The sequence below is a fragment of the Sarcophilus harrisii genome, chromosome 3, assembly GCF_902635505.1.
Source record: "Sarcophilus harrisii chromosome 3, mSarHar1.11, whole genome shotgun sequence".
Classification (NCBI taxonomy): Eukaryota; Metazoa; Chordata; class Mammalia; order Dasyuromorphia; family Dasyuridae; genus Sarcophilus; species Sarcophilus harrisii.
This window is the reverse complement of record NC_045428.1, coordinates 537086675-537158763: the sequence shown is the minus strand read 5'-3', so window position 1 is coordinate 537158763 and position 72089 is coordinate 537086675. Positions and strand designations below refer to the sequence as shown.

The 72089-nt window shown below is 36.4% G+C and overlaps 1 protein-coding gene and 2 pseudogenes across 1 annotated transcript; all 3 read right to left on the bottom strand.

The window, feature by feature from the left end:
* The window catches only part of LOC116422624, a 62584-nt pseudogene extending 47254 nt beyond the window's left edge, over positions 1 to 15330 (bottom strand).
* On the bottom strand, positions 15298 to 17021 carry LOC116422623 (interferon-induced very large GTPase 1-like). The gene has a single exon (XM_031961497.1). It carries the CDS (start codon positions 17019 to 17021, stop codon positions 15345 to 15347), a length of 1677 nt encoding a protein of 558 aa, XP_031817357.1. The 3' UTR covers positions 15298 to 15344.
* Positions 17022 to 51554: 34533 nt separating this feature from the next.
* Positions 51555 to 68597, bottom strand: LOC116422773 (annotated as a pseudogene).
* Positions 68598 to 72089: the final 3492 nt, after the last annotated feature.

The following is a 72089-nucleotide window of genomic DNA, read 5'->3' as shown; positions in this document are numbered from 1 at the left end:
TGGCTTTATGGACAGATTAGATGGGGATGGTGTGAAAGAGGTGTGAAGATAACAACCAGACTGAAAACCTGGGTGACGTCAACAGTCAAAGACCTAAATTCAAGCCTGGTCCCAGATACTAACCAGCAGTGTGAGCCTGGGGAAGTCACTTAATCTCTGTTTGTTTCAGCTCCCAAGTTGTAGTGAAGATCAAATGAGATTGCAGTAAAACAATCACTATAGCACTTGGCACAAAGTAAGCACTATGTAAGTATTAACTAGCATTATTATCATAATGGAAGCCAGAAGGAAAGATAAATTTTAGGGTTTATGGAGTATAGTGTGTCGAGGTTGGGACTTTTTTGGGTGGTCCAATTCAAAATGTCCAAGAGTCAATTGAAGTGAGAGATAATACTTCAGGAGAGATATTAGGGCTAAATAAATGAACCTAAGAACCATGTGCACAAAGATGCTTTCAATTCTCCAGGAACCATTTTAGCTCTCTTTCCCCTCTGATCCCTTCTGGAGGAAAGCAGTAGCATTTGAATCAGACCTTGAAAGAGACACAACCCTTGTGGCTTTTTCCAGCTGACAAGAGAGGTTCCTTGTGGTTCAAGATATAAACAAGATCAATACTTCAAAGGAAAAAATCCCCACCAGTGTACAAGATTTTGAAGTTGACAGCTTCATGATACATTCTCTGTGTCAAAAGCACAGACAAGAGCCAAATGGTAACAGCACAACTCCATTCTTTTGACTTAATAGCAAAGGCTAGTGGTTCAACCTTTATCCTCATCTGAAATGTTAAGGAAGAAAATGAAAAGAAAAAAGGAAATACCAGCCTAAGGTTATCTCGTACTCGAGGCAGAAGAATCTCCAGCACTAACTCAAACTCTCATAGACATGTAAACCTAAAAAAATCTGTAAAAGCCAACAGAGATCTAAGAGATTCATTAATCCACCCTCTTCATTAGACCTATCTTCACATTGTCTAAGCCACACAGGCTTTCTTGGTCAACACATGGTGTGCTGCATCACATGGAGTTTTCAATCCACTAACAAAAGCAGGCTTTTCAGATTGTTGTTCAACCACACCTCCTCCACCTTGTATTTCTGAAGCTGACAAGAGTGATCAGCCTGCTACTTGCTTCTCAGTAACATTTTCAAACCACTAATCTACTAGCTTATCATTCTCTTTCCAAAAATATGGCTTTTTTGCTTTTGTTATGTTTTGTTTTTTTCTTTAAGTGTGTGCTACCTTCTTCTTAATGGAACACCTTTTCTAAATCCTGATATTACTTAGCATCCCCCAGGTCTTTCTTTGGACTTGCTCAATGACTGGCACCCATTTCATATTTGGCTCTCCATTCTGTAATCCCCTATTATCCTACTGGCTTCAATAGCCATGTCTATGACTCACCTCCCTTCAAAATTCCCTAATTTCCATTACCTTCACAGCTCTCTCTAGCAGGATGGCAAACCCATATACATTCTCACCATAGAGCACTGATGTACTTCCAAAATTACACACTTGGGAATGTCGTTTCTAAGCACAACTTCATTACTTCCATTTCCTTTTATTTGCTTTGTACAACTGAGAGACTTCCTGAAGAATCACAGCCAGGATCATAGGTTTAGCTCTAAGAGAAATCACAGGGCATTTAGACTAATTGTCTTGCCTTCCTTGATAAAGAACTAAGGCCAGAGGTGAAAACAGTGGCCAGAGCTATACAACTAATAAGTATCATTGAGTGAAATTCGAATCCAGATCTTCTACTTCTAGTTCACCCAGATATAAGTGGCAAAGAATCATAATAGGATAAGTTGGACCTGAGGACCTCTACATAGGAAATAGCTTAGGAAATTTAAAGGCTTGGCCTATGGCTAGGGAGAAAAAAAAATGTTCAATAAGGAATAGGTACTAAAGCTCTCTGAGTCCAGAGGCCAGAGAAAGTCAGAAGACGCAGGCTAGAACAAGCAAAAGTTTAACAAGGCAAAAGTCAGAAATCCTGGGGACTGATTTCAAAAAGAACAAGTAGAGACCATGAAAAACTTTCTAGTGCCTGGTGCCTAGGGTCCAGCACCAGAGTCTTTAAAAAACCTATCAAATAATCTGATATATTTATAAAGCCTTTTTAAAAAGAGAATGTGGGGGCAGCTAGTTGGTGTAGTAGTGGATAGAGCACCAGCCCTGAAGTCAGGAAGACCTGAGTTCAAATGTGGTCTCAGTCATCTAACATTTCCTTGCTATGTGACCCTAGGCAAGTCATTTAACCCCAATTGCCTCAGGAGAAAAAATGTGGTAGAGTAAAAAAACTGTTGCCCCCGGTATTCTAGGACAGTGAATAAGAGTTCAGAGAATCTGGGTTCATATCACACTTTGAAAACGTACTTCCTTTGTGAACCTAAGTCACCTAAACCACTTGGGGCTCTACTTTTTTTCACCTTTGAAATAAGGGGGTTAGTCTAGATACCCTCCCAAGTTCCTTTCATCTTTAGATTCATGATCTTAGGATCAATGGCATTTGGATGTGCAACAGCAAGAGTGCACTTTATTTTCCCCAAAAACAGTCAGTTCCATAAGTATGGGCAGGAGAATGGACAATGATCTGAGCACAAGGAAGCCATAGAAAGGATAGAAGTTCAGTGATAGAAGTGCACTGATAATGACTTAACAGGAAATTATTGTGCAGCAGTTAACATCTCCACAGCATGACAAACTCCAAAAATATGACAGGAATAGATATAAATGATTGTTAATGCTATGTCCATCAGCAAGATGACAAGATTGTGTAAGTTCCTGAATTCAGAATTTTGGATGCTGAGGTTAAGTCATAAGAGGATGTACAAACATGGTCATGGTCAGAACCCACAGCACACCTTTGTGCCAGAGGCCATCCCTCAAAAATGAAGACTCATCAGTATATAAAATGTGGACAGAAAAGTCACTCTGGGGTCTTTTTGCCATGTCTACCACGGAGGTACAATCATGGAGAGGCTCCCCTGAGATGGGTATATCTGGGAGTAGGGCTTTTGTTTTAAGAATAGAGCAATGTTTGAAAGTGACATTGTTTTTACCTCTCAGAATAACCTCCTATCTGGATAATCTCTGTTCAGAAAAAAGTTTGAGTCCAATGGCATAACAAAAGACTTTTGACCTTATGGGTTCAGTGAATACTCATAGAGGCTCCTAAAACTGGATCAAATGCCTTCTTGATTAGCAGGGCAGTAGCAGGCACAATTCATAGGCAGAGAGTTGCCCCCAAAACAACTCTGTCAACTTTAGTAGAGTAGTATGCCACAGGGCAAAGAGAGGGTCAAAACATTTCAGTTAGCACATCAGAGGCCACCCTTTGTGTCCATGACCAAAAAGAGAAAAGGGTTTACTGTGATCCAGGCTTCCCAATGCTAGAAGTTATTACATGGCTTTCTTGAAGTCTAGTGGGGTAATTAGATGTTCATTAGGGCTTAAATGTAATGGTTTTGGAAAATAATCTGTGGTTTGAAAAATTAGAGGCTTAGTCATCTCATCAAAAGATGGAGTCTATGGTTGGCTATATCTGGCTACTCCCAGAATAGTATACAATCTTTTTTGGTATGTACAAACTGTTCCTGAAGAACCAACACATGCTTAGGAGCAACAGATCAAGTGTCTGCAAACAGAATAAAACGGAAATACACCTGGAAGGTGAAGGCACCACTGCACTTTACATTTGAAAAATGTGCAACTCTTTAGATAAAGCTAAAGGAGATGATGGCTTTCATCTCAGCAGAATCCAATACTTTATACCAGGAAGATTATAACTGTACTAAGCCAAAGAGGATCCTTGTAAAAGATGGAACCTGGGGATAATAAGATAGCAGGAAATACAGAATTAGTAATTTTAACCATAAATATGAATGGGATGAACCCTCCCATAAAGCAGAGGCAGATAGCAGACTGGATCAAAGACCAGAACTTACAATATGTTGTTTATAGGGAATGCATTTAAAGCAGGAAGACACATATGGAGTAAAGGTAAAAGGCTGGCGCAGAATCTATTACGCTTCAGGTGAGGTCAAAAAGCAGGGATAGCCATCCTGATCTCAAATCAAGCAAAAGCAAAAATTGATCTAATTAAAAGAGATAAGGAAAGAAACTATATCTTGCTAAAGGGTAGCATAAATAATGAAGCAATATCAATACTAAACATTTATGCACCAAGTGGTATAGCATCTAACATTCTAAAGAAGAAGTTAATAGAGTTGCAATAAGAAATAGCAAAACTATAATAGTGGGAAATCTCAACCTTGCACTTGAAGAATTAGATAAAATAAACCACAAAACAAATAAGAAAGAAGTTAAAGAGATAAACAGAATATTAGAAAAGTTAGATATGATAGATCTTTAGAGAAAACTGAATGGAGACAGAAAAGAGTACACTTTCTTCTCAGTAGTTCATGGAACCTATACAAAAATTGACCATATATTAGGACATAAAGATCTCAAAATTAAATGCAGAAAGGCAGAAATAGGAAATGCATTCTTTTCAGATCACAATGCAATAAAAACTACATTCAACAAAAAGCTAGGGGTAAATAGACCAAAAAGTATTGGAAACTAAATAATCTCATCTTAAAGAATGATTGGGTGAATAATTTTACCCAAGAGAATGACAACAATAAGACAACATAGCAAAATTTGTGGGATGCAGCCAAAGCAGTAATAAGGGGAAATTTTATATCTTTAGAGGCTTACTTGAATAAAATAGAGAAAGAGAAGATCAATGAATTGGGCTTGCAATTTAAAAAGCTAGAAAAAGACCAAATTAAAAACCCCCAATCAAATACTAAACTTGAAATTCTAAAATTAAAAGAGAAAATGAATAAATTGAAAGTAAAAAAAAACTATTGAATTAATAAATAAAACTAAGAATTGGTTTTATGAAAAAAACAGTAAAATAGATAAGCCTTTGGTAAATCTGATTAGAAAAAGGAAAGAGGAAAATCAAATTGTTATAAAAATAAAAAGGAAAATCTTTCCACTAATGAAGAGGATATTAGAGCAATAATTAGGAGTTACTTTGCTCAACTTTATGCCAAGAAATTTGATAACCTAAGTGAAATGGATGACTACCTTCAAAAATATAGGCTTCCCAGATTAACAGAGGAGGAAGTAAATTGCTTAAATAGTCCCATTTTAGAAAAACAAATAGAACAAGCTATTAATCAACTCCCTAAGAAAAAAATCCCCAGGACAAGATTGATTTACATATGAATTCTATCAAACATTTAAATAACAATTAACTCCAATGTTATATAAAAAAAAAATAGGGAATTGAAGGAGTCCCACCAAATTCCTTTTATGACACAGATATGGTACTGATACCTAAACCTGGTAGGTTGAAAACAGAGAAGGAAAATTATAGAACAATCTCCATGATGAATATTGATGCTAAAATCTTAAATAAAATATTAGCAAAAAGATTACAGAAAATCATCCCCCAGGATAATACACCATGACCAAATAGGATTTATACCAGGAATGCAGGGCTGGTTCAATATTAGGAAAGCTATTAGCATAATTAACTATATAATAACCAAATTAATAAAAACCATATGATCATCTCAATAGATGCAGAAAAAGCATTTGATAAAATCCAACATCCATTCCTACTAAAAATACTTGAGAGTATAGGAATAATGGACTTTTCCTTAAAATGTCAGTAGCATCTATTTAAAACTGTCAGTAAGCATCATATGTAATGGGGATAAACTGGCACCATTCCCAGTAAGATCAGGAGTGAAACAAGGTTGCCCACTATCACCATTATTATTCAATATTATATTAGAAATGCTAGCTTCAATGATAAGAGTTGAGAAAGAAATTAAAGGAATTAGAGAAGGTAATGAAGAAACTAAATTATCACTCTTTGCAGATGAGATGATGGTATACTTAGAGAACCCCAGAGATTCTACTAATTAGTAGATATTAGAAATATCCACAACTTTACTAAAGTTGCAGGATACAAAATGAACCCACATAAATTATCAGCATTCTTATATATCACTAACAAATCCAGCAGTTAGAGTTACAAAAAAAAAATTCCATTTAAAGTAACTAGATAGTATAAAATATTTAGGAATCTATTTGCCAAGGGAACTATATGAACAAAACTACAAAACGCTTTCCACACAAATAAAGTCAGATCTAGCCAATTGAAAAAAATATTAAGTGCTCTTGGATAGGGTAAGCAAATATAATAAAGATGAAAATACTACCTAAACTAATCTATTTATTTAGTGCTATACCAATCAGACTCCCAAAAAACTATTTTAATGACCTAGAAAAAGTAACAACAAAATTCATCTGGAAGAACAAAAGGTCAAGACTTTCAAGAGAACTAATGGGAAAAAAAAAATCAAAGGAAGATGGCCTAGCTGGACCAGATCTAAAACTGTATTATAAAGCAGCAGTTACCAAAATCATTTGGTATTGGCTAAGAAATAGACTAGTTGATCAGTGGAATAGGTTAGGTTTACAAGAGAAAATAGTCAATATTTATAGCAATCTAGTATTTGACAAACCCAAAGATTCCAACTTCTGGGATAAGAATTCACCACTTGACAAAAACTGCTGGGAAAACTGGAAATTAGTATGGCAGAAACTAGGCATTGACCCACACTTAACACCATACAGCAAGAAAAGATCAAAATGGGTCCGTGATTTAGGCATAAAGAACAAGATTATAAATAAATCAGAAGAACATAGGATAGTTTACCTCTCCGACTTGTGGAGAAGGAAAGAATTGTGACCAAAGAAAACTAGAGATCATTACTGATCCCAAAATAGAAAATTTTGATTATATCAAGTTAAAAAGCTTTTGCACAAACAAAACTAATGCAGATAAGATTAGAAGGGAAGCAATAAATTGGGAAAACATTTTTGCAGTTAAAGGTTCTGATAAAGGCCTCATATCCAAAATATATGGAGAATTAACTCTATTTTATAAGAAATCAAGCCATTCTCCAACTGATAAATGGTCAAAGGATATGAACAATTTTCAGATGATGAAATTGAAACTATTTCTACTCACATGAAAGGGTGTTCCAAATCAGTATTGAGCAGAGAAATTCAAAGACAACTTTGAGATACTACTACACATCTGTCAGATTGGCTAAGATGACAGGAAAAGATAATGATGAATGTTGGAGGGGATATGAGAAAACTGGGACACTGATGCATTGTTGGTGGAGTTGTCCACAGATCCAACCATTCTGGAGAACAATTTGGAACTATGCTCAAAAAGTTATCAAACTGTGCATACTCTTTGATCCAGCAGTGTTACTACTGAGCTTATATCCCAAAGAGATATTAAAGAAGGGAAAGGGACCTGTGTGGATTAAAATGTTTCTGGCAGCCCTTTTTGTAGTGGCTAGAAACTGGAAATTGAATGGATGCCCATCAATTGGAAAATGGTTGGGTAAATTGTAGTATATGAATGTTATAGAATATTACTGTTCTGTAAGAAATGACCAGCAGGAGGAATACAGAGAGGCTTGGAGAGACTTACGTGAACTGATGCTAAGTGAAATGAGCAGAATCAGGAATTCATTATATACTTCAACAATAATACTATATGAGGATCATTTCTAATGGAAGTGGGTATCTTCAGCAATGAGAAGATCCAATTCAGTTCCAATTGATCAGTGATGAACAGAACCAGCTCTATCCAGAGAAAGAACACTGGGAAATGAATGTGGACTGCTTGTATTTTTGTTTTTCTTCCCAAGTTATTTTTACCTTTCTAAATAAGATTTTTCTTGTGCAACAAGAGAACTGTATAAATATGTACACATATATAGTATTTAAGACATACTTTAACATGTTTAACATGTATGAGACTGCCTGTAATCTACGGGAGAGGTTGTAGGGAAGGAAGGGAAAAGTTGAAACAGAAGTGATTGCAAGGGACAATGTTGACAACCTACCCATGCATATGTTCTATCAACAAAAAGCTATGATAAAAAATAAATAAATAAATAAATAAAAAATTAAAAAAAAAAAAAAGTAGTAGCCAGGCTCACGGTGGAGGGAGGCCACTCATAAGAATAATACAAGAAGAGACTCAAGGTGAGGAACACACTTGTGGTTGGGATGTACTTCTCTGACATGAACACCGGCCGGTCTCCTGACTTATCCATAAAGTGACACTCCCTTGTCTGACAGTTCTCAAAGTCATGGATCTTGGAATCCTGCACTGACAGAGTCCTGAACTTCTGCTTTCTCAAAAATGCTGAGATCAGGAGGACTCTAATCAGGAGGTTTGGAAACCCACAAGGCCACTAGGGGGCAGGTACGTATAACAATGGATGAGCACTTGGCCTGGAGTCAGGAAGAAGAGTTCAAATATTGATCCACTATGTGAGATGGGCAGAATCACTTAACCTTGTTTACATCCAGTTCCTCATCTGTGAAACGAGCCAGAGAAGGAAATGGCAAAACACTTCTATATTAAATGAAAAGTTGGAATCCACTGAAAGGATTAAACATGTAACAAGGTTATTATAACCTACAGAAAAATCTGTGGAGGATTTACGGGAAACTGGTCTGGTCATAAAGCTATTATGGCCCAATAAATTCTGGAAATACATGGACCATCCCACATATGTTCTTTTGGTCTATTTTTGGTGAAAGTGTCATGAGGATGAAGGATGAAGGGAATAGCCCTCAAGTAAGCTGAGCAAATAAAGATGAAGGTACTTGCCCAGGTCTAACTGGATTGGTTATTGAGGGCAAATGTTGGTATACACTAGCTGTCCCACTAAAATATTATGCACCAAAGATTTTTGAAATTCTATATCCAATATGTACATATACATACATACATGTGTATGTATATTATTTACTATGTATACATAAAACCTACTGTGCAAGGCATATTACTAAATGTATGTCGGATACACAGAAAGATATTTAAGGGGTAAGTTGTTCATCCATTTATGGTATGTAGAAATTTTTTCATATAAAATCTGAATGGGAGTGAGGTCTGCTTCAAACACTTGAGGAAATTAAGACAACAGAGGAGTCAAAGTGCTTTGTCAGTGGTCCTAAGGTAGTTGTGAAAAGTTTTGAATACATTTGCAAACAGGGAAACAAAATTGTTGATCTCTGTCTCTTTTCTCTCTCTCTTTCTGTCTCTGCCTCTCTGTGTCTGTCCGTCTATCTTGTCTATTTCTCTCCCTCCTGTCTCTGTATGTGTCTGTATGTTTGTTTGTGTCTCTCTATATCTCTTTGTTCATGTATATATATAATATATATATATATATTGGTGTAGGTATTATTGTATAAAAACAATGGATAGGGTGAGGATATGCATTCATCATTCAAGAGAATAAACAATATTGTTATATATAGAAAATAAGAAGAAGACAACCTCATGACCTTTCAGGTTTCCTACCAAAGTGCAATGTCCATCACATGATTTTTAAAACTACTATCCTCCCTAAAGTCTCGCTGGAACAAGGTAGTTCTTGACCTGGCCTGAATTTAGACCTAAGTGCCCTGGCAACTATTTTGGCAACAGAATCAACGAGAAACATAATCCTAATCCTGTGTGAGGCATTAGATTCAATCTCCAAATTTAAAAATTATGAATGACACTGAAGTATCAGGATCGACCTACATAACTAAAAATGAAAGTGGTAAGTGTTGAACGGGATATGAGAAAATTGGGATACTGGTGCCGTTACTGGTAGAGTTGGTATCCACTCTGAAGAGCAATTTGGAATGATGCCCAATGGATAACCAAACTGTGAATACCCTTTGACTCAACCAAAAGATATATGTGGTGAGAAGTGATAGATAACATATATTTATAGCAGCCCTTTTTTCATGATGCAAAATATTGGAAACTGAGGGGATGTCGTACAGCAGTCTGTCGAATAAGCTGCAGTATATCCATGGTAATGGAATAATATTGTGCAATGAGAAATAATGGCAGCAAATTCAAAAGAAACTAGAAAGATATGTACCTATGATGCAAACTAAAATGAGCGAGATACAAGAAGAGCACGGTTCCAAATAAACATCAGCACAGTGTAATTTTCAACCATGAATAACTTCAGGCTCTTCTCAGCAACATAATAATCAAAACTATTACAATAGATTTAAACTGTTGGAAATGTTTATCTAAATCTAGAAAAAGAACTAATAAGGTTCCTGAAGATACGGGCTGAATTTTCCTTTCCTTTTTTGAGGTGAGGTTTTCTCTTGGATCTCTTTCTTCTTTTACCAACTGTTGCTAATGTAGAAACATATTTTACATGATGTATATGAAATGATATCCAATTGAGAATCATTTAGAAAGACAAGAGGGGGAAAGAAAATGAGGAAGAAAAATTTAGAATTCAAAATTTTATAAAATGGAGGATAAAGTATCTTTATGTATAATCGGGGAAAATGAAATACTATTTTTAGTTACACTAGTATATGTGTCAAAATAATAATGGTTTAAATAAAGTAAATAATAATTCTAACAGGTTTCTGTTTTCTCAGAAAGTCATTATCTTTACTACTCATGAGAGGGACCACGGAGATTTGAGACAAAACTAATCTGTGTCTGTGCACTGGTAAAAATACTGTGTGATCCTGGGGTACTCATTTGACCTTAACAAAAGAAACAATTCTGTATATATATGGCTGGACATGATGGGTTATGACCTGGGGGGTCATGTGACTCTTCTAAAATGGACACCAGGGTTACTGGACATCAAATCTTCTAAGAAGAAATGAATGGTCACCTATGTACCATAGATTCTAAAGAAGTTGCCCTTTCATAAGCCAGCATCACCCTAGCTGCCCCTGTTGTGAAGAGAAAAAAATTTAAATAAGCAGTAAATACATTGAGGTATCTAAAATTACATACCTATGGATCCACCCACATCTACTAAGGTTGGGTAGTATATGTATCTTTCTGTATTTGCAAACATTCATTTTGATTTGCTTTAGTTGTCTTTTTAATTTACACTGTCTATATATATGTATAAACTTCATGTTATATCAATTGACAAAACTTTTCATGCTTCCCTGGATTCAACTTGCATGATTATCATTTACCTATTATGATGTCATGATTCCAATTTCTTTAAATGGAGACTGATACCAAAATAAATTGAAACAAAACCCATTTACTAATTTGTAGCTAGCAGTTTGTCAAAAAGAAAAAAAATTGGTCCAAGTTGGCACAAAAGAAGCAAGTGAATTGACAAAGCACTTTATGAACGAACATGAGGAAACATCAAACTGTATTGATTAGGCTGGTATATTGGTATATTGGTGAAATACTGAATTTTAACATGTCAAACTCAAATAGAAAAGGGACAAATAAACACTGAATATAAATCTACATGAAAGCATAATGACTTAGAAAAACAACTATTAATTTTGTTTGTGCATATTCATTTTTAATTTGTTAATAAAGGAAACATGAATCCATATTGAGGTACATGATGTTGATTCTCAGTGAGGTTCAAAGATGGTTTGAGACTTCCTGTGAAAGGTTTTCTGGAGGCAACCTTGGTTCAGTTACAATCAATAATTACTCCAAAATGCATCCAGCTGGTAAAATGCAAACATTATTTCTCCTTCAAAATAGCCCGGTTAGTTGAGGGCTAACTCTCTGTGGCTCAAGAGATCTTGCAGCTTTGTCCCTTGGCTTTTCTGCTTCTTCAGCCTCCAGTCAGCACCAAAAAGTTGGAGATGCAATGAATCTCTTGACTCGAATAGAGCTTGTATGGTTCAAAAGAGCATCTCTGACTCAAGTAAAACTCTCTCAAAGCTCACAGGTTTCCGGTAACTCCCTCAAGTAACTAACTCAAGTAGTAACTCAGAGTCACTGCTCAAGTAACTCCCCAGCTCAAGGCTCCCTCTATGTGATCTCCCAAAGGGTTAACTCCGCCTTCTGGAGGAGAGGGATTCTGGGTTATCTCCCAGAGTGCTCTCTAGCCTTGAGGAGGTGTGGTGATTATCATTCTAAACTCTGACTCTCCCAAACAGGTGAACTCCATTGGTACTTAGATACTTATGAGCTCTCTAAGGTGTGAACACAAGCATTGTTTTCTATCAGTTCCACTTGGTACCTTGTTTTAAGTTCTGGCCCAAATATCTCTTTTCTAAGATCAAATCAATCACCTGGACCATGCCAAACCAGATAACTATTGATATCTATCAACTCAATGTCTTAACACTTTGTAAAGATTCAACTTTCTTTCCATAGTCAAGAAACCTATGTTAAAGCAATCATTAACGAAATGGGGAATTTTCATGTGAGCAGAATTTTGACCCCAGTGAGCAATCCTCAGGGGTGTTTTCCTTTATATTTGATCGTAGACCAGCTATGACTTAAATCTACAATAAGGGCTCACTTAATGAAATAAAACATAAAATGAAAAAGGAAGCACCAATAACCGGGGATGATTTTGGTTAACAGGAATATGTGGAATCAATGCTTATCAACGTATGGAAAATCTCATAAATGCTTCTTGTCTATGATTTATAACAACTAAATTATATGTTATCAGTGCACTGAGGCATACGAATAAAATAAATGGAATTGATCTATAAATACCAATATGTCACTATATTGAAACCACAATTTTTCAGTAATTGCCTATTGATGAACTTTACTTTGTTCCAGTTCCTTCCATAAAAGTGGTTTTGGAACTATTTTGTCTGAAACAAAATCTTTTTTTCTTTTGACAATCTCCAGGATTTATAATGCTGAACAAGAATCATTGAATGAAGTGATAATACCGTTCACCATAATTGTGTAATTTTAAATAATTTTCAGAATGGTACCAAAAAACACAGTTCCACCATTGATTAACTTTTAATTTTAATACGTCAGAATTCAAATAGAAAGGAGATGAATAAATCATGAATATCAATTTGTGTGGACTCATATTGATTTAAAGAACCTCATATTATCTGTGTTTTATTGTATTTTCATGTAGTTTGTTAAATATTTCCCACAATTACATTTCAATCTTGTACCTTTTACTCTATCTGCCTTTCTACAATACCACTGCCCACAAAATAGTTACTTTTACCTCTTGTCACATTGTTCCAATAGATTGGTATGAGGTAAAACCTCTGGAGTTGTTACAATTCTGGTTTCTATTAATAGTGGTTTTCAGGATTATTTTTCTTAATGGTTACTAAACTTTAAACATTTTCTTTTGAACTCTGTACGTTATTTCCTTCCAACATTTAATCTAATAGAAAATGGAGCTTTTATATTATGTGTTTGTTAATTGAAAATTTTTTGTATCTTGTCACAAATGATTGATGTAAAAATATTTTCCATTCTTAAATGCTTCCTATAAGATCTATGTTAATTTGAGGGGTAAGAAATATTTTCAATATTCTATAATGTATGCATAAGATTCTAACTTTTCTATTTCTTTGATAATTTTCTAAGGTTAGATTCTTTTTATGATGGAAGTTATACAACTATTTTTACTTACACTGATATTTGATGTAGCTTCTGATATTCTATTTTATGAAGCTCCTTTTTGAGATCTTTCAACAATTTTTTCCCAAAAAGGTTCATCCATAAATAATTTATATTTTGCTTATTGAAAATTCAAAATTAGAACAAGTGCTTTTGGGTTCTCAGTTGTCTACTCTGTCTGAAAAAATCATTTTAAACCAATGATATAGAGCTTTGACGATTGCATTATGTCCTGGTAATCCCTATGTTTCCAATATTCATCTTTGAAGAAAAAGTTGTAACCAAGAACTTCAGAAGTTCTCTGGTGCTCTGCCTTTAAGGCTCCCTTAATTAATCACCCAGAATCATTATTTATTCATGTCATTCAGAACATCTTCTTTAGTGATTCCTGAACAATTTCAGAATCTGACCTCTGTTCTCAATTTGATGTTGTACTTCTCTTCAATTCTGATCTGAAGCGACACACAAACCATTTCCAATATGGTTGGTGGGTATCTGGTGATGCTCCATGTGGCATATTCACCACCTGCCTGACGATAAGGTACTTCACTTATGGGATAAGCTATGCATCAGGAAGAATAAACACATCATCTTGCCATACAGAAGTGGTGCCGAAGTGGTGAGAAACTCATCCAGTCTCATGCCAGCGATGGCCACCGGGAACAGCATTAGAACGATGGAAGGGGACACTGTGGTCTTCACAGTTTGTGACCTTATTTGTGCAAGTGCTTTACAAAGGGGCATTGCTTCCAACAGCACTAAGCTGATCGAAACATGATCTGAGTGTCAGATTCAATTTTCGTTAGAAATATCCTTTCACAATTTCTCAATGTTTTGGTTCAATATCTAGATATTCATTCATAGCTTCTTTGAGGAATTCAATGTCAGTTATCACCTGGTGTTCCAATATTTCTTAGCTCTTCTCTTGGAGGGGTCAAATGACACCTAGATTTTTACACAATGTGTCTAGCCACCTGAATACAGAATTATTTTTGGTCCTTAGCCACCAGAGTTGATTCATGAATAGCAGAGAAAATGATTTTCTTAAAATGTTCCAGACTGTTATTTACAAAATTCTTCAGTGTCTCATTTCCCCTACTCACACAATATGTGCGGATCTCTTTTTTAATGTATTTCTCAAAAAATTTCTTTGGTGTATGAATATATTGCCAATAATCCTCAAAGTTTTCTTCCTTAGCCAGAGAGATGAGAATGTGTTTCTCCAAGTTGGATTTATTTCCATTAAAGGCAGGAGAGTTAGCCCTAATGTCCCCAGCAAGGTCAAGGGCTATCTTTTTCCAAATGGCTATATCTAAGGAAGCAATGAGCTTACTCCATAGGAAGTCGGCAAATGCTGTGATAGAGGTTGCACCTTGGCAAGAAATCTTAAAACACATAAAGAAATCCTCTCTCTTGTTTTCTAGGTATATGACAGGATCATGGGCTCTCTTGAACGCTGTGTGCATGTCCCTAAAAGAAGCTGCTGCTCTATAGCATAAGCATAAGGACAAATCTATTTTGTATTCATTTGTAAATGTGTACCGTGCCTCATCAGATGCAGAATCAGTGTGCTTGTCTATCCAACTGCAGTAGTTCGTAGGTAACTTTTATCATAATCCATTTGCATTTTCAATTTAGATTCAATTGTTACCATGACCAGGTCAGTAATCTTTTGGTAGTTTTCATCTATAATCCTCTTTATCCTCCCTGCTAGGGAGGGTGTGTGAAGACACCTTTCAAATCTTCTTCATTTTTCACATGTTTCTCATAATCAATGGAAAAATGTTTCCAACGGCAATGATCTCCAAAGTTTGCCCTTTACAGTGCACTCCTGTTTAAAATAGTCCAGAAAAGACATTCTCCAAATCTACATCAATTTGGGATGTTCCACAGGAGGAAATTTGAGGATACTTCATGGACCCATTTTGTCCAGAGTGGAATGAATATTTCTCTTAGCTCCTCCTCACTTAATTCTTTACCAAGATAGGAAAGAGCCACATCTCTGCTTCTTAATAAAAGCTCTTTTTCATATTCTGATTTCTTTTTATTCAGTTTATCTTGACCTTTCCTTGCACTAAGGAGATCAGTGGACTTTCTAATGCTTTCTGAAACAAGTGCCTCTTGAAGATTTCTCAGTTTGTTCTCAAAGTTTCCCTTCCACTGGATCAGGATTTCATTCTCTGGATCATCATCAAAATAAGTTTGAAGCTCTTGCCTGACAGCTTCATATTTTTCTGCAATATTCGTTTCAATCAAACTTCTTGGGAGATCCTGAATTTCCCCATTCTGAATCTGATTGGTCAGTTGGTTCTGTAACCCTAACACATGACTTCTTAAATTCCAGGTCCAGTTGTTATACATAGTCTCAAGTTTGATCATGACCATGACCTCCCGAGTATTCCTAAAGCTGAAGATAAAATTTTCATTCAACAAGGCTTTCCACAAATCCTGGATCCGGACTTTCACCTCAGAAACCTTCAGGATGCTGCCTCTAGATTCTTTTTTGGCAGCCAAAAGAATTCCTCTTTTTAGTTCCTGGATATTGTGGCTATAACTGGGGTTGGGAGGGGCCATTGGAGGATCCCCTTCCCACAGATGGGCAAAGTAATGGACATGCGTATTAACATCAAACCGAATGACATCACTGAAGTGGCTGATATCTGATAACTGTTCCTGTTCTGCAGCTGTGGCTGCCATTTCATCCAGTCTCTGCTGCAATCTCTTTCTTCCTTCCATGTTTTGATCTTTGGCAGTGATTTCACCCACATTCTGATGCACAAAGAGGCAACTTGGGAGAATGTTCACTTGCTTCATTCGCAGAAAAGCCTGGAGAGCAATTTGCAAGATATCTTGCATTTCTGAAGGATTCTCTCCAAATATATTGATCAAGGTCAGGTTTCCAAGTCCAATAACAAAAGTGGCCAGCTCATTATCCCGATTCTGTGATTTACAGGCGAGTTCTGGGGCCCGGAGTCCTTCTGTATCAATCACAAGGACAAAACCAAAGCCCAGTTCTTCCCAGAGTGTCTTCTCCACCTTTAGCAACTGCATGTAAGCTCCCCTTGTGCATCGCCCTGCACTGACATTAAACTGCAAACCAAACATAGCATTCAACAGAGTGGACTTCCCTGTGCTTTGGAGGCCAAGAACAGAAAGAACAAAGATCTTTACATCTCCAATTTTCTTAATTAATCTGTCAAAAACAGCTGCTACCCATGTCAGAGGTACATAGGAAGCATCCCCATCCATCAGCTCAAGGGGGTACCCAGAAATCATCAGGTCAGCAGCAATTTCAGGAAGGGAGGACAACTTCTGTGATGAAGTTTCTTCCAAAGCTTCATAGATCTGGCCAACCTCTCTCAGGAGATGTTCAATACCCAATGAGGAATCCCTGATGTCCTTGGAGACAGACTCTAGTTCCACTTGGTGATGTTTCAAGGACACATCCCCTGATTCCTTTTGGTTTTGTGCCAGCACCAAGGACCACAAGTGGTTGTACCTCTTCTGAAGTTTTTCCAACTCACCTCTGGTCAAGTTGTCCATAAACATACTGAGCCACTGAAAGAAGTACAGCTTGGTGCTATTGTCTTTCTCTGAGTAAGAGTAAAGGATTTCAAGCACTGATATCATCAAGTCATTGAGAGGACATATTTTCTGTAGCTGTGCTTGTCTTATTTCTTGCTTTTCTTTCACACATCTCTCCCCCCTCCCATCTCTTACCTGTACAGCTGCCAAAGTAATTATTCTGGAGCCCAAGATTGACCATTCCATGCCCATATTTGGTAAACTGGATGATATCCTTCCTACCTAAGGTTCAAATATAAACTCTGTCTTGTTTTCCTTTAAAGCTTCTATATTCAAATAAAAGCTCTTTGATTGAGTGACTGGTAAATGGGGCCTGAATGGCTGTGAAGCCACAAAAGAGCAGAGACTAAGACATTAAGCTCATTTTCCTCATTTTCCTTCTTAACTCCTAACAAATAGTCTCATGTACTCACACAGTTGTCAGATCTTTTTATGCTGGCTTGGAAATATTATGTGTTTTGTTTTGTTTTGTTTTGCTGAGGCAATTGGAGTTAAGTGACTTGCCCAGAGTCACACAGCCAGAAAGTGTTAAGTGTCTGAGGCCTAACGAACTCAGGTCTTCCTGATTTCAGGGCTGGTTCTCTATTCACTGCACCACCTAGCTGCCCCTTGGAAATATGTTGAAAAGTATTTGGCCCCTACACACAAAATAGCACTTGAACCATAAAAAAATTCAAACCAAGGAGAAAAAGTTTAAAGAAGAACATTACTTTCCTCCCAACCCCACATTCAAAATTAATAATGCAAGACAAGTTTGTGGGGGGAGGGAGAGGTGGGGTTAACAGAAAAATCTAAAGTTCTACTTTTTCCACCCAGAAATAATTTTGTTATCTTAATTCTTATAATTCATTTAAGTAAATTATTTAATTAACACTTTGAAATATATATATATACATATATATGTATCTTTATGGCATATATGTCTATAGCTATATGTATATTTATATATATAAAATATACATATACACACATATATGTATATATAAAATACACATACACACACACACATAAAACACAATTTGATTGACCATATTTACTCTGCTGAACTTTTCAAGGTGCACCCTCCCTAAATTCAAAGTAGTGTTCCTGCTGTAAGCACAGAAGGAAATAGATCCAGATGTAGTACCAGGGGGTCCAAATGTATTGGGGGTGGCAGAGAAGGGAGTCCTCAGGAACACTGACCTAACACAATCTCCAGTATGTTACCAGAGTCTTTCAGGCTCACAATAGGAAAGACAATTCCCAAGTGGGAATTGTAGAAGGAGAAAGAAAGTGTGAAAGAACCCAAGTTAGTACCTGCCTTGAGACTCCAGGAGATGGAGTGAAAAGATAGTGATGATAGCAGAAGATGAGCTCCATTCTAGGCTATTTCATCGATAATTATAGAACAATGATAGCAGCATCTAGGCTACTGAGGGAAAGGGAACAAATGATTTGTCCACCCTGTGCAAGGGTACAAGAGTACAAGAGTACAAGCGCCAGGTCCTGCCACAAAATCACAGTCCAGGAACTGGGGTTTTACATATTAGTAAAAAGAAGACAGCTGTGAACATAATGAAGAAATACTACCAGTTAGGAGAACCCTAAAGGTTGAACCCAGAAGAACAGAATAACACCACCAAAAGTCTAAGGCACCTAAGTGGTGAAGTAGGCAGAGCACTGGGCCTAGAAGCAGGAAAGCCTGAGTTATAATATGGTGCCAGACACTATCTGTGTTACCCTGGGCAAGTTATTTACCATCTAAATGCCTTTTTGTTTTCAGTCATTTCAGTCATTTCCAACTTGGCATGACCTCATATGGAGATTTCTTGGCAAAGATCTTGGAGTGGTTTTCCATTTCCTTCTCCAATTCATTTTACAGATGTGGGACGGACACAAACAGCATGAAATGACTTGTACAGTATCTGAGGCCAGATATTCACTCAGGGAGATAAGTCTTCTTGACTCCAGACCTTGCACTCTTTATTATGGCATCTATTTGCCTTAGTTTCCTCAAGTGTAAAAAGGGCATAACAAGAGAACCTACTTCCCACAATGAGATAAGACTTTTAAAATGCTTAGCATAATATTGGGCAAACTGTTGATAATTAATAAATCCATTCTGCCTTTTTTCCTTTCTTCTTTCCTTCCTTTCTTCCTTGCTATAGGCAAAATCTCAGAGTAAAAATAGCTTGGCCATTAGGACTACGAGAGTGACCCACAGAAAGAAAGCCAGAGCAAATGAAGCAAAATTAAATGAGATTTGCTGGGGAAGGGAATAACTCAGAAAGTAAATAGACAGAATAGGAAGACCATTGATCAAGCAGTGCATACCCTGAAACAATACCAAATACAGGACCTAGATAAATTTTCTATTTTTTTTTTTTTACTTTTAAGAAATAAAAGGAAACAGGTTGAAAATGGAGTAAAAAGGTGGAGATATTTGCTATTTCTCACAGTTGGAATGCTCAAGAACATAAGTATACCAAGATGAAAAATCAAAGGGATACATTGACATCTCTTGTATCTCATCCTTTTCTGACTTGATAAAGCAAGGGTCAAATTGTAATGTTCTAGTTTGGTTTTCTGGAGGTCTTTGGAGCAGCCTTCATTTCAGTTGAGTAATCACAACAAGAATAGCCAGGTGGCAGAGTCCAAAAGTCTTTATTATCTCCTTCGCCATGTGCTCAGCTAGCTTTCTCATGGCCTTCAGAGGGGACTTGGTTTCAGTGGAGAAAATGCAAGAGGACAGGCCAGCCACCACAAGGCTGATGAAGATGGAAATGAATCTCTCTCTCCATCCCCAGGCTTGTGCTTCAACCTCCAGTCACCACAAAGATGGACGATGGAATGAATGTGTCTCTCTCCTTGGCTCCAAGAGCTTGAGCTCCTGCCTCCAGTCCACTTGTCTGCTCTGGCTCTCACTCTGGCTTAGTTTGTCCCAGTTTATACGCTCTCTTATACTTACATTATCATAAGTGTGAATCTTGTAGAACTAAGTACATGTACTGAACTAGAGAACTATTAAGCACAATGCTAAACTAGATAACCATTGTCTTTATCAATTTCACTGATTTAACACCTTGTAAGAATCCTTGTTTCAGAGTTCCGGCCCATAACATCAAATAAATGCACATAAAGTTTTTTAGACAATTATAGAAAAGTTCAACAGAAAAGCAGTCAAAGAGAGGGAAGGCTGTCATCAATTTTAGGGGAAATGGATATGGGGTCTGAAATAAATGAGACTTAGAAGACTAGGTACTCCAAGAGAAAAATATAGCCTTACATACCAGCACACTGGACTTGCACCCTTTCCCCCTCAGAACCCAGCAAACAGGATGTCAGGTTCCTTTTACTTTCATTTCCCAGAATACTTCTGCTTCTCAAAATTATTACATTCAGCAACAATACTTGAGATCAGAAGGTCAGTGACTTCCACATCATGCAAAGAGGAAACAAAAGAGCTTCATAATTTTAATCCATCAAGTTGAAAAAATTCTTGCTCTATTTTCTTTCTGATTATATTCTTCAGAGCTAAGAGTGTATGTGTGCAAGCAGGGACAGCTCTGAAATGGTTTCATAATTCACAGACAGTCCATCCTAAGACTATCATTTTGACTAGAGAAGTCCCCTAAAAGCAGACCACAATTATTTTTTTGGACATCAGCATGTTACAGTTAGCCATGTATGACTTTCTGCTTAAGGAAAAATAAAAAAAACTCCAAACAAATAGAAGGAGGGATGGATAAGAAAGTATAATTTCATAGAGTGAGTAGAAGTACATGTCAGGGAAAGAATGTTTTCCCTTTCTCCTTCTAACTTGGACAGTTCGTCAAGACAGATGAGTACTTCCCTAGCAAAAATCATCTAGTCTTCACTCTGATATCTCTAGTCAGGAATGCTCATTACTCTGTGAGGAAGCCTAGTCTCCTTTACATCAGTCTGAATTGTCCACAAGTCTCTATTTTCAGCAAGACTAATTTAGGTCCTTAACAACTCTCATGAACTGCCTACTCCTACAATTTGTTTCCTGAACAAGCAAGCAAACCAAGCAAACATGTCTTATCCTTCTCCCATAGGAAAGACATTCTAGAGAACTTTCCAGGGTGGAACCAAGATGGCAAAGTAAAAGCCTGGAAGCTGTTTCAGTTCTCCCAGTTTCCTAAAACCAAGCCTCTGAATAGAGTGTGATGCAATGAAATCACTGTCCAACTCAAGGTAGACTGGAAAAACTTCAAAAGAGATGAGTATCATCACTGAAGTGAAAAGAGTATTCAGCACAACTCACATAGACTCTGGGAAAGTGGATGAGAGGGGACTTACTCATAGCATGTCAGGAACCCCCCAGTACTGGCTTAGTACTGTGTACTTAGTACACAGTGAGTGATCCCCTACTAACCAGCTCAGAAGCCAAACTCTGGGAAACCAGGCTAAAAAAAAGCATGCAAAGCTACACCCTGTAAATACAAGGTTCCCCTGAGCTGAAAACCATGGCTCAGAGCTGCACAGGAAGCTTGGGGCAGTGACCCCTTTATATCAGAACCAGAACTCAACCATAGAAGTAAAAAAGAAAGAAATGAACAAGAAACAGAAGAAAAACTTGACCATAGAAAGCTACTATGATGACAGGGAAGAAGAAAACACCAACTTGGATGAGGACAGAATGTCCACACAGGAAATCTCAAAGAATGATATAAATTGGTCTCAAACTCAAAGAGTCTTCTTGGAAATCTTCATAAGAGACTTTAAGAGGCAAATAAGAGTGGTAGAAACAAATGAAAAATGAAATAAGATATTCCAGAGTCAATAGCTTGGAAAAGGAAGGAAAAAAAATTGACTGAAGAAAGCAATTCCTTAAAAAATATAATTGGCCAAATACAAAAAAATAAATCCACTGAAGAAAACAACACCTTCAAATGTAGAAATAACCAACTGGAAAAAGAGATACAAAAAGTAACAGAAGAAAATTATACAATAAAAATTAGCTGACCAGGAAAAAGATCTAAAAGGAACAATTTAAAAATTACTGGCCTTCTTAAAGGCCATGACCAAAAAAAGAGCCTGGGTAGCATTCTCCAAGAGATCATTAAAGAAAACTGCCTTGATATTCTAGAAACACAGGAGAAAATATTCATTGAAAGAATCTATTGATCCCCTTTAGAAAAAGATCCCACAATGAAAACCCAACAAACATTGCTGTGAAACTCAAGAAGTACAATCTCAATGAAAAAATAATGCAAGCTGCAGTGATATCAAGGAGCAACAGTGGGATTATCCAGAATCTGGCAACTTCTACAATAAAAGACTGGAGTGTCTGGAACACCATATTCTAGAAAGGAAATGACCTATGTTTCTGTATTCTCTTTGCTAATATTTTAGTTAAGATTTTTGCATCAATATTCATTAGGGAAATTAGTCTATAATTTTCTTTCTGTTTTCACTCTTTCTGGTCTTAGTATCAGTGCCATATCATAAAAGGAATTTGGTAGGACTCCTTCCTTCCCTAACTTTTCAAATACTTTGCATAGTATTGGAATTCATTGTTCTTTAAATATTTAGTAGAATTCACATGCAAATCCATCTGCCCTGGAGATTTTTTTCTTAGAGAGTTGATTAATGGCTTGTTCTATTTCTTTTTCTAAAATGGGACTATTCAAGTAATTTATTTCTTCTTTTGTTAATCTGGGCAATCAACATTTTTGTAGATATACCTCCATTTCACTTAACTGATCAGATTTATTGTCATATAGGCAAAACATCTCATAAATAACTCCTACTTAATGCTCTAATTTCCTCTTCATTGGTGGAAAATTCTCCCTTTTCATTTTTGATACCAACAATTTGATTTTCTTCTTTCCTTTTTCTAATCAAATTAACTAAAGGTTTATCTATTTTGTTGAGTTTTTTCAAAATATCAACTTTTAGTTTTATTATTTCAACAGTTTTCTTACTTTCACTTTTATTAATCTTCCCTTTTATTTTCAGAATTTCAAATTTATTATTTTATCAGCAGTTTTTAATTTATTCTTTTTCTAGTTTTTTTAGTTCCATTCCCAAGTAGCCTGGATGCTGCTGTCATTGTTCTACAATTATGGATGAAATAGCCTAGAATGAGCCTCAACTTCTGCTATCATCACTGTCTTTTGACTCCGTCTCCTACAGTCTCAAGGCAGGTAATGACTCGGGCTCTTTCACTCCTTCTCCTTCTGCAATTCCCACATGGGAGTTTTCTTTCCTGTTGTAGCCCTGAAAGACTCTGGTGACATATTGGAGACTGTGTTGGGTTAGTGTTCCTAGAGACTCCTGTGCCTATAACAGGAACACTGATATATTACATCAATTCATAAAACTCTTTCATGCTTCTCTGTATTCAGATTGTCACTTTTACAGTACCATAATATCATGATTGAAATCTGTGAATAAGTAAAGTGAGTCAAAAAGAAAACAACATTTCCATCATAGGGTATTATTCATTGATAATAGTTTGCCAAAAAAAACTGGGTCCAAGATCACTTCAATTAGTACAAGGACTCAGAAATGAATTTACAGAGCATGTTTATGGAGATAAATGAGAACCGTCAGAAAGGGGAACATAATAAATGAGGAACACTAAAACATGATATTGATTCTCATAGGGATTTACTCTGTCTGATTTGTTGAGATATTTGGGGACTTGTCATTATCATCATGGAAACCTATCTCTTTTAACCATGCTTGACAAGAATAGGAAATTTTCATGAGAATGGGGAACACTGACAGGTGATCAATAGTCAGCATGTTTTTCATCTTCCTGTCACTTATATTTAATCCAAGAATAACTATGACTATAATTTACAGCAAGGCTATTAATAGAAATAAACTTATCTAGGCAAATATTTTTATTAGAAGTGAGGATGCGGTTCAAGAGGGGAACTAGGGGGATGAGGCAGGATGGTGATGGGGGCATAAAATCAAGATGATAGAGAGTAGACAGGTCTTTGCATGAGCTCTTCCTGGGTTCCCTCAAATCAACATCATATCAAGCCACTGAACTAGTTTTGGAATGACAGAAAACACAAATATTTGGAATGTAACAAATTTCCAGCAGAAGGTATTTAGGAATAACTTCAGAATAAGTCTGTTTCAATCAAGCACAGGAGTAGGAGGAGATGGTCAAGCATAAGCACAGTTTAAGGACCGAGTGAAGTGGCCCTTTGGCTGAGGGGGAGAAGTGGAAAGGGGTGCAGGGAATCTACCAGGAGGCTCTTAGCTCAAATACTGCATTATTGGCTACTCTATCCTAGTTCAGAAGTCAATGGATAAGCAGACTATTTGTGAGACATACAATGCAAATACAAAAGGCAAATAGTGACCCACAGAACCCCAGAAAAACATGGGACTTGGCCACTCCCACGCAGCAGGGAAGAAGCCAGCAGCATCCACCCCAGAGCAGTATAAAGTCACTATTGCCTGTAGAGATAGCTTGGGACAATCTGTCCTTTGTCCTAAGAGCATACCTCAAACTTTAAAAATGAACAAAAAAGCAAAAAAGAGCTCTGATCATAGATAGCTTTTATGGTGGCAGAGAAGAACAGACTTCAAACCATGAGGACACTAAAGACAAAACATCTCCCCATGAAGTCCCAAATTGTGATATGAATTGGTTTTTGTCTCACAAAGCCCTCTTGGAAGAATTCAAAATGAATCTTTAAAAAAGAGTTAGAAGAAAAATGGAGAAAGGAAATGAAAATTTTGCAGGAGAGTTTGGGAAAGGAAACCTAGAAATTATTATCTGAAGAAAATTTCTTTTAAAAAGATTTAGAGAAATGAAAAAGAATATAACTCCTTACAAAATAAATTTGACTAAATGGAAAAAGAAACCAACTCGTTGAAAAACAGAATTTGTGAAATGAAAAAGAAATCCAATGAACAAAGCATCTCATTTAAAAATTCAATTGGCCAAATGCAAAAGGAGATAAAAAACTAATTAAAGGAAAAATTCACAGAAAAGTAGAATTGAATAAATGGAAGCAAATGAATGAATGAGACATCATGAAACAGTCAAATCAAACCAAAAAAAAAAAAAAAAAGGAAAAAGAAAAAATAGAAGAAAATTAAAATACCTCATTGGAATATGAAGGGAAAGTAGAAATAGAAAAAGTCTATCAATCACCATTTCAAAGAGATCCTTAGTGGAAAAAAACATAGCAATATTGTTAGCAAAATTTGAAACCCCTAGACAAGAGAGAAAATTTTGTCAGAAGCAACAAGAAAACAATTCAAACATGTTGGACTTAACAATTAAAATTGTACAGGATTTATCAGCAGTCACAATAAAAGACCACAAACCCTGGAATAACATGTCCTGGCAATCAAAAGAATTAGGCCTGCAATCAAATTTATACATGATAATGAATGGGAAAAAATGGACATTCAACAAACTTGCATATGTTCAAGAGTTTCAAACAAACCTAAACTTAAGAGAAAATTTAACATAGATTTTCTCTTACTGTTTACATATCTTTCATGCTAGATTCACAACTTACATATTTCTCCTGTTGGTTCTATGCTCTTATTTTGTCATTTTTTCCCTCAAGCATGGACTCTTTCATTGTTGTCTCTGTCTGCCTAGCACATAACACAATGCTGGCACATGTCAAATAATTAATAAATGCTTAATGACTGATTAATTGTGCCACCTTTTGCCTCTTTCTGTTTCTTAATCTCTCTTACTCTGAAGTCTGAAGCCACTATTAATGCTACAGAAGTCCCTTCTCTTCTCTAACACTTAGTTTTCCCATTTAAAAACTGCCTTCATTATCCTAACCCCCAAATCCACCCCTCTTCTGACTTTCCTTTTTGTTTTTGGTTCAATGTACCATGATACTACCAGTTACCCAAGTTCACAACCTCAATATAGACAGATAACAGTTTTATTTAAAGGTATCCAAGAAACAAGAAGTAAATGTATCCAAAAAACAAGAAGTCAAAAAGCAAAACTGGTCAGATGGGGAAGAAAAATAAAATCTCACTAAAGAAAATAATTCTTTAAAACTAGATATGGGCAAGTAAACACAAGAAACAATAAAACAACAAATAAAGACATTTTTAAAAAAGGAGAATATGTAAACTATTTCATCAAATAAATAAGCAAAATAGAAAAGCAATTACAGTGAGATAATTTAAGTCTTACTGGACTAACCAAAAACCATTATCAAAGGAGTATGGACAAGGTTCAATAGATTGTGAAAGAAAAATTGCTACAACATCCTAAGAACTGAAGGGTATAATAGAAATTGAAAGCATCCACTGATAACTATCTTTGAACAGATTTCAAAACAAAAATTCCCAGTCATACGGTAACCAACTTGCAAAACCAAGGCCATATTAAAAATAATCCAGGCATCCAGCAAAATAAGCATTCAAATATTGTGTAACCACAGAGTTATTTAAACAAGATTTAGCAATTACCACAATAAAGGAGGAAAAATTTGGAAATATGATATTTCTGAAGGTAAAGGAGCTGGGATTATAATCAAGAATTTTCCCAACAATTTGAATATTCCTTCAAAAAAATCAACATTTAATGAAAAAGAGGCATTTCGAGCATTAAAGCGAAAAACTGTTACAGAAAATCTGATTTTCAAAGACAAGACTCAAGAAAAGGATGAAAAGATAAACAAAAGTGGAAAATCATAAAAAAAAAACTTGATAAAATTAAAATGTTTACATTTAGGGGCATCTATATGGTACAGTGAATAGAGTGTCAGCCCTGAAGTCGGAGGACCTAAGTTCAAATCTGGCTTTAGATACATATTTCCTAGCTGTGTGACCCTGGGCAAGTCACTTAAATCCCATTGCCTCAGAAAAAAAAAGTTTATATTCCCAAATGAGAAGACAACACTTGAGAACATTATGCAATCAGTTATAAGGACTCTCCATAGAAAGAGGACATGGGTGTGAAGTGATTGTTTTGTGATAATTTCAATAAAAGAATGGAGGGTGAGAAATAAAGGATGCATTAGAATAAATTGAAAAGAAGAATAATGAAGAAATTTTTCTTATATAAAAGAGATATACAAGGAAGAGTATTTACAGTGAACAGGGAAAAGGGTGAAAGTGGGCAATATTTGAACTTTACTTTCATGTCAATTTGTTCAAAGAGAAAACAATATGTAGAGATACAGATATACACACAGATACACAGTTATATAAGTATGTGTGTATGTATATACAATTTGTGTACACACATACACATGTATACTCAATGGGACATAGGAAATCTATCTGACTGAACAGGAAAGTAAAAGAGAATGAGTCTAACAGGACAGAGTGGAGAGGGATAATAAAGAACAGGTGAAGGGGAGGGAAGCAATAGTCAGAGGTGGGAGATAAATGTGAAATGAGCATTGGCTGTGTGTGGAGACAAGGAGACACAGACCAGGAGAGGAAGGAGAGGAAGGAAGAGGAGAGGAAGGGAGAGGAGGAGAGGAAGGAAGGGAAGGAGGAGGAGGAGGAGGAAGGAAGGAGAGAGGAGAGGAAGGAAGGAAGGAAGGAGAGGAGAGGAGGAGGAAGGAAGGAGAGGGAGAAGGAAGGAAGGAAGGAGAGGAAGGAAAAGGAAGGAAAGAAGAAGAAGGAAGAAGAAGAAAAAAGAAAAAGAAGAAAGAAACAGAAGAAGAAGAAAGAAAAAGAAAGAAGAGAAAAAGAAGAAAGAAACAGAAGAAGAAGAAGAAAGAAGAAGAAAGAAAGAAAGAAGAAGAAGAAGAAGAAGAAGAAAAAGAAGAAGAAGAAGAAGAAGAAAAAGGAGGGAGAAAGGAAGAGAGAAAGAAGAGGGGTTCTTATTAACTAGTTAATAAGCTTTTCCTTTAAGAATGGAAAGTAAAACTATATTAATGGGGGACCTCAATTTATCCCCGATTAGAATCAAATAAATGTAACCATAAAATAAAGAATAAAGAAGTTAAGGAGAGGAAATTTGGAGAAGGTAGAGATGATAGACTTCTGAAAAAAATTATATGGAGACAGAAATGAGCAGATATGCATGACAACTTCACAAAAGTTTAGCATGTATTACAGCATAAAACCTTGGAAACTAATGCAGAAAAGCAGAAATAATAGTGCATTTTTAGACCATAATACAATTTTTAAAACATTCAATAAAGAAACTTGGATGCAGAGATTAAAAATTCATTTGTTCATTCTAATTCACCTCCAGAGAGAGAAGATATTTTAATTCTATGGGAAAAAATCAATAGCTTTATTAAATATGAAAGTCAAAAGGCAACATACCAAAATTGGTGAATTGTTACATGCATCCACATGTATCAAGAATATAGGAAAAATATATACATATGTACACACGAATAGATGTATATACATGCATGCACACAAACATTCATATGCTTGGAAATCAATAAAAGAAATAACAGATCCAATGAATTGGGCATTCAATAAAAAAAAAGAAACTAGAGGAGCAAAAGCTAACACTTATGATGTGTACTTGAAGGAAGAGAGGAATTCACCAACCACTTACCCAGACCTCTCAAATTCCTTTAAATAATAACTCCTAATAACATCAAGAATACCACAATAAGATGGAGAACATTTTCAGTCAAAGACAATTTAGAAGGTCAAGGGTCCTGTGTTCAGTCCTGGCCCACAGCCCCAAAGTAGGAACTGGACTAACAATTTCTCAGTCATCCAAGAAACATTGCGCTGGTTTCGAACCTCTCAGATCCAGAGATAACAAGGGCAACAGCAAGATCTGCGGGTTTGTCAGTAGGTGTGAAGGAGCCTTGAGAAACCAGCAAACCAGAATATACGGTGGTGGCTATGAGAGAAGGTGGCCTGGAGGTCTCAGAACACTAGAGGTTGCTTAATTAACACTAAATAAGGACTCCTGAAACGCTTTGAGAACACTCAAATCTTACAGCGTATTGGGGTGAGAACACTTCTAACAGTTTCGAAGCAGAAATAGTACTTATGGCCAAAAGGGTTCCTAAAGGAGCTCTGAAACAGCTGCATAAAACACTTGAAGCTTGGAAGGCCCATCCTCCATGCTAGAAACAGGCCTTTAGCAACTAAGACTTAAAGCTGAGGTTAAAAAAAAAAAAAAAACTGAACAGTGAAATAAAACTCCACAATAAAACCAAAATAAAATGCAAATGACAGGAGGAATGATAAACAAACTTTATTGTCAAAAAGTGCATTAAATAATAAATGAAACTAACAGATAAGTTTATGGGGAAAATAAGAGAACACTTACCTAATTTTAATTATTGAAAAAGAAAGAAAAATTTATCCAGTATCAAAAATATTAAAAGTGAATACAACAATAAAGAAGAGTGAAATTAAAGCAATAATTAATAGCTATTTTCTAGCTATATGCCAATAAAATTAAAACTAACTTAATGAGAGTTTATACAATTACACGTGCCCACATTAAAAAGTAATATAATATTTAAATAATTCCATATTTATAAAAGCGATAGAAGAAACTAAAATGAGTTTCCTAGGGAAAAAATCCCAATAAACAAGTGTGAATGCTACAAAATTTGAAGAACAATTAATCAGCCAACATATAAACTATTTTGAAAAATCAGTAAATTAGAGCTACTACCAGAATTGTTTTCCGTAAAACAACATGTTTTATACATAAAGTAGGAAGATTATCTGTGTTTTATTGTATTTTCATGTAGTTTGTTAAATATTTCCCACAATTACATTTCAATCTTGTACCTTTTACTCTATCTGCCTTTCTACAATACCACTGCCCACAAAATAGTTACTTTTACCTCTTGTCACATTGTTCCAATAGATTGGTATGAGGTAAAACCTCTGGAGTTGTTACAATTCTGGTTTCTATTAATAGTGGTTTTCAGGATTATTTTTCTTAATGGTTACTAAACTTTAAACATTTTCTTTTGAACTCTGTACGTTATTTCCTTCCAACATTTAATCTAATAGAAAATGGAGCTTTTATATTATGTGTTTGTTAATTGAAAATTTTTTGTATCTTGTCACAAATGATTGATGTAAAAATATTTTCCATTCTTAAATGCTTCCTATAAGATCTATGTTAATTTGAGGGGTAAGAAATATTTTCAATATTCTATAATGTATGCATAAGATTCTAACTTTTCTATTTCTTTGATAATTTTCTAAGGTTAGATTCTTTTTATGATGGAAGTTATACAACTATTTTTACTTACACTGATATTTGATGTAGCTTCTGATATTCTATTTTATGAAGCTCCTTTTTGAGATCTTTCAACAATTTTTTCCCAAAAAGGTTCATCCATAAATAATTTATATTTTGCTTATTGAAAATTCAAAATTAGAACAAGTGCTTTTGGGTTCTCAGTTGTCTACTCTGTCTGAAAAAATCATTTTAAACCAATGATATAGAGCTTTGACGATTGCATTATGTCCTGGTAATCCCTATGTTTCCAATATTCATCTTTGAAGAAAAAGTTGTAACCAAGAACTTCAGAAGTTCTCTGGTGCTCTGCCTTTAAGGCTCCCTTAATTAATCACCCAGAATCATTATTTATTCATGTCATTCAGAACATCTTCTTTAGTGATTCCTGAACAATTTCAGAATCTGACCTCTGTTCTCAATTTGATGTTGTACTTCTCTTCAATTCTGATCTGAAGCGACACACAAACCATTTCCAATATGGTTGGTGGGTATCTGGTGATGCTCCATGTGGCATATTCACCACCTGCCTGACGATAAGGTACTTCACTTATGGGATAAGCTATGCATCAGGAAGAATAAACACATCATCTTGCCATACAGAAGTGGTGCCGAAGTGGTGAGAAACTCATCCAGTCTCATGCCAGCGATGGCCACCGGGAACAGCATTAGAACGATGGAAGGGGACACTGTGGTCTTCACAGTTTGTGACCTTATTTGTGCAAGTGCTTTACAAAGGGGCATTGCTTCCAACAGCACTAAGCTGATCGAAACATGATCTGAGTGTCAGATTCAATTTTCGTTAGAAATATCCTTTCACAATTTCTCAATGTTTTGGTTCAATATCTAGATATTCTCTCTCACTCTCTTTTATTCTCCCCTCTCTCAGGATACCCACATCCCTGCACTCCCCATCAAACTTGCTCTCCAGGCCTTGTGATATCTTGCTTTCTCTATTGCATAGGCTTATCTAAGCCTCTCTGACTTTGGAGATGCTGGCTGCAATTAGCCTTCCACAGGACTGAAGCTTCATCTGACTGCAGTCTGAAACTCGAGAGAGTTATTAAGGCAGAAGAGAAAGTGAAAGCATCTTCAAAAAATAGAAATGATTAAGAGAAATTTACAGGAAAAGGAAAAACAAGGAGGAAAAGGAAACTTGCCCTACCACCACTCAAAGTATAGCCACAGTGGTCATTAGCTAGATTTTGGAACATTAATTTTTTTTAATTAAAAAAAAAGATAATCCAGGTTTAGAACCAAGGGCATACAGCTGTAATAATAATAATGATGTTTTTATTTTTTCCAGACCTATGAATCAATTATTGTAGAGAACTCTATCTAACAATAAAGAACTACCTCTCATCTGCAACTTTTCTTCATAAAAAGTTGCCCTGGGATATTGAGAGGTTAAGGAACTACCTAAGATAATACAGTCAGTTTGTTGCTAAGACTAAACTTGAACTCTGACCTTATTATCTCTTCAGCTGGCTCGTTTTATGACACTTCAATGGTTCCCATATGTTTAAATATTGTCTCCAAGGTGAAAACTACTAGATCTATGTTTCCAGGTTCAGTCTCTCTCCTGACTTCCAACACTACATCACAAACTGCTTATTCTTCATTTTCCATTGATTTGCTATCCCATGTACTTTTCAGACTCCACATTTTAGAAACTTCCCTCATTATCCTAAACCTCCAAGCCACCAGCCTTCTGTCTTTACATTTTTGTTGGGGCTGCCACAATGCTCCCAGTTACCCAAGTTCATAACCTGAATGTCATTCTCAACTCCTCACAGTTGTACATTACATGTGCCCACTGTTTTGCCAGATATAGTGTCTTCCTACTCCCCAAAATCTCTCATATGAGCTCCCTTCTCCCCCACTGCATGTCTACTGCCCTAGTGCATCACTCATGGTTTAGATGATTGGAGAGACATCCTTGTTAGTCTCATAGACTCATCTCTCCTCCCTCCCATAGCTTATCTTCACAGCTATCAAAATGATTATTGTGGGGTCCAAGGCTGACCACACCACTCCCCTTTTTGTTAAACTGTACTACCTCTTCTTTCCTAGGTTTAGGATTCAAAGATAAACTCATTTGTTTATTCATTTAAAGCCACTAGATTCAAATATTAGCTCTTTGATTGAGTGACTGCTAAACAGGGCCTGAAGAGCTATTTATGACACAAAAATGGCTAGAATAAGACATAAGGTTCACAGCTTCCTTGTCATTCTTAATTCCTCACTGACCCTTGTCTCATATACCCACACAGTTGCCAGATCTAGTGTCATTTTCCTTTTTATGCTGGCTTGGGAAGTTTATATTGTAAACTGTTTGGTCTCAACAAAGAAAACTGTATAGATTATGGCTTTGGACTTTTCAATATCTGATTTTTCATCCTAGAGATAAAGTCCAAATCAAGAATTTCCAGGCATAAATATATTTAGAAGAACTGCACATGTTTGCTTGCTATTTAGTAGAGGAAGAAGGCGGGAAGGGAGGGAGAAAAATATTAAACATCAGGTTTTGCAAGGGTGCATGTTAAAAAACCATCTTTGCATGCATTTTGAAAAATAAAAAGCAATTTTTTAAAAAAGCATTTCCAGTCAGAGCCAAGATTTAGAGAATAGAGAGATCATTGGCTCAGCTCTCCCCAGCTTTCTTTAGAATCAACACTAGATCTAGCCTCTGAATGGATTTTGCAATGAGAGAACTCGCAAACATTCAAAGTACCATAATTTTCCCAGACTAAGATATTGTGAAAGGACTTAAGAGAAGATCTGCTGCAATTGGGCTAGAGGGAATGTGGCCCAGAACAGGGAGAGCCAGTGTGGGGAGGCCAGGTGCATAAAATCTAGCAGAAGGCTCTTAGCCAAAATACAACAGTGTTAGCTATTCTGTTCTGGTTCAGAAGGAAAGCAGATCAGCAGACCAACTGTCAGACATCCAACACAACTACAGAAGGCAAAGTGTAAGCCCCCAAACCTCAATATAACAAGTGGGAATTGGACAGACCCACCCAGCACAGTGGGAAAGCCTGCAGCACCATTGGCCCCAGCACAGTCAGTGAGAAGCCATTGTCTCTCTGCAAAAGAAACTTGGGACAATCACCCCTGTGCCCTAGGAACAGAGCTCCACTTCTTAAAATGAACAAAAAAGCAAAAAGAGCTCAAACTTGGATATGGTTCACAAGATGGCAGAGCAGATGTAATTCTCTGGGACCTCCTCTGACCTTCTCTCAAACTAATAGCAGATTAAGCCTCTAAACTGGTTTTGGAGTCAAAGAATCCACAAATATTTGGAGTATAACACATTTCTAGAAGTTACCTTGGAAGAACTTCAGAAAAGGTCGGTTTCAAACAGGCAGGGGGACAGCCTGCCAAGCCAGACCATAGTACAGGGAGACCAGGGCAAGTAGCTAGGGCTAGGAGTCAGAGTGCTGTAGCTTCCATGCACCTAGGAATCTTTTGTGAGCCTCTTAGGCCACTCTGTCCTGGTTGTAAGCAGGTGATTTGGCAGATTTGCTACAAAAGGCAAATTGTACCACTGACCCCCAGAAGAAAGCTGCACCTAGCCACCATTACCCAGAACTGTAAATTAATCAACAGAACTGCCCCTAGGGCAAATTAAAGCAGTTGTCACTCCTTTCCATTCAAGAGATCTCAAGCCTTAAAAAAAAATGAATTAAAAAAAAACTCACCATAGATAGCTTTTATGGAGAGAAGAACAGACCTCAAATCCTGAGGTTCCTAAAGGCAAAGCAACTCCAGATGAAGCCCCAAACTGATACATGAGCTGAACCCATTTCACAAGGTTTTCTTCAAAGATTGCAGTAAAGGATCTTGAAAGAAAATTAGAAGAAAAATAGGGCAATGAAATGAGATCATTGCAAGAAGGAATGAAAAAAGCATACAATGCCCTACAAAAGAGATTGAAAAAGACAACAATTCATGGAAAAAGAACATTTTTGAAATGGAAAAAGAATGCAATGAACAAAAAAATTCAATTGGCCAATTACAAAAGAGCTTTTAAAAAAGTAACTAAAGAAAATAATACATTAAAAATTAGAATTGAACAAGTGGAAGTGAATGACTCAATAAGCCTTAAAGAATCAGTCAAACACAAACCTAAAGACCCCATCTTTGGAGATAAGAATTCATTATTTGAAAAAAATTACTGGGAAAATTGAAAATTAGTATGGTTAAGTATAGTACACCAAGATAAGATCAAAATGGGTCCATGATCTAGGTATAAAGAATGAGATAATAAATAAATTAGAAGAACATAGAATAGTTTACCTCTCAGACTTGTGGAGGAGGAAGGAATTTGTGATCAAAGAAGAATTTAGAGGTCATTATTGATCACAAAATAAAAAAATTTTGATTATATTAAATTAAAAGTCTTCTGTCCAAATAAAATTAATGCAAACAGAATTGGAAGGGAAGTAATAAACTAGGAAAAATTTTTACAGCTAAAGATTCTAATAAAGGCTTCATCTCCAAAATATATAGAGAATTGACTCAAATTTATAAGAAATCAAGCCATTCTCAAATTGATAAACAGTCAAAGGATATGAATAGACAATTTTCAGATGAAGAAATTGAAACTATTTCTAGTCATATGATAAGGTGTTCCAAATCATTATTGATTAGAGAAATGCAAATTAAGACATCTCTGAGACACCATTACATACCTGTCAGATTGGCTAACATGACAAGAAAAGATAATGATGAATGTTGGAGGAAATGTGGGAAACCGGGGACACTGATGCATTGTTGGTGGAGTTGTGAACAGATTCAACCATTTGGAAAAGCAATTTGGAACTATACTCAAAAAGTTATCAAACTATGCATACCCTTTGACCCAGTAGTATTACTACTGGGCTTATGTCCCAAAGAGATATTAAAGGGAAAGGGAAATAACCAGAACAAAGCCTTACACCCTACCCAGTGCTTGTGGCTAGAATTTTATTAAAGGCCACTAAGGGAGCAGTGGTGGGATATGTGGAGTTAATCAACTTAACTATGAATATGAGTTGGATGAAGTTTCCCATGAAACAGAAGTAAATAGCAGAGTGGATTAAAAAACAGAATTCTACAATATGTTGTTATAAGAAACACATTTGACACAAAGAGACATATAAAGAGTAAATGTAACAGGTTTGAACAGAATTTATCATGCTTAAGCTGAAGTAACCAAAGCAGGGATAGGAATTCTGATCTCAGATAAAGCAAAAGTAAAAATAGATCTTACTAAAACAAGATAAGGAAGGAAAGTATATTTTGATAAGGGGTACTATATATGTATACATCAAGTAGCCAGTTACAGGAGGAAATAGATAGCAAAACTATAACCTTCCCCTCTCAGAATCAGACAAATCTAACCACAAAAAAAAAACAAGAAATTAGCGAGGTTCATAGAATCCTAGAAAACCTAGATATGATAGACCTCTGAAGAAAACTGAATAGGAACAGAAAGGAATACACCTTTTTCTCAGCAATACATGGCACCTACATAAAAACTGACCATGCATTAGAGAACAAAAAATCTCATAATCAAATGCCAAAGTCAGAAATAGTAAATATTTCCTTTTCAGATCACAATGCAATAAAAATTATATTCAATAAAGGAGCCAGCAAAGATATGCTAAAAACCAATTGGAAATTAAATAATCTAATTCTAAAAAATGAGTGAGTCTGTAATGCTGGAGAAACTGAGGAAAGATAGAGATTAGAGAGTTTTTAATATTTTATTAATTAGAGAGTATGATTGATTGGACAGGACTCTCGTCTCAAAGTTTCCAGTGGCGAATGTGAGGATCCCAGGTTTTTTATAGGCCTTGAAACAAAGAAAGAAAAGATCAGGAAGTTTCTGGACCATAAATTTGGGAGCCAGAGTCAGAATATCTGAATAAACGGAAGTAAAGATGCCAATGAGGTGTCCAAGATACTCTTATCTTTTAGAATATGTAGAGGGGGTGATGCCATAAATTCTTGAGGACAGAAGAAGTTAGGAGCAAGAAAGTCTGAACTCCCCCTCATCTTGAGTCTTACATTAACAATTTATAACCTTAGAGCAAGTGGCCCTCATTCTTAATGAACCAGAGGGGGGGAGTTGGAACTAAGGGGATTGAGGCAGAACAGTTAAAGAAACTGAGGCAGAACATTGTAGGGAAACTGAGTCTGTACAATTAGGAAAACCGAGAAAGGAGAACAAAAGAGAGCTGTGGCACAACAAATCACAGAAACAATCCATAATTTCATCCAAGAGAATAACAATAATAAAACAACATACCAAAATCTATGGGATGCAGTCAAAACAGGTTTTAGGGGAAATTTTATATCTTTAAATAGCTACATGAATAAAATAAAAAAGAGGAGATAAATGAATTAGGCACGGAACTAAAAGAAAAAGCTAGAAAAAGAAGAAATTTAAACTCCCCAATTAAATACCAAATTAGAAATTCTGAAGCTTTTTAATAAAATTAAAACTGAGAAAACTCGAATTAATAAATAAAACTAAGAGTAGGTTTTATGAAAAAAATCAATAAAAATTTTTGGATAATTTGATCAGAAGAAAGATAAGAAAAAAAGATATCACCAGCATCAAAAATTAAAATGGTGAACTTACCACCAATGACAAAGAAATTAAAGTGATAATTAGGAGCTATTTTGCCCCACTGTATGGCAGCAAGTCTAACAATCTAACCAAAACAGATGAATATTTACAAAAATAGAAATTGCCCATATTAGCGGAAGAGGAAATAAGTTGCTTAAATACTTTGATTTTAGAAAAAGAAGTTGAAAAAGCCATTAATGAACTCCCTAAGAAAACATTTCCAAGATCATATGGATTCACAAGTGAATGCTACCAAACATTTGGAGACGGTGGCCAGAAATAAAACACTGAAGAGAAAGGAAAAGATAAAAGGGGAAAGGTATAACCTGGAAAAATAGGCTAATGAGAAATGCAGAGTTAGTAATCAATTAGGAATATGAATAGGATGAACTCTCCCATGAAACAGAAGCAGATAATAGAGCGGATTAAAAGCCAGAATCTTACAATACATTGTTTGTAAGAAACATATTTGAAGGAGAAAAAGATGTATGGAACAAAGGTAAAAAGTTGGAGTAGAATATATTATACTTTAGCAGAAGTGTTGAAGCTGATTTCAGCAAATCCAGGAAAGACTTACATGTGCCAGAATGTTTATAGTAGCCTTTTTTGTAGTGGCAAGGAACTGGGAATTGAATGGATTTCCATCAATGGTGGAATGGTTGAATAAATTATGGTATATGAATGTAATGGAATATTACTGTTCAATAAGAAATGATCAGTAGGCTTCTTTCGGAAAAGCTTGGAGTGACTTGCATGAACTGGTGCTGAGTGATTAAAATCAAAACAACATTGCCCACAACAACAACAAGATTATGTGATGATCAGCTGTGATGGACTTGGGTCTTTTCAACAATGAGGTGATTCAGGTCAAGTCCAATAGACATGATGGAGAGAGCCATCTGCATCCAGAGAAGACTAAGGGAACAGATTGTGGACATAGTATTTTCACCTTTTTTTCTTGTTGATTGGTTGTTTGTTTTATCTTTCTCACTTTTCCCCTTTTGATTTGATTTTCCTTGATGTTATTTTCCCACAAAATAAATGTAAAAATATATTTAGAAGAATTACATATGTTTAACCTATACTGAATTATATGCTTCTAGGGAAGGAGAAAAGTGGAGAGGAAATGGGGAGAAAAATTTGGAACCAAGGTTTTGTAAGGTTAAGGTTGAAAATTATCTTAACGTGTATTTTGAAAAATAAAAAGCTATTATTTTTAAAAATATTAATTGTTCCAAAATCTAGCTATGTATATGTATACACACACACATATGCACATATATACACACACATACACATAGTTTTCCCAATTTAACTCATTTCCAATGTGAATAGGTTATCAAAACTGACTCTCCTCCCCCTCAAGGGTCTCTGTATATGTTTTTCTGTACCTCATTCTTTCAGCATAATTACTATTTTTACCTTTTCCTACATTTTGCCTTTCCTAGACTTCCTTTTTTAACCGTTCATTATAATATTTATTTAATTCTAGGAGGTGATTGATGCTGCCTGTGGCTTCACTTCAGCTTTCCCCTTTGACCTAGGACCCCAAGCCAAAACCTCCACCCTCCTGCCAGTGTCCGTAGCCAGCAGCATTCCTGCTAAACTGTTTCTGCACTTAGCAGGTGTGCCATATATCAGCAGCACAGGTGGGCCAGTGCTTCTTATCAATGGAGATTGTCTCAGTCCTTCCAGACTCAGACCCCGGCGTCCCCATAGATGTAAAAGATCCTGTGGTTCTGGCTGAGACTTCCTTGGAAGCCAGCTCACTGCTGTCTTTTTCTGCAGAGCCAGACTGAAGGTGTTAAACCTCAACTTGGGATATTTCTACTGGCCTTCTTGAGTTGTTGCAGGAGAAGCCCTGTTCTACTCCATTAGAAATAATACTCATGACACTGAAAATCATCTATCGAGGAAAGGTTATTAAAGAAGAACCTTAAAAAATCTTAACATTTCTGGCTGGAAGCAGGCCCCATTTCTCTTTGGGAAGAGGGTGTACCAAGTAGAGAAGTGAGGAAATCTTTATACTTGCTCATATGATGCAGCTCCTCCCTTCAGAGAGAGGATTGTTCCATTTTATCCAGGTTATAGTTGTTCTGATATGTCCACTACGTGTTTCCCCTTTATATGTATAAAATATGTTCCCCCAATCATACATCCCAAGTTCAAAAATGGCAGAAAATTCCTCCTCTGGGGTGTGTTGTTTAATATTCAATTAGCCTATTAAGCAAGCACAGTAGGAATTAGGTCAAGTCCTGTCTTTGACCCCAATTAGTTTGGGCTGGTTGAGCTATTATCTTAAGTTTATGGTTTTCTCAAAACCACAAGACTTTCTGATTGATTGAATCCACCTGGCCTTCCTAGTCTCCCAATTTCTCATTTGCTCAAGGCTTCTATAGATCACTTAATTGTTCTGTGAATCCTAATATTCCTTAACCTCTCACATTCTGAAAACCTCTTGGTCAGTGATACCCGCTATCCCAATCCCACACTAAAGCAAAGTTTGCAACACTATGGAAACCCAACTTTTCAGCATTTCTCATATACCCCAAGACTTTTTTTTTCAATAGGTCTGTCTATATTCCTTATGCAATTTTGCTTTGTTTTTGATGTTTTTATTTGTTTCTTTGCTTGTTTTTGTTTTTTGTTTGTTTGTTTTGGGGGAGGGGGTTTTGTAGAAAAAATTTGGAGAATTTGATATTTTCTGACCTTCTCTGCAAACTTCTCAGAATCCTCCTCCATCTATTTATTTGGAAATTCTTTTACTTTGCATTCTTCTGGCTGTCCTACCTCATCGTTAGAAGTTCTCCCCAGTACTGGGAGGTTTCAGACTGCAAGAAGATGAAGCTTCAGTCTTGTGGAGAGAGCTGCAGCCAACATCTCTAAAGAGAAAGGGGTTTAGATAATGCTACCTAATTGAGAGGGAGAGCAGGCACCTGGAGACCTGGGGAGCAAGATTGGTGGGGCGTGCAAGGCTGTAAGCATCCTTTGGGAGGGGAGGGAAAAGAGAGAGAGAGAGAGAGAGAGAGAGAGAGAGAGAGAGAGAGAGAGAGAGAGAGAGAGAGAGAGAGAGAGAGAGAGACAGAGAGACAGAGGGAGCAAGGGAGGGAGGGAGGGAGGGAGGGAGAGAGGATGAAGTGGAGGCTAAGTGAACCATGTAGCAGTGAAAGAGACTCATGGGAGCGATCATAGGGATAATCTAGGTTTATGTATTCATTGTCAGAATGGAGAAACTGATAAGACTGATGTTCAGCACCCAATGATGAGATTGAATGTAGACATCAAATGAGAAAACTGAACAGAGCAATTGGTACCAAATGCTGGGATTAGACATCAAATGTTGGTGTTTGGTCATGGGATGAATTCACAATGGTCTTTTTCTTTGGCAAAAAGAAAGTTTAAGAAGGTTTTGCAAGAGTGAACATGAAAAACTATCTTTGCATATATTTTGAAAAATAAAAAGCTATTATAAAATAAACAAAAATTTAAAGATAGCTTCGTTTATGAGAAGTTACAGATAAAATGTACAGAAAAAATACAGATAAAATTAAGAAATATAATAGACACTGGGAGTGATAAATATGAAATGGATTTGAGGGAAAGGGAATATGTCATGAGGTGGGAGTAAGTCAGTAATGGCAGGCTAAATCCATAGAGAACTTTAACACCCTCAGAGAGTTAGATAGCTATAAGGAGACATGAGGGGAGGAGGGATGGAGTAAGGAGAAAGACACCATCAGGCAGAATTCTATGACAGACAACCCATAAGGGACTCAGCAAAGATGGTGGAGGACATGGACAGATTAACAGGAGAAAACTAAGCTCAGGGGTTTGGCATAACTTGATTTCTGACTGGATATAGTAAGGTAGGGTTACCCAAAACCTCCACTGGGGTGAGACAATGAGGCTGCCCTGATCCCCATCAGTGCCTTTCCCTGCTTGACTCAGAGAGTACTCTTATCAGCACTCCAGGATTTCTCTGCCAAACTCACCTAGTTATCCAGGACTTCATCAGAAACTAAGTCTCAGAGAAGAGAAGGGATTTCTGTGGTATTGATAGTGGAGCCAAGATTCAGAGAAGTGAGATAAAGAAACAGAGACAGAAGGAGGCACAGTCAATTAAGCATTTTTAATTATCCAATATGCCACATACTGTGTTATGTGCTAGGCAGACAGACACAACAATGAAAGAGGTCGTGCTTAAGAGAGAAAGTAAGAAAAGAGATAAAAAAAAAAAAGATAGAATGAAGGAGAGAGACACATGAGTTGTGCTCTAGGCATGAAAGATATGTAAACAATAATAGAGAGAGAAAAGGGATGAAGAAGAGGGGAGTATCAGGAAGGAGGAGGAGAGAGACAGACAGAGATACATACAGAGATACATACAGAGACAGAGAGATAACACACACACACACACACACACATATATATATATATATAGAGAGAGAGAGAGAGAGAGAGAGAGAGAGAGAGAATATCAGCCTGAATGAATGAAAGAGAAAGCATTAGCAGAATCAGAATGAAATGTAATAAAGAAGACAAAAGAGGAAGATCAGCAGGTAGGCAAAGGAAGAGAAAAGGAGACAAAACACACACACACACATATACATGCATGTGCATGCACACAGAAAGAGACAGACAGAGGAAAACATTAACAGAGTCAGAAATATATGTAGTGAATAAAGCTAATAAGAAAAGGAGCAGGTAAAAAAGGCAGAAAAACAGAAAAGAGAGATACACATATTGTGATGGAAAGAGAGACACAGAGAGAGAGAAGGAGAGAGAGAGAGAGAGAGAGAGAGAGAGAGAGAGAGAGAGAGAGAGAGAGAGAGAGAGAGGAGAGATAAGACAAAGACAGAAACAATAGAGACAGAAAGAAATGGAGAGAAATGGAGAGAGGGAGGAAGAGAGGGAGAAGGGTGAGAGCAAGAGAAAGAGAGATAAAGAAAGGTAGGGAAGGAGAGGAGAGAGAGAGAGAGAGAGAGAGAGAGAGAGAGAGAGAGAGAGAGAGAGAGAGAGTTAGTTTTGCAAGTTTCAGATTACTTAAGAAATGAAGGAAACCAAAGAGTTTGGGGAGATCTGGTGGCTTAGGGATGTTGGATCACAGGTTTCAAGAGTTTTGTGCAGAAATATGTTTCAAGGGGTTAATGGGGCACCTAGCTGACTCCTAGATAAAGTATCATTTCATTCTCTCTTCCATTTTCCTTTCTTTCTCTCACCCAGATCCATACCTTTAAAATCTCAGTATCATAGATTCTTTTATGAGTGGCTCTTCAGGACTTTGCTATGCTCCCCTTCATCCAGGAAAGTGATCTTGGTAACTTTTTTATTTGTATAAAACCCTTTAAATGAAAGTAATTGAAATATTCAATTTTACCCTCATAACTCTTGTTTACTCATACATTGTTCACCTAGCCTGAAGTCTAATAAATAATATGTTCTGTATCCATTTTTACTTTATCTTGGGAAATGGTGTAAGATATTGATCAGAAACCCAATTTCTTCCATACTGCTTTCCAATTTTACCAACAATTTTTTTTGCCAATTTCTTATCCCAAAATCTTCTCTTTATACTTGTCAACTACAAAGTTATTGTTATTTTTTTAATAGCCTTTTATTTACAGGATATATGCATGGGTAACTTTACAGCATTAACAATTGCCAAACCTCTTGTTCCAATTTTTCACCTTTTACCCCCCAGATGGCAGGATGACCAGTAGATGTTAAGCACATTAAAATATAAATTAGATACACAATAAGTATACGTGACCAAAACGTTATTTTGCTGTACAAAAAGAATCAGACTCTGAAATATTGTACAATTAGCTTGTGAAGGAAATCAAAAATGCAGGTGGGCATAAATATAGGGATTGGGAATTCAATGTAATGGTTTTTAGTCATCTCCCAGAGTTCTTTCTCTGGGCATAGCTGGTTCAGTTCATTACTGCTCCATTGGAAATGATTTGGTTGATCTCATTGCTGAGAATGGCCAGGTCCATCAGAACTGGTCATCATATAGTATTATTGTTGACGTATATAATGATGATTGTTGGAGGGGATGTGGGAAAACTGGGACATTGATGCATTGTTGGTGGAGTTGTGAACGAATCCTACCATTCTGGAGAGTAGTTTGGAACTATGCTCAAAAAGTTATCAAACTGTGCATACCCTTTGATCCAGCAGTGTTACTACTGGGATTATATCCCAAAGAGATTATAAAGAAGGGAAAGGGACCTGTATGTGCACGAATGTTTGTGGCAGCCCTTTTTGTAGTGGCTAGAAACTGGAAACTGAATGGATGTCCATCAGTTGGAGAATGGCTGAATAAATTGTGGTATATGAATATTATGAAATATTACTGTTCTGTAAGAAATGACCAACAGGATGATTTCAGAAAGGCCTGGAGAGACTTACACGAACTGATGCTGAGTGAAATGAGCACGACCAGGAGATCATTATTGTTATTTTTATAGCACAATAATAATCCATCAAAATCATCTATTACAACTTGTTTAACTATACCCTAATTGATGAGCATCCTCTCCATTTTTACTTCTTTGACACCACAAAAAGAGTTGCTGTAAATTTTTTTCTGCATATAGGTTTGTTTCCTTTTTCCCTTAATGTCTTTAGAATTTAGACTTAATAGTAGTAGTATTGCTAGGCCAAAGGATATACACATTTTTATAGAACTTTTGGCACAGTTTCATGTTGTTTTCCTTTATGAATAGAACAGTTCACGAACAGTGCACTGATGGACAAATTTATTTTCATATCACTTCTAGTTTTTCTCATTTTCCCATTTTGCTCTGTTGACTCATCTGATAGGTGTGATTAGTACCACAGAGTTGTTTTAATTTTCATTTCTTTATTTGTGATTTATAACATTTTAATATGACTATAGTTTTTATTCTTTTGAAAACTGCCTCTTCATATCTTTTGATCATTTAATAAATGCAGAATAGCATTTATTATAAATTTGGCTATTGTCAAGCAGACTTTTTTCTTACTTCTCTCCCAATTATGTGTTTTTCTCCAAAACTTTTCTATGTGACCAAAATTATTCACTTTGCCTTCCATGATCCTCTCTATTATTTTATTCTAAACTCTTCTCTTATCCATAGACCTCATAGGCAAATTTTTTTCATGCTCTACTAATTTGCTTATGATCTCATCTTTTATGTAGAAATCACATATCCCTGTGGACCTTAGCTGCTTTTATTATGTAAATTATTGGTCTATGCCTAGTTTCTGCCAAACTACTTGCTATTTTTCCCAGCCATTGTTTGTCAAATAGCACTTTCTTTCGCCATTTTTTTCATTGATCTCCTTGATATTCCTGATCATTTTTCTTCCAGATAGATTTTATTATTTTTTTCTACCTCTTTGGTAGTGGGAATGGTATAACACTGAATGAGTAAATTAATTTAGGTGGAATTATCATTTTTATAGTATTGGCTCAGTCCATTCCTCAGCAATTAACATTTCTCAAATTCTTTTATTTATGTAAAGGTGTTTTATAATTGAATGTATATAGTTTCTTGTTAGGTCTTGGCAGGTAGACTCCTAAGTACTTTATATTGTTGACAATTCATTTAAATGGAAGTAATCCTACTATCATTTTATGCTTAAACATGATTTGCAACATATAGAAAACTTGTAATTTAGGTTGGTTTGTTTTGTACTCTGAAACTTGCTTTAAGGGTTAATGCTTCAACTAGTTTTGTAAGATGATTCTCTGGAGTTCTCTAAGTACTCTACCATATCATCTGCAAAAAGTAATATTTTTATATTCTCTTTGCCAGTTCTATTGCTTTAAGTTTTTTCTGTCTTCTTTCTATAGCAATAGTCCTTAGTACAACATAAATCACTAATGCTCATAAAGGATATCCTTTCTTCACCCTGATCTTATTGGGAAAGCATCTTGTTCATCTCCATTACCAATAGTGCTTACTCTTTATTTTAGATAGATGATACTTATTTTAAGAAAAGAGCTCCAATTATTTACATTTGCATTTTTATAGGAATGGGTGTTTTGTCAAAAACATTTTTTCCTCCACATATAGAAGTTATCATATAATATTTTTTAATATGATCAATTATGCCTAGAGTTTTTCTTACATTGAATCAATCCTCCATTCCTAATATGTTTCACCTGGTCATATTTCATTACCTTTGTAATAAACTGTTGTAGTTCCCTTAATTTTTTTTTCAATTTGCATCAATATTCAATAGAGATAGAGAAATTAATCTATAGTCTTTCTTTTGTGTTGTTCATCCTATTTTGGGTATTAAAATCATTTATACATCATGGTATGAATTTGGTAAAATCTCTAGTTTACTTAATTTTTTTCTCATTGAGTCTATATGTATATAGGTGAGAGTTAAGTCCTAGATTTATGAGAGAGCATTGTTCTATCTCAGCTTGTCCCATTACATTGCTTCATCTTCAGATACAGACTTGTTTGATTCTTCTGTCCCTGTCAAAAGGCCCCTGCCATCCATTCCTCAATATTCTTTGTCAAGATTTGGGGAGATCAGGTGGTTCAGGATCATGGGTCACAGGTTTCAAGAGTTTCTGGCAGGTAAACGGTTTTTGCAGGTAAAACGGTCTGGCAGGTAAAACGGAAATGCTTCAAAGAATCGATGGGGAACCTAGGTAATCTTCAGAAAGAATCAGTGTATTTTCTCATTCATTTTTCTCTCTTTCCCTCCCCTGAACCCACACTTTTAAAATCTTTCTATGAGAAATTCACTCTCATAGTGATTCCTCAGGGTTTTGCTGTTCTCCTCTTCATCCAGGAAAATTATCTTTGTCCTTTCTTGTTGGTTGAGCTTGTTAGAGCAGCTTCATTTATTCCCTCTGATGCCATGTCTTCTGCCCCTCTGGGAAAGAGAGGAATCTGAAAAAAAGGAATAAAATCTATGTAACTGGAGTTTATCTGCTTATAGTCATGCAGTTCCTATTTACAAAGCAGGAGTTATATTTGTTGATATGGAAATGGATCATATTACAAGAGGGGAAGGGGGACAGGTCATCACAGATATTCCCCATTCCTCCATGTTCTATTTTCTGGTTTCCCAATTTTTTCAGGAATGAGTCTCCTCATTTGGTTTCGAAATATAATCTCCAAATCCCACAATAGTTGATGTGCTTTCAATAATGACCGAATAAGAATATTCCTGGTGACAAAAAACTACAATGCATTCAGTGAATCAGTTAAACAAATTTGTATCTTACTGATGGTAACAACATTGACATATATTTGATAAATAGCAATAGGTACTTGCCATCAGACTATAGAAAGTATGTATGCATTACTGAATCATTTATTGAGAGGGTAAAAAGAAGAGCAAACCTGACAGTGACCTACAGCTATAGATTATAAATCTGCAAAGTGGTCTTTCATCTGTTCTGAGAAAGAGCTACCACAGTAACTCCACGGTATGTTAAGAGGCACAGAGAGTGAAGACAATTAATCTAATCCCTTCCCATGCTGATGCTGCAGGGTCTCTGAGAGAGAAAATGACTTGTTCAACTCACAAAATTAGGAATTGATAGATCCAGGACTTAGAGAGACATAGGGAGTATCAAGAGATGAAGGATAAGACAAAGCAAATAACATACACAAGGAAATATGTGAGTGTAATGAGCATGAGAGAGGAATAGGGACAAAAAGAATAAAGATATAGAGATACAGAGCTAGTAAAAGATACAGAAAAGGAGAAACAAAGGTTGTCAGGTGGAGAGAGTGATGGGCCCAGTCAGAAAAGCACACATTTCTATGCTGCTTCATACACTCTCTCTGTGACCTTAATCTAGTCACATTTATCTCTTCTTTGTTTCTCTCATGAACAGCAAAAGAGTTTGTTGTTGTCTCATAGGGCTGTTGTAAGGATCAAATGATATAACATATGGAAAACACTTTGCTAGCCTCAAAGTGCTATGTAAAAGCTGATTTGGATGTATATATACACACATATATTTATACACATGTACACACATATATTTATACACATATGCACTATTAAATTTTAAAACTACACTTGTGTATTCACTTGTACATGCACATTGCTATAAGGCATAAACAGCATTAAATGAATGAACAGTGCATATAATAGTCACTTACTATGGGCAGATCTCACATACTTTCTATATCATGAACCCTTTGAATTAGTGGCTGACTATTTTATTGATCAAAGTAGCTAAGTTTTTCACAGTTGATTATCATTGTAACATTGTTCTTATGGTATAGACAGTTTCATTTTGCATCAGTTCATGAGGAATACAAATTTTTCCCTCAATTTTCTGCTTTTCTTCTGATCTTGAGTATAATTGTTTGATATGTACAAAATGTTTTTAATTTAAGTAATTGAAATGATTTTTTATTCTTCATTCTGCTACCTAATTCTTATTTATTCATATAGTTAACTATCATAAGCCTGATAAGTAATATTCCATGTTCTTTAAAATTTCTTAGAATTTCTAATTTTTATATCTAACTTCTATATGAATTTTTACTTTCTTTCATAAATTATGTAAGATATGTCTATGCTCACCTTCTGTAATATTTCTTTCCAGTTTTCCCAACATTTTTTTTAACATATAATGAATTATTTTGGTCTATTTTTGGGTGAGTGTCATGGGGATGAAGGATGGAGGGAATAGCCCCTCAAGTAAGCTGAAGCAAATAAAGATGAAGGTACTTGCCCAAGGTCTAACAGTTAGTGACTGAGGCAAATGTTGGTATACACACTAGCTGTCCCCGCAAAAATCTTAAAACTGCACCAAGATTTTTGGGAAATTCTATATCAGTATGTACATATACATACACATACATGTGTATGTATATTATTTATATGTATACATAAAACCTACTATGTGCAAGGCATATTACTAAATGCTATATGTGGATACACAGAAAAGATGCAATTTGGGGGTAAGTTATTTCATCCATTTATGAGTATGTAGAAATTTTTCATAAAATCTGAATGGGAAGTGAAAGATCCTCTACTTCAAACACTTGAGGAAATTAAGGAACAGTCAAGTGCTTTGTCAGTGGTCACAAAGGTAGTTGGCAAAGAAAGAGTTTAGATACACATTTGCAAATGAAACAAAATTGATCTCTGTCTCTGTCTCTCTCTTTCTCTGTCTCTGCCTCTCTGTGTGTCTGTCCGTCTATCTGTCTATTTCTCTCTCCCTCCTAATCTCTGTATGATGTCTGTATGTCTGTTTGTGTGTCTCTCTCTCTTCTTTTCTCTCTCTTTTTTCATGTATATATAATATATATATAGGTATATTGGTGTAGGTGTGTGTATAAAAAACAATGGATAAATTTGAGGATATGCATTCATTCAAGAGAATAAACAATATTGTTACATATATAGAAAATAAGAAAGAAGACTACCTCATGACCTTTCAGGTTTCCTACCAAGGTGCAATGTCCATCACAGTGTTTTCTAAAACTACTATCCTCCCTAAAGTCATCTGGAACAAGGTAGTTCTTGACCTGGCCTGGGAATTTAGACCTAAGTGCCTAGCATTCTTTGGCAACAGAATCAACTTGGAGAAACATAATCTTATCCCTGTGGCAAGGCATTAGATTCAATCTCCAAAATTTAAAAATTATGAATGACACTGAAATGTCAGATCGACCTACATAACTAAAAAAATGAAAGTGGTAAGTGCTGAACAGGATATGAGAAAATTGGGATACTGGTGCATTACTGGTAGAGTTGGTATCACTCTAGCAAGTGCTAGATCAAGAGCAATTTGGAATAATGCCCAATGGGTAACCAAACTGTGAATACCCTTTGACTCAGCAAAAGATATATGGTAGAAGTGATAGATAACATATATGTGCAAAAATATTTATAGCAGCCCTTTTTCATGATGCAAAATATTGGAAACTGAGGGGATATCCATTAACTGGGGAGTGTCTGAATAAGCTGTGATATATCATGGTAATGGAATAATATTGTGCAATGAGAAATAATAAGCAGCAAATTCCAGAAAAAACTAGAAAGACATGTACCTACTGATGCAAACTGAAATGAGCAGATACAAGAAAAACCTGGTTCACAGTAACATCAATACAGTGTAATTTTCAACCATGAATAACTGAGCTCTTCTCAGCAACATAATAATCCAAAACTATTACAATAGATTCATGTTGGAAATGCTATCTAAATCTAGAAAAAGAACTAATGGGCTCTGAATGCAGACTGAATTTTCCTTTCCTTTTTTGGTGGTGGTTTTTTCTCTTGGATCTCTTTCTTCTTTTGCAACTGTGCCTAATGTAGAAACATATTTTACATGATTGTATATATGAAAATGATATCAAATTGGGAATCATTTTAGAAAGACAAGAGGGAAGAAAATGAGGAAGAAAAATTTAGAATTCAAAATTTTATAAAAATGGAGGATAAAAATTATCTTTATGTATAATCAGGGGAAAATGAAATACTATTTTTAGATTACACTGAAGTATATGTCAAGGAATGTGGTTGAAATAAAGTGAATGAGAAAATGAAAAAAAATTCAACAAAAGTTTCTGTTTTCTCAAGAAAGTCATTATCTTTACTACTCATGAGAGGACCACAGTTGCTAAGGACCAAAACTAATCTGTATCTGTACTGTTAAAAATACTGTGGGATCACTGGGAGTACTCATTTGACCTTAACAAAAACAATTCTGTATATATATGGCTGGACATAGTGGGTTATGACCTGGGGAGTCATGTGACTCTTCTAAAATGGACACCAGGAGTAAATGGACATCAAATCTTCTAAGAAGAAATGAATGGTCACCTATATACCATAGATTCTAAAAAGTTGCCTTTCATAAGCCAGCATCACCTAGCTGCCCCTGTTGTGAAGAGAAAAAAAAATTTAAATAAGCAGTAAATACATTGAAATTATCTAAAATTATATACCTATGGATCCCACCCACATCTACTAAGGATTGGGTAGAAGTATATGATATCTTTTCTGTAATTTGCAAACATTCATTTTGATTTGCTTTAGTTGCTCTTTTTTAATATACACTGTCTATATATATATATATATATATATATATATAAACTTCATGTTATATCAACTGACTAAACTTTTTTCATGCTTCCCTGGATTCAGCATGATTATCATTTTTACCTATTATGATGTCATGATTCAAATCTGTAAATGGAGGAGACTGATACCAAACTATATTGAAACAAAATCCATTTATTAGCCATGGCTAGCAGTTTGTCAAAAAAAAAAAATTGGTCCAAGTTGGCACAAGGAAGCAGAAGTGAATTGACAAAGCATTTTTATAGACAGACATGAGAAACATCAAACTGTATTGGTGCATTGGTATATTAGTATATTGGTGAAATACTGAGTGCAACATGTCAAACTCAAATAGAAAAAGGGACAAATAAACACTGAATATAAATCTACATGAAAGCATAATGGCTTAGAAAAACAACTATTAATTTTGTTTTGTTGCATATTCATTTAATTTGTTAATAAAAGGGAAACATGAATCCCATATTGAGGTACATGATGTTGATTCTCAGTGGGGTTCAGATGGTTTTGAGACTTAAGGTTTTCTGGAGGCAGCCTTAGTTTCAGTTACAATCAATAATTACTCCAAAATGCAGCCAGCTGGTAAAAATGCAAACATTTATTTCTCCTTCCAAAATAGCCCGGTTAGTTGAGGCCTAACTCTCTGCTTGGCTCCAAGAGATCTTGCAGCTTTGTCCTTGGCTTCTGCCTCTGCTTTCTTCAGCCTCCAGTCAGCACCAAGTTGGAAGATGCAATGAATCTCTTGACTCGAAGATAGGGCTTGTGGGTTCCAAGAGCTCTCTCTGACTCCAAGTAAAACTCTCTCAAGCTCCCAGAGTTTCTAGTAACTCCTCAAGTAACTAACTCAAGTAAGTAACTCAAGTCACTAACTCAAGTAACTCCCCCAGCTCCAAGAGCTCCCTCTATATATGTGATCTCCCAAAGGTTAACTCCGCCTTCTGGAGGGAGAGGGATTCTGGGTTATCTCCCAGAGTGCTCTCTAGCCTTAAGGGAGGTGTGAATTTGGTTATCATTCTAAACTCTGACTCTCCCAAACAGGTGAACTCCATTGAGTACTTAGATACTTATGAGCTCTCTAAAGGTGTGAACACAAGCATTGTTTCTATCAGTTCCACTTAGTACCTTGTTTCAAGTTCTGGCCCAAAATATCTCTAAGATCAAATCAATCACACTGAACCATGCCAAACCAGATAACTATTGTCTCTATCAACTCCAATGTCTTAACACTTTGTAAAGATTCCAACAACTTTCCATAGTCAAAGAGGAAACCTATATTTAAAAGCAATCATTAACAGAAATAGGGAATTTTCATGAGAACGGGGAATTTTGACAGTGAGCAATCCTCAGGGTGTTTTCCTTTATATTTGATCATGGAATAACTATGACTTAAATCTACAATAAGACTCATAATAGAAATAAGAAACATAAATGAAAAAAAGGCTTCCAATAGCAGGGATGATTTTGGTTAACAGGGGATATAGCTGGAATCAATGCCCTATCAACATATGGAAAATCTCATAGATACTTCTTAATCTACTATGATTTATAACAACTAAATTATATGTGTAATTAAGGCATATGAATAAAAATAAATGATTGATCTATAATTAATATTTCACAATATGTCACTATATTGAAACCACAATTTTTTCAGTAATTGCCTATTGATAGACTTTACTTTGTTCCAGTTCCTTCCTTCCATAAAAAGTGGTTTTGGAACTATTTTTGTCTGAAACAAATCTTTTTTTCTTTTTGACAATCTCAGGATTTATGTCTCTGAACAGAATCATTGAATGAAGTGATATGTACACGTTCACCGCTTAATTTGTGTAATTTTAAATAATTTTCCAGAATGGATATGTGCAAAAAAATCACAGTTCCACCCATTGATGCTTTCGTACAATACGTCAAATTCAAATAGAAAGGGAGATGAATAAATCATGAATATCAATCTGTGTGGACGCATATTGATTTAAAGAACCTCATATTATCTGTGTTTTATTGTATTTTCATGTAGTTTGTTAAATATTTCCCAATTACATTTTAATCTTGTACCTTTACTCTATCTGCCTTTCTACAATACCACTGCCTAAAAATAGTTGATTACTTTTACCTCTTGTCATTGTTTCCAGCTAGATTGGTATGAGGTAAAACCTCTGGGTTGTTGCAATTCTGGTTTCTATTAATAGTGGTTTTCAGGATTATTTTCTTAATGGTTACTAAAACTTTAAACATTTTCTTTTGAACTCTGTACATTTATTTCCTTCCAACATTTAATCTAATAGAAAATGGAACTTTTTATATTATGTATTTGTTAATTGAAAATTTTTTTGTATCTTGTCACAAATAGTTGATGTAAAAATATTTTCCCATTTAACCCAAATGCTTCCTATAAGATCTATGTTAATTTGAGGGGTAAAATATTTTCAATATTCTATAATGTATGTATAAGATTAGATAAGATAGACAAGAAAGCTATCTTTTCTATTTTTTGATAATTTTCTAAGGTTAAATTCTTTTATGATGGAGGTTATACACCTATTTTTACTTACACTGATATTTGATGCTAGCTGATATTCTATTTCTATGAAGCTCCTTTTGAGATCTTTCCAACAATTTTTCCCAAAAAAGGTTCATCCATAAATAATTTATATTTTTGCTTATTGAAAACTCAAATTAAGAACAAGTGCTTTAGGTTCTCAGTTGTCTACTCTGTCTGAAAAAATCACATTTTTTTAAACCAATGATACAGAGCTTTGACGATTACTGCATTATGTCTGGTAATCCTATGTTTCCAATATTCATCTTTGAAAAAGTTGCCAAGAGAACAAGTTCTCACAATGCTCTGCATTTAGGCTCCTTAGTGTCACTAAGAATCATTATTTATTCAGGTCATTCAGAACATCTTCTTTGGTGATTCTGAACCAATTTTCAGGAATCTGACCTCTGTTCTCGAATTTGATGTTGTACTTCTCTTCCAATTCTGATCTGAAGCGACACACAAACCATTTCCAGTATGGTTGGGCAGATGTGTCTGGAGTGATGCTCCATGTGGCATATTCACCACCTGCCTGACGATAAGTCTTATATGGGATACGCCTATCATCAGGAAGAATAAACATATCATCACTTGCCATACAAGTGGTGCAGAAATCAATTGAAAACTCATAAGTCTTGTGCCAATGCCGAACAGCATTAGAACGATGGAAGGGACACTGTGGTCTTCACAATGATTTGTGACCGTATTTTGCAATTGGTTACAAAGGGACATTGCTTCCAACAGCCATAAGCTGGATCAGAGGCATGGTCGAGTGTCAGATTCAATTTTCGTTAAGAAATATCCTTTCCAATTTTCTCCAATGTTTTGGATTCCAGTATCTAGATATTCATTCATGGCTTCTTTGAGGAATTCAATGTCAGTTATCACCTGGTGTTCAATATTTTAGCTCTTCTCTTGGAAGGTCAAATGACACCCTAGATTTTTTACACAATGTGTCTAACCACACAGATACAGATATTTTGGTCCTTAGCCACCAGAGTTGATTCATGAATAGCAGAGAAAATGATTTTCTTAAAATGTTCCAGACTGTTATTTACAAAATTCTTCAGTGTCTCATTTCCCTACCACACAATATGTCGGATCTCTTTTTAATTTTCTCAAAAATTTCTTTGGTGTATGAATATATTGAATAATCCTCAAGTTTTCTTCCTTAGCCAGAGAGATGAAAATGTGTTTCTCCAAGTTGGTTTATTTCCATTAAAGGCAGGAGAGTTAGCCCTAATGTCCCAGCAAGGTCCAAGGGCTATCTTTTTTCCAAATAGTATATATCTAAGGAAGCAATGAGCTTCCATGGAAGTCGGCAAATGCTGTGATAGAGGTTGCACTTGGCAAGAAATCTTAAAACACATAAAGAAATCCTCTCTCTGTTTTCTAGGTATATGACAGGATCATGGGCTTCCTGAACGCTGTGGCATGTCCCTAAAAAATGCTGCTCTATAGCATAAGCATAAGGACAAATCTATTTTTGTATTCATTTGTAAATGTGTACCGTGCCTCATCAGATGCAGAATCAGTGTGCTTGTCTATCAACTTTGCAGTAGTTCATGGAAGTAACTTTTATCATAATCCATTTGCATTTTCAATTTAGATTCAATTTTACCATGACAGGTCAGTAATCTTTGGTAGTTTCATCTATATCTCTTTATCACTCCCTGCTAGGGAGGGTGTGTGAGAACCTTTCCAAATCTTCTTATTTTCACATGTTTCTCATAATCAATGGAAAAATGTTTCCAACGCAATGATCTCCAAGTTTGCTTGTACAGTGCACTCCTGTTTAAAATAGTCAGAAGACATTCTCCAAATCTACATCAATTTTGGGATGTTCCACAGGAGGAATTTGAGATACTTCATGGACCCATTTTGTCCAGAGTGGAATGAATATTTTCTTAGCTCCTCCTCATTAATTCTTTACAAGATAGGAAAGAGCCACATCTCTGCTTCTTAATAAAAAGTCTTTTTCATATTCTGATTTCTTTTATTCAGTTTATCTTGACCTTTCCTTACTAAGGAGATCAGTGGACTTTCTAATGCTTTCTGAAACAAATTGCCTCTTGAAGATTTCTCCAGTTTGTTCTCAAAGTTTCCCTTCCACTGGATCAGGATTTCATTCTCTGGATCATCATCAAAATAAGTTTGAAGCTCTTGCCTGACAGCTTCATATTTTTCTGCAATATTCGTTTCAATCAAACTTCTTGGGAGATCCTGAATTTCCCCATTCTGAATCTGATTGGTCAGTTGGTTCTGTAACCCTAACACATGACTTCTTAAATTCCAGGTCCAGTTGTTATACATAGTCTCAAGTTTGATCATGACCATGACCTCCCGAGTATTCCTAAAGCTGAAGATAAAATTTTCATTCAACAAGGCTTTCCACAAATCCTGGATCCGGACTTTCACCTCAGAAACCTTCAGGATGCTGCCTCTAGATTCTTTTTTGGCAGCCAAAAGAATTCCTCTTTTTAGTTCCTGGATATTGTGGCTATAACTGGGGTTGGGAGGGGCCATTGGAGGATCCCCTTCCCACAGATGGGCAAAGTAATGGACATGCGTATTAACATCAAACCGAATGACATCACTGAAGTGGCTGATATCTGATAACTGTTCCTGTTCTGCAGCTGTGGCTGCCATTTCATCCAGTCTCTGCTGCAATCTCCTTCTTCCTTCCATGTTTTGATCTTTGGCAGTGATTTCACCCACATTCTGATGCACAAAGAGGCAACTTGGGAAAATGTTCACTTGCTTCATTCGCAGAAAAGCCTGGAGAGCAATTTGCAAGATATCTTGCATTTCTGAAGGATTCTCTCCAAATATATTGATCAAGGTCAGGTTTCCAAGTCCAATAACAAAAGTGGCCAGCTCATTATCCCGATTCTGTGATTTACAGGCGAGTTCTGGGGCCCGGAGTCCTTCTGTATCAATCACAAGGACAAAACCAAAGCCCAGTTCTTCCCAGAGTGTCTTCTCCACCTTTAGCAACTGCATGTAAGCTCCCCTTGTGCATCGCCCTGCACTGACATTAAACTGCAAACCAAACATAGCATTCAACAGAGTGGACTTCCCTGTGCTTTGGAGGCCAAGAACAGAAAGAACAAAGATCTTTACATCTCCAATTTTCTTAATTAATCTGTCAAAAACAGCTGCTACCCATGTCAGAGGTACATAGGAAGCATCCCCATCCATCAGCTCAAGGGGGAACCCAGAAATCATCAGGTCCGCAGCAATTTCAGGAAGGGAGGACAAAGTGTACCTTTGTGATGAAGTTTCTTCCAAAGCTTCATAAATCTGGCCAACCTCTCTCAGGAGATGTTCAGTACCCAATGAGGAATCCCTGATGTCCTTGGAGACAGACTCTAGTTCTACTTGGTGATCTTTCAAGGACACATTCACTGATTCCTTTTGGTTTTCTGCCAGCACCAAGGACCACAAGTGGTTGTACCTCTTCTGAAGTTTTTCCAACTCACCTCTGGTCAAGTTGTCCATAAACATACTGAGCCACTGAAGGAAGTACAGCTTGGTGCTGTTGTCTTTCCCTGAGTAAGAGTAAAGGATTACAAGAACTGATCTCATCAAGTCATTGAGAGGACATATTTTCTGTAGCTGTGCCTGTCTTATTATTTGCTTTTCTTTCTCAATCTCACTTTTGTGCTGTTCAAGGCTGCGGTTCCCCTTCTCTCTCAGGTGACAAAGCTCCTTATCCTTTTTACACCACTGGTGCCAAAGTTCTCCTTGAAGGGGCAGCAATTTCTCCTTCATTTTAGACAATTTTATTTCTTTCATAAGGGCCATCACAACCTCTGCCTTTTCTTTGGCCTCTTGACATTCCTTCCTGTCCACATCTACAAGAAAGCCATGCTGGCGAGCAATTTTAGCACAGTCTTCCAGAGTGAGAAAGGGACCTGAAGATTTCAGCAACCGCTTGATGACACCTGAGAGTTCATCCATTAATTCAGCCTCATTTCTATTCCTGATCCCAATCCTCACTTTCTCACCAACATCACTGCCCACAGTCTTCTCTTTGTCATCAAACAAACAAACCAAAGGTTTGGCTGACTTCCACAGGACCCGAACCATATTCCTAGTGCTCTCATTTTTATCAGAAGCAGATACAAGGACCACTGTGACTGAAGAAATGTCCTGCAGGAATCTGAGCTGTGCCTCATGATCTTTGGCATCTCCATGCAGATTAGTGAAGGCAACACAGCTTTCAAATCTGTCCTCATCTCTCCCCCCTGGACAGAACCAGGAGATTTCAACCAGACCTCCCATTAACAGGCTGGATTTGCTGTTGCCTCGGCAATCACGGTGGAAAAAAACATCGTGCTTATGCTTACTTAGCAGAGAGTTCAAAATCTGAGATTTGGAAGAAGAAGCAGAATTCACAACCCTTATAAAGGACACAATGGGAATGGGTGCCTGGGAGATGAGTTGGTTATTAAAGTTAATGATTGTGTCTTCTCCCCCTGATTTCTTCACCTCTCTCCAGCTTCTCTTGATTTGGCTGAGAGACCACAGTGGGAATTCTATTACTGAAGAACAGGGATTGGGCACCACAAAGGGGAGAGCAAACTGACAAATGGCCAGTTTGTTTGAAATGTATTGTCTCATGAAATCATCTGCACAGTGAAAAATCATCATCTGGATGTCCATTGGGTGAATGTGAGGCCGGTCTGTGGACAAGAGAACAGAAGAAGTGTCACTCTCATCAAACAAATCATCATAAGGATCTGAAGCGTCCTCTTTAAGATTTGTCAGAGTCAGTGTCCCACTGGCCATTGTGTCTCCATCATCTTTGCACACTAAGTATCTCAGTCGGTAATCCAGCATCAACAGCTTCTGTAGGAAATAAAATGGTAATTGTCTTTCTGTGTCTGGCTGACTGTCATGCACAGAAGCCTTGTAAATCACATGAAAATCTGCTCGGCCCATCTTCCTTGGATAGAAATCCTCCAGCCCAAGTCTCTTGGCTAAGTCTAGAAAGTCAGAATTTTGTATCACTTCATGCTGTTTGATGATACAGGGTTCTGGTTCTTGGGTCTTTTCCTTTCCATGAAAGACACTTTCTAACTCTTTTTTCACCTGCTCTATCTGTAGACAATTCAGTGTAGCCTCATGTTCTCCATTGATGAGCAAATTCAGGTCTTTCTCCAGAGTTTCCCAATCATGACTGACTCTCGGTTTCAAGAGGACATGACGCACTTCTTTGGACCATGACTGTCCCATGTGAAATTGCATAAGCTCTAAACGTTGCTTCTTTTCTTCTGCAGACACACCAATAGGTCCTGGAGTCACTGTGAGCCCTGTTAACAGGAGGAATGCTTGAGCCCTATACTCAGATTTCTGATGAAGGCCCTGGTATTTTTCATGGGCTTCTTTCATTTCACATAACAGGAAATTTAATTCTTCATATCCAAGGAGACAATGGAAAGTTTGGCTTTCCTCCTTGTAACCGGCACCAGCTGCAATAAAGAGGAGCAGTAGATATATTCCTGAATCTTCTGCCTCTTTTAAGGCCTTCAGAAAGGAGCTGAGAGACAAACTGATCTCATAAGTGGCCTTCCTTTGAGCTTCTTCTAACTTTTCTAAGTACTCAGAGGTGTGATTGATTTCAAGAAGGTCATTCTTTGCCTTTTCTAAGAGTTGAATGAAATCAGCAAACTCTGTGACACGGATATCTTGTTTCTTCTTTGTTGAGTGGAAAATCCACTGCATAATTGAGTGTCTCTGTGGGAAGTCCTTCACTTCATAGACATGAGGATATAAAAGGCTGCGCAAATGGTGTTTAATTAATTTGATTTCTTGAACTGGGAAGTCCTTGCAAAAATTGACAATGTCCACCAAGAACTGCTGCAAAGTTGGGTCTGTAAGACAGATCTTAATCCAGATGTTATAGTTCCTGGTTTTCTCACTCAGCTTTTGCTGAAAATTGATCAGTTTCATCAGTTTCTCCTGAGGCTCAGTGATTTCCCAGGATTTCACTTCTTCTATTAATGACCTGGCATCCCTCCCTGCACTCAGTAGCTCCTCTCCATCCTGGATGCTTACATGTCTGCCAGTCAGGTTTGTGTAAATGCTTGTGAGGCAACGAGTCACTTGAAGAGGATCCTGAAAATCTTGTCTGTGGTTAGACAGAATTATGTCCCAGACAGGCACTAGCTGATACCCTCGGTCAATGATACACCAGCTGTGGTTACTGGCCACAAGACCAGCTTTCCACTGTGGGAGAGAATCTACCTCTGGGGGGCCTCCTGTTTGGTATACAGACATTTCGAATCTTGTTTGTAAATTAGTGGAGCTTGTATTCTGAGAACTCATTTGAGACTGAGAGTTTGACACATTTGCACTGGCTGCAGCTGTCACCCCAAAACCACTGTAGCTGCCTCCAATGTACCTATCGAGTGCTTCTGAGGCTTGGCGCTTCACATCGTGCAGTGCCTCTGACCTGAAACCTGCAGCTACAGCTTTCCACCAGAAAACTCCTCCCAAGTGCAATGGACCCTGGTTCACATGAGAGCCAAACCTTTTAAAGAATGCCTCACATCTCTGCTTCAGCAGGGAATGGGTTTCTGCACTATTAGAGTAGCTCAGAAGTTCCTCCAGCTGCTTTAACTCTTGCAAAGCTGACTTGGAAAGGTGGAGCTGATCCCGTGCAAAGTGGCAGGAGGCCAGTGGGATATAGCAGAACTTGGTGGTGCATGAGTAAGTTTCCTCAGAGTGTGACTTTTGGACATCTCTGGAGTCAGAAGATCTGCTGTCCTTGGTGCTGGTCTCTAGATTCAATCCCCAGCCTCCACCCTTAGCCAAGAAGCTAACACTGAAGCCCAATATCTCCATGCTTTGGGTAAACATGGACTCGTCATTCGAAGACAAAAACCTTTTTGTTTCCATCCCACTTCTCTGTTGTGGATTGAGCAGGAAGAAGTTCTCTGGAAGGCTGATCAGTTCTTCTCTCTTCTCCAAAAGGTCCTCTGGGTGGTTGGTTTGGTAAATCCCCTGCAGGGCTAGGCCACCTGACACCCTTTTGAGGAGCTCCCTGTCAGGAAGATTCTCCCTATGGGACAGAGTGCTTTCCATGAGACTGAGGTTTCTCTTCATGTTTTCTATGACTTCCACTAGGGGTTTCTCAGAGAGAGGCCAGTATTTGGCTGGGATTTCCATGGCCTGCCTCAGCTCCTCTTCTTTCTCCCTCACAATCACCTCTTCACGGCTTTTACCTGCTGCCTGCATCTCCCTCAATTCATTCAGGGCTGACTGTGCCTGCTCTTGCCTCTTCTTCACTAGCTCCCAGTGTTTCTCTTGCATTTCCTCTGATCCCTGACTGTTACACAGTGAAAGAAGTTTCTCCAGTGCCCGTTTCTCCCAAGGATGGTTTGCCTGGGATTTTAGTGTCAGGATTTCCTTGTGTTTTACATGTTGTAAAGCTTGGACAGAGGTCACACCCAGGTGTTCCTGCAGTATAGGTATCCAACGTTGGGCATCCAGTCCCAATTCTTTTAACTTGTCTTCCAAGTTTCTTTTTCTTGGGTCATTAAGATGTGGTTCACCTTCATTATTCCCTGGTGTGGCCATGGCTGTAGAACAGTACAGAACATCAGTCAAAAGGTGTTTTTACTTTGGGAGAAATATGGCACAGAAGGTATTTTGGGAAGGTGTCACATGTAGGAAGAACCCCACAGAAAATATATATACTCTGTCCCTGAAGCTGCCTATATATATATATATATATATATATATATTATTTATGGAAGCACAAAGGCTTGGTTATTTGGGTTTGCAGCATTTGGAGATTAGTAAGGAGCTAGAGTGGAGGAGTCAGAGCAAAAATAGAAAATAATTTAAATGAATCATGTGGCTCAATCCTCTCTCCCCAAAAGAATAGCAAATATCCCTCATTTCACTGAGGTCTCATCTTCTATTTTTTGTACCCTTTTATATCTTCTTAGAATAGGTTCATCTTTAGCTAATTTGGAAAATTTCTGCCCAGAACTAAAGATAAAAATATAAATTCCATAGCCTGCATTTTAAAACCTTATGTCATACTATGGTGACAGGGACACTCAAGATACAAATAAAAAGTTCCTTAAAAACTAGAATTGGACAAGTGGAGCCTAATGATTCTATGAGACATCAAGACACAATAAAGAAAAAAAATTAAGTGCAAACAAAATGGAGTATGTCTATTTTTCACCAGTACATGACAATTTCAGAAAAATGTACCATATATTACAGCATAAAAAACTCAGAAACAAATGCAGAAAAGAAGAAATATTAAATGCATTCTATTCGATAAAGAACCTTGGGAACAGATTCATAATTCATTCTTTCATTCATTCTAATCAATAATTAGTACCTACCTTTTCCAGGTATATACAAATAAAACTAATAAGTTAAATAAAATAGATGTTCATGAAACAATAAATTGCCCAGATTAACAGAAGAAGTAGAATACTTAAATAATCCCATTGCGGAAGGAGGATTAGAACAAGTTATTAATAAGTTTCCTAGGGGAAAAATCCCAAAGAACAAAAGGATTTTCAAGTGAATTCTACCAAAACTTTGAAAAACAATTGATTCTAATACCATATAAAGTATTTGAGAAAAAAAATATGAATTTCACTAAATTCATAACATGACACACAGTTTTAATACCTGAAGTAGGAGGAGCAACAAAAAAGAAAGAATACTATAGTTCAATTTCTCTAATGAATATTGTTGCTTTTTTTTTTTTTTTTTTTTTTTTGCTGAGGCAATTGGGGTTAAATGACTTGCCCAGGGTCACACAGCTAGAAAGTGTTAAATGTCTTAGGCTAGATTTGAGCTCAGATTCTCCTTACTTCCAGGCTGGTGTCCTATACACTGCACCACATACCTGCCTCTGCTGCAATTTTTTTTAAAAAAGAAAATAGTATATCACAAAGATTATGAAATATGACCAGGTGAATCTGTTGGTGTTCTTTTTCCAAAACACAGCCAGGTGATAAAAGAGTTCAGATCTTTTATTGTGTCCTTCAATATAGCCCAGTTAACTTAGGCTTGGTTCCAAGAGCTCCGCCCGAGTGTCTCCAAATCTAAAGGTTTGTCCTTCTGACTCCAGGCAGCACCAAGGCAGAAGATACGATGAATCTCTCTTGCCTTGAAGATAGGGCTTGTGGGCTTCCTCCCAGAGTACTCCTCTCCGAGTCCTAGGAAGGTTCCCAACAAAAACTCTCTGAAGCTCTAAGAGCTTTATATATATATATATATATATATATATATATATATATATATATATATATATATATATGATCTCCCAAAGTTGTTAACTCTGCCTTCTGGAGGGAGAGGGATTCTGGGTTATCTCCCAGAGTGCTCTCTGGCCCTAAGGGAGGTGTGAATTCGGATATCTCATACTAAGCCTGAAATCTCCCAAATGTGTGAACTCCATTGAATACTTAGATACTTATGAGCTCTCTAAAGGTGTGAACACAAGCATCGTTTCTATCAGTTGTACTTAGTACCTTGTTTCAAGTTCTGGCCCAAAATATCTCCTTCTAAGATCAAATCAATCATACTGAACCATGCTAAATTAGGTAATTATCGTTTCTATCAACTCTAATGGCTTAACACTTTGTAAAGATTCCAACATGAACCTTATTAGGAATGAAGGACTGGTCCAATATTAGAAAAACTCGAGGTATAATTGATTATATAAAAAAGACATATAATTACTTCAAAGATGGAGGAAAAGGTTTTTGACAAAACACAACACTCTTTCCTGAAAAAAACCCTAGAAACCATATGAGTCATTGTAGCTTGTACTGAAAATTATAAGTACCATCTATCTAAAACAAAAAGGAAGCAATATTGGTAATGTGGATGAACAGAAAGTTCCCAAAAAGATCAGAGTGAAGAAAGGATATCCATTATCAGCATTAGAAATTAATACTGTACTAGGAATGAGAGATATAGAATTAAAATAAGAAAAGATTTGAAGCATTAAGAATGCGCAATGAGGAAACAAACCTATGACTCTTTGCAGAAGAGAAACTTAATGAATCCTTAGAGAAACATAGAGAATCAACTTCAAAAACTAGTGTGAAGTATTAACACCTTTAAGAAAGTTTTCAGGGAATGCAGTAAATCCATATAAATTATAAGATTTCTATATGTTACCAAAAAACACAAGCATAAAGAAAGCAAAAGATAAGTTCCATTTAAATTCAATGCAAACAATATAAAACCTTTTTGTCATTTCCTCAGTTCCTCAGTTCTCTTTCTGGAGGTAGATTAGAATGAATGAAAGAATGAATTAGGAATCTATGTTCCCAAGGTTCTTTATTGAATAGAATGCATTTAACATTTCTTCTTTTATGCATTTGTTACTGAGGTTTTTATGCTGTAATACATGGTACATTTTTTTCTGAAGGAGTCAATACACATCAAGGAACTATATGCATGCAATTCATAGGTAAAAACAGATATAAAAAAATTCAAGAAAAATGTATTGCTCAAGGGTGAGCTGAGCCAATATGCTAAAAATGATGATTCTACCTAACTTGATTTGCTTAATCAGTGTTATACCATTGAAACTAACAAAGAATTATAGAGCTGGAAAAAATAAAAAATCCATCTGGAAGAAAAATTATCAAGAATATCAGGGAAATCAATGACAAAAAAAGGTGATGGAAAGTGCAATTTGACAAAACCAGTTGAAGAAAATAGAAAGCATTCTGGCACAAATTAAGCACAGAACAATAATTCATACCATTTACTAAAGCTAAGGTTCACATAAGTACATGATGTGGAAATAAAGAGTGAGATAATAAGCAAACTAGTGGAGCATGAAAAAAAAAATGCCTGTCAGATCTATGGATAAGAGATGATTTTATGATAAAAGACAGAAAAGATCATGGAAGGCAAAGTTGAGGATTTTAATAATATAAAATTAGGTTTTGCAGAAACAAAACAAATACAAACATAATTGAAAAGGAAGCAGGAAACAAGCAAGTATCTGGTAATAGCCAAATTTATAAGAATAAGAGTCATTCCTCATTGAAAAATGATCGAAAGTATGAAGAGTCATTTTTCAAAGGAATAAATCAAAGCTATCAATAGCTGAATCAAAATACTCCAAAATACAATTAATTACAAAAATGAAAATTAAAATAACTCTGAAATACCACTTCACACCAATCAGATTTATTAACAGGCAGAATAGGAAAATAACAAAAACTAGAATTCACTTGAAAAAAAAATTGGCCCACAATTGCAGAGATTGTGGAGTTTGAATTTTGTCTAACCCTAATGAAGAACAATTTGCAATTGTGCCAAAAGTGTCCTAAACATGTGTATACTCTTTGGTCTAGCAATACTTCTACTACTAGGTCTGTATTCCAAAGAGATTAAAGGAAAAGGAAAAATAAAAGGAAAAGAACCTATATGTAAAAAATAAGATTTGTAGCACCTCTTTTTGTAATGTCAAAGAATTGAAAATTGAGAGAATGTTTACTCATTGGGATCGAGCTAAACAAGTAATAGTAGATGATTGTGATGGATTACTGTGCTATAAAAATGACAAACAGTAACCTTGTAGGTTATATAAAGATACAAATATAAAGATAAGATTTGGATTTAAGAATTCATTATTTGTTAAATAAAAATTGTTGGGAAAACTGGAAAGCAGTATGACAGAAATTAGGCCCATCTCAGTATCTTACACCATTTCCCAAGATAAAGTAATAAATGGATACATGATCTAAATGTGAAGAGAGATATTACAAGAAAATTTGAACATGGAACATATTATTTCCAAGACTTATGGATAGGTGAACAATGAATAAACAAGAGCTAGAGAACAGAGTCGTGTAAAATGGACAATTTCAACTACCTTAATTAAAAAGATTTTATACAAATGAAACAAATGTTCCTAATATCACTTTCCTGGAGGAAGGAAAGCAAGCAAAGCCCTGAAGAGCCACCCATAAGTGAATTTCCCATAGGAAGACTTCAAAGATGTGGGTCCAGATGAAAGAGAGAAAGGAAAATGAAAAGAGAATACACTAATACTCTACCTTAGGGTACCTTAGATACTTCAGAGACTTTCTGAAGCTTATGCTTGCCTAAAACTATTGAAGCTCTGACTTAAGATCCCTGAATCATCAGATATCCCTAAATATTCTGGTCTCCCTTTCTACCTGATTAATCAGACCCAGCAAAACTCTCTCTATTTCTCTTTTCCTGCCTTTTGCTATCTGCTCATCTTCCTTTGTTCTTTTTCTTTGCGCACTTGTCTCTCGCTAAAATTTTCTGTGTGTGTGTGTGTGTGTGTGTGTGTGTGTGTGTTCTATGTTTCTGTCTCTCCTCCTTCTTCCCCATCCCCTGCCCTGTTCCCAACATCTTTTGTCTATATCTTACTGCTTTATATATTTCATGCCAGGTTCACAATTTATGAGTCTCTTCCCTTGGTGCTATGTTTTTTATCTCTTTTCCTCACTTTTTCCCTTAAGCATGAACTCTTTCATTGTTGTCTCTGTCTGCCTAGAACATAACACAGAACCTGACACATAGCAAGGGTTTAATAGGTGCTTAATGACTGATTAACTGTGCCAGCATTTGTCTCTTTCTGCTTCTTAATACTCTTACTCTGAGTCCTGAAGCCACTATTAATGCCACAGAAGTCCCTTGTTTTCTCTGCCATTTAGTTTCCCCATTTTTAAAATGAACAGATTAGCCTAGATTGTGCCTAACATCACTCCTATGGGTTCCTTTCATATATCCTTTGGCTCACTTAGTGTTCATTTCAAACTCTTGTTTCCTCTCATTCTCCCCTCCCTCACGATGCCCACATCCCTGCCCTCTCCACCAACCTTGCTCCTCAGGCCTTGTGGTATCTGCCCTCTCTGTCGCGTGGGCTTATCTAAACCCCTCCATCTTTAGAGAGGCTGCTGCAACTAGCTTCAGATACATATTTCCTAGCTGTGTGACCCTGGGCAAGTCACTTAAATCCCATTGCCTCAGGAAAAAAAAAGTTTATATTCCCAAATGAGAAGACAACACTTGAGAACATTATGCAATCAGTTATAAGGACTCTCCATAGAAAGAGGACATGGGTGTGAAGTGATTGTTTTATGATAATTTCAATAAAAGAATGGAGGGTGAGAAATAAAGGATGCATAAGAAGAAATTGAAAAGAATTATAATGAAGAAATTTTTCTTATATAAAAGAGATATACAAGGAAGAGTATTTACAGTGGAGAGGGAAAAGGGTGAAAGTGGGCAATATTTGAACTTTATTTTCATGTGAATTTGTTCAAAGAGAAAACAATATGTAGAGATACAGATATACACACAGATACACAGTTATATAAGTATGTGTATATGTATATACAATTTGTGTACACACATACACATGTATACTCAATGGGACATAGGAAATCTATCTGACTGAACAGGAAAGTAAAAGGGAATGAGTCTAACAGGACAGAGTGGAGAGGGATAATAAAGAACAGGTGAAGGGGAGAGAAGCAGTAGTCAGAATTAGAATAAATGTAAATGGCTGTGCTTCTGTATATGTGAGAGAGACAGAGAGAGACAGACAGAGAGAGAAGAAGAAGAAAAAGAAAGAGGAGGAGGAGGAGGAAGAAGAAGAAGAAGAGGAAGAAGAAGAGGAGGAAGAGGAAGATAAAGAAGAAAGAAGAAGAAGAACAAGAACAAGAACAAGAAGAAAGGAGGGAGAAAGGAAGAGAGAAAGAAGAGGGGTTCTGAATTTTTAAAGGAAAAGGTTAACAAGTTAATAAGCTTTTCCTTTAAGAATGCGAAGTAAAACTATATTAATGGGGGACCTCAATTTATCCCCGATTAGAATCAAATAAATGTAACCATAAAATAAAGAATAAAGAAGTTAAGGAGAGGAAATTTGGAGAAGGTAGAGATGATAGACTTCTGAAAAAAACTATATGGAGATAGAAATGAACGGATATGCATGACAACTTCACAAAAATTTAGCATGTATTACAGCATAAAACCTTGGAAACTCATACAGAAAAGCAGAAATAGTAGTGCATTTTTAGACTATAATACAATTTTTAAAACATTCAATGAAGAACCTTGGATGCATAGATTAAAAATTCATTTGTTCATTCTAATTAACCTCCAGAGAGAGAAGTGATGATGTTCTAATTCTATGGGAAAAAATCAATAGCTTTACTAAATATTAAAGTCAAAAGGCAACATACCAAAACTGATGAATTGTTACATGCATCCACATGTATCCAAAAGAATACTTAGGAAAAAATATATACATATGTACACACAGATAGATGTATATACATGCATGCACACAAACATTCATATGCTTGGAAATCAATAAAAAGAGAAATAACAGATCAATGAATTGGGCATTCAATAAAAAAAAGAAAACTAGAGGAGGCAAAGCTATGATGGCAGAAGGAAGAGAGGAATTCACCCAACCACTTACCCAGACCTCTCCAAATTCCTTTAAATAATAACTCTAATAGCATCAGAATACCCAATAAGATGGAGAACATTTTCCAGTCAAAGACAATTTAGAAGGTCAAGGGAGTCCTGTGTTCAGTCCTGGCCCTGGCCTCAAAAGTAGGAACGGGACTAGCAATTTCTCAGTCATCAGAAACATTGCTGGTTTCTAGACCTCTCAGATCAGAGATAACAAAGGCAACTTGTAAGATCTGCAGGTTTGTCAGTAAGGTGAGAAGGCCTTGAGAAACCAGCAAACCAAGAATATGCAGTGGTGGCTATGGTAGCTTCTGGAGGTCTCAGAACACTAGAGGTTGCTTAATTAACACTAAATAAGGACTCTGTTGCTTTAGAACACTCGATCTTACAGCTGTGTGGGGTGAGAACACTCCTAACAGTTTCGAAGCAGAAATGAGTACTTATGGCCAGGTTCCTAAAAGGAGCTCTGGAAACAGCTGCATAAAACACTTGAAGCTTGGGAAAGTACATCCTCCATGCTAGAAACAGAGCCTTGCTTTAACTAAGACTTAAAAGCTGAGTTAAAAAAAAAAAAAAAAAACTAGACAGTGAAATAAAACTCCACAATAAAAACCAAAATAAAATGCAAATGACAGGAATGATAAACAAACTTTATTGTAAAAAGTGCATTAAATAATAAATGAAACTAGCAGATGGTTTTATGGGGAAAATAGAGGAACACTTACCTAATTTTAATTATTGAAAAAGAAAAGAAAAAATTTATCAGTATCAAAAATGTTAAAAGTGAATACAACAATAAAGAAAGTGAAATTAAAGCAATAATTAATAGCTATTTTCTCAGCTATATGCCAATAAAATTAAGAAGCTAACTTAAATAGCTGAGAGTTTATACAATTACACATTGCCCACATTAAAAGAAGTAATATAATATTTAAATAATTCCATATTTATAAAAGCGATAGAAGAAACTAAAAATGAGTTTCCTAGGGAAAAAATCCCAATAAACAGAAGTGTGAATGCTACAAAAAATTTGAAGAACAATTAATCTCAATAACATATAAACTATTTTGAAAAAAATCAGTAAATTAGAACTACTACCAAATTGTTTCCATGAAACAACATATTTTTTTATACATAAAGTAGGAAGAACAAACAAGAAAGAAGACTATAGATCAATTTCTCTAATTAGTATTGACACTTTCTGTCACTGCTAATCTTCCTCGTTGTCTCTTCCTGGCTCACATGTCTTTCTCTGTCTCTGTCTCTCTCTGTCTCTCTCTGTCTCTCTCTGTCTCTCTCTGTCTCTCTCTGTCTCTCTCTTTTCTGTCTCTCTCTATGTCTGTCTCTGTCTCTATCTCTCTCTGTCTCTATATTTCTCTCTCTCTGCATCAACCTGCCTCTGTGTCTCTTTCTCTGTCTCTCTATATGTTTCTTTTTTCCTCTTTGTCTGTTTCGCCTGCTGTGCATCTGTCTGTTTGTATGTTTCTCTCTTTTCTTTCTCTCACTCTCTTTTATTCTCCCCTCTCTCAGGATACCCACATCCCTGCACTCCCCATCAAACTTGCTCTCCAGGCCTTGTGATATCTTGCTTTCTCTATTGCATAGGCTTATCTAAGCCTCTCTGACTTTGGAGATGCTGGCTGCAATTAGCCTTCCACAGGACTGAAGCTTCATCTGACTGCAGTCTGAAACTCGAGAGAGTTATTAAGGCAGAAGAGAAAGTGAAAGCATCTTCAAAAAATAGAAATGATTAAGAGAAATTTACAGGAAAAGGAAAAACAAGGAGGAAAAGGAAACTTGCCCTACCACCACTCAAAGTATAGCCACAGTGGTCATTAGCTAGATTTTGGAACATTAATTTTTTTTAATTAAAAAAAAAAGATAATCCAGGTTTAGAACCAAGGGCATACAGCTGTAATAATAATGATGATGTTTTTATTTTTTCCAGACCTATGAATCAATTATTGTAGAGAACTCTATCTAACAATAAAGAACTACCTCTCATCTGCAACTTTTCTTCATAAAATGTTGCCCTGGGATATTGAGAGGTTAAGGAACTATCTAAGATAATACAGTCAGTTTTTTGCTAAGACTAAACTTGAACTCTGACCTTATTGTCTCTTCAGCTGGCTCGTTTTATGACACTTCAATGGTTCCCATATGTTTAAATATTGTCTCCAAGGTGAAAACTACTAGATCTATGTTTCCAGGTTCAGTCTCTCTCCTGACTTCCAACACTACATCACAAACTGCTTATTCTTCATTTTCCATTGATTTGCTATCCCATGTACTTTTCAGACTCAACATTTTAGAAACTGCCCTCATTATCCTAAACCTCCAAGCCACCAGCCTTCTGTCTTTACATTTTTGTTGGGGCTGCCACAATGCTCCCAGTTACCCAAATTCATAACCTGAATGTCATTCTCAACTCCTCACAGTTGTACATTACATGTGCCCACTGTTTTGCCAGATCTAGTGTCTTCCTACTCCCCAAAATCTCTCATATGAGCTCCCTTCTCCCCCACTGCATGTCTACTGCCCTAGTGCATCACTCATGGTTTAGATGATTGGAGAGACATCCTTGTTAGTCTCATAGACTCATCTCTCCTCCCTCCCATAGCTTATCTGTACAGCTATCAAAATGATTATTGTGGGGTCCAAGGCTGACCACACCACTCCCCTTTTTGTTAAACTGTACTACCTCTTCTTTCCTAGGTTTAGGATTCAAAGATAAACTCATTTGTTTATTCATTTAAAGCCACTAGATTTAAATATTAGCTCTTTGATTGAGTGACTGCTAAACAGAGCCTGAAGAGCTACTGATGACACAAAAATGTCTAGAATAAGACATAAGGTTCACAGCTTTCTTGTCATTCTTAATACCTCACTGACTCTTGTCTCATATACCCACACAGTTGCCAGATCAAGTGTCATTTTCCTTTTTATGCTGGCTTGGGAAGTTTATATTGTAAACTGTTTGGTCTCAACAAAGAAAACTGTATAGATTATGGCTTTGGACTTTTCAATATCTGATTTTCATCCTAGAGATAAAGTCCAAATCAAGAATTTCCAGGCATAAATATATTTAGAAGAACTGCACGTTTGTTTGCTATTTAGTAGAGGAAGAAGGTGGGAAGGGAGGGAGAAAAATATTAAACACCAGGTTTTGCAAGGGTGAATGTTAAAAAACCATCTTTGCATAAATTTTGAAAAATAAAAAGCAATTTTTTAAAAAAGCATTTCCAGTCAGAGCCAAGATTTAGAGAATAGAGAGATCATTGACTCAGCTCTCCCCAGCTTTCCTTAGAATCAACACTAGATCTAGCCTCTGAATGAATTTTGTAATGAGAGAACTCACAAACATTCAAAGTACCATAATTTTCCCAGACTAAGATATTGTGAAAGGACTTAAGAGAAGATCTGCTGCAATTGGGCTAGAGGGAATGTGGCCCAGAACAGGGAGAGCCAGCATGGGGAGGCCAGGTGCAGAAAATCTAGCAGGAGGCTCTTAGCCAAAATACAGCAGTGTTGGCTATTCTGTTCTGGTTCAGAAGGAAAGCAGATCAGCAGACCAACTGTCAGACATCCAACACAACTACAGAAGGCAAAGTGTAAGCTCCCAAACCTCAATATAACAAGTGGGAATTGGACAGACCCACCCAGCACAGTGGGAAAGCCTGCAGCACCATTGGCCCCAGCACAGTCAGTGAGAAGCCATTGTCTCTCTGCAAAAGAAACTTGGGACAATCACCCCTGTGCCCTAGGAACAGAGCTCCACTTCTTAAAATGAACAAAAAAGCAAAAAGAGCTCAAACTTGGATATGGTTCACAAGATGACAGAGCAGATGTAATTCTCCGTGACCTCCTCTGACCTTCTCTCAAACTAATAGCAGATTAAGCCTCTAAGCTGGTTTTGGAGTCAAAGAATCCACAAATATTTGGAGTACAACACATTTCTAGAAGTTACCTTGGAAGAACTTCAGAAAAGGTCGGTTTCAAACAGGCAGGGGGACAGCCTGCCAAGCCAGACCATAGTACAGGGAGACCAGGGCAAGAAGCTAGGGCTAGGAGTCAGAGTGCTGTAGGTTCCATGCGCCTAGGAATCTTTTGTGAGCCTCTTAGGCCACTCTGTCCTGGTTGCAAGCAGGTGGTTTGGCAGATTTGCTACAAAAGGCAAATTGTACCACTGACCCCCAGAAGAAAGCTGCACCTAGCCACCATTACCCAGAATTGTAAATTAATCAGCAGAACTGCCCCCGGGGCAAATTAAAGCAGTTGTGACTCCTTTTCATTCAAGAGATCTCAAGCCTTAAAAAAAATGAATAAAAAAAAAAAAAAAACTCACCATAGATAGTTTTTATGGAGAGAAGAACAGACCTCAAATCCTGAGGTTCCTAAAGGCAAAGCAACTCCAGATGAAGCCCCAAACTGATACATGAGCTGAACCCATTTCACAAGGTTTTCTTCAAAGATTGCAGTAAAGGATCTTGAAAGAAAATTAGAAGAAAAATAGGGCAATGAAATGAGATCATTGCAAGAAGGAATGAAAAAAGCATAAAATGCCCTACAAAAGAGATATGAAAAAGACAGCAATTCACTGAAAAAGAAAATTTTTGAAAAGTTCAAATCTGGCTTCAAATACATATTTCCTAGCTGTGTGACCCTGGGCAAGTCACTTAAATCCCATTACCTCAGAAAAAAAAAGTTTATATTCCCAAATGAGAAGACAACACTTGAGAACATTATGCAATCAGTTATAAGGACTCTCCATAGAAAAAGGACATGGGTGTGAAGTGATTGTTTTATGATAATTTCAATAAAAGAATGGAGGGTGAGAAATAAAGGATGCATTAGAAGAAATTGAAAGGAAGAATAATGAAGAAATTTTTCTTATATAAAAGAGATATACAAGGAAGAGTATTTACAGTTGAGAGAGAAAAGGGTGAAAGTGGACAATATTTGAACTTTACTTTCATGTGAATTTGTTCAAAGAGAAAACAATATGTAAAGATACAGATATACACACAGATACACAGTTATGTAAGTATGTGTGTATGTATATAAAATTTGTGTACACACATACACATGTATACTCAATGGGGCATAGGAAATCTATCTGATTGAACAGGAAAGTAAAAGGAAATGAGTCTAACAGGACAGAGTGGAGAGGGATAATAAAGA

Bases quoted from the DNA above. Each gene is read 5' to 3' on its own strand.
- LOC116422623 (XM_031961497.1), bottom strand. From the start codon at position 17,021: ATGTTTATGGACAACTTGACCAGAGGTGAGTTGGAAAAACTTCAGAAG.